This window comes from Atractosteus spatula, chromosome 22 (genome assembly GCF_055471065.1).
Source record: "Atractosteus spatula isolate fAtrSpa1 chromosome 22, fAtrSpa1.hap1, whole genome shotgun sequence".
Lineage (NCBI taxonomy): Eukaryota > Metazoa > Chordata > Actinopteri > Semionotiformes > Lepisosteidae > Atractosteus > Atractosteus spatula.
Genome location: NC_142727.1, coordinates 1,765,174 through 1,826,121, shown reverse-complemented (window position 1 = coordinate 1,826,121; position 60,948 = coordinate 1,765,174). Strand labels below are relative to the sequence as shown.

Genomic DNA, 60,948 nt, shown 5'->3' with positions numbered 1-60,948 from the left:
TGATCTAGTTGCTCATTAAGGTTCAAACTCCAGACTGTCTGTTAAAGATTACAAAATTATAAACATGCAAGAACGCACCACAAATAGGTGCCTGCTTGTCTTCCTTCCCCTCCATTTTTAAGAACAGTACTACAAATGACTCTGCCCGACATTATGTGGGACTGGATCGCGAAAATCCTGATGTTGTGTCACAGTTACTTTCCCCTCGTTAAATCAACATTGACAGGTATTTGAGGCAGAAGAAATGTGAAACGTGTACAGTCACTGATTTACCCAGTGTTTCATTATATAGCGTCCAACGCTACATACCTGATTTGGACCAGAGTATTTTAGGCTAGTTATGGTGAACTGGCAAGTGTATCTGAGGCTAATTGTTGGCAGTCCCTTGTGCTCAAGGGTGATCAAAGCATGTTTTCAGGACCTGGAACGTAATTGATAACCACCCAAGCTAATCTACAATGGTAGGGTGCATGCTTATCCAACCCATTTTTCTAGGTCATTATTTGTAATTGCAGGTTAGAATATTTGAGCATTTGTGTTTTACTTTCAGTGGTTTACTATGGTCGAGGTCTGTCCATTTGAATCAACGGTATATTCTCATGTCCAGTTAGTGTTTGTATTGACCTACCCCTTCTGTATCTCCTTCTATGGTCAGTGTGAATATGACAGGGTGTCCGGTCTGCCAATGCGCTCATATTGACCTTTCTCTTTCTCTGGCTGTCTCTGTCTGCCATATTAAATAGCTGGGTTTTCAGTTGTTTATTTTTCCTGTTGACTTTTCAGCTCTTTGTATTTTAATTCCCTCATTCCACCCCTTCCTCTGTTACCTAAGGAAAGGAAGACCAAGGAAAACATTACCTGCTACAGTTTTGCCTTTTGTTTGATCTGTAAAAGGGAAAATATCGCACTATCTGGACTAAGAACATTTTTGCAATTCTATTAAAAAGCAACTAGATCATGGGTCCACTCACCACAGACATCTGGTGAGTCAACACATTACATTACCAGATTGTTATTATGTTTTCAAATTAAATTGAGTGTTCCTGTTTCACTAAGTGAATTTCTGTGTGAGTCTGTGCTCCAAAATGCTGTACTTTAATTTGGTGTGTTTTTGATGTAGGGTCCAGCATTTTTATTATTGCTTTATTATTGATGAACAGCTCCTTCTAAAACTGAGAAGACAGTTTTCTTAGCAGTAATGTGTGTTCATGTTTGGGCATGGTTTCTACAGGTATGTCATAGTAAAAATCTCCTTCCACCATCAAATAGTAGATTTTTCACAATGTCACCATCCAATGTCTGTGGTTGGATATCAATCTTCTGCACACCTGTACTTGTATGGGCTTTTGAAAATGGAAAATGAGGCCACACTGTATCAGGTGCCTTGATTTTAACTACTGTACCTGGCTGTTCAGGACATTCACAACTAGTTGAGTCCAGAGCCTTTCCTATTATTTAGCGGTTTGGAATTAACTTGTATAGTTAAGGAAAATTTACCTATGAAATATGGTGAGGACTCTGATAGAAGTTACGTTTTGTTCTGGTTATTTTGGTGCAGAGCAAAGAATTACTGAGAAAACAAACTTTGTAACAGAAGTTTGAAATTAACAAGCAGTTTATTGATCTACTGTGTGACTCTCCTTTTCAATCTTTGAATCCTGGGCTGTTTGCCTCAGTGAGTATCTATTAAACCATTCTGGACAAATTTTCCTAGATCTGAATCACATTGTTTGAGGAGCAAATTCGTTTTGAACCTTCATTGGTTTTGAAGAATGATCGCTTTTCTTCTGCTGAAGACTAATGGACGAATTACTCCACTAAGACTTGGGTGCATGCACTTGTGTGCACCGTGATGGTCTCTGCTATTACAGTTTGCTGTTGTTATTAGCCTGCTTTTTGTTTTTTGTTTTTTTAGGAGTGCTATTTCTGTCCGTCTTAAATTATTCCTCTTGGAAAAAGTATATCATTATTGTAGTATTGGAATAGTGTTATGATATTACTTTTTGTTGTCGTTTTAGGTGGTTGTGTGTGTCCCAGTGTTTGGCAGTGGCACTCTCAGGGTCTTCCCCTGTCTTGTATGGAGAAGTGCAGTCACCTGGTTACCCAAATCCCTACCCTGCCTCTCTCAATGAAGTGTGGGACCTGGCTGTACCTCAGGGGTTCGCCCTCCAACTCACCTTCCGACACCTCGATATTGAGCCCTCGCGAGATTGCTACTATGACTCTCTCACGGTAAAAACTAAAAAACCCTGATGATGCACTGATGCCCTAAGTGCTGAATAAGTCTGTCTTTGTTAAGAGTGACTCCTGATTCTCTTTTACTCTTTACTTTTCTCTCTTTCTGAGCAGGTGATGTCTGGTAAGAGGGTTCTGGGAAGGTTTTGTGGTCAGAATTCTGCTGATGAGCATCACCCCGGCAACAGTCCCATCCTCTCGCCTAGCAACCGTCTGCGCCTCATCTTCCAGTCAGACTCCTCCTCTCCTGGGCCTCATCAGCACATCGGATTAAAAGCCTTTTACCAGGCCATAGGTCAGTCTGGTTTCACTGGCCCATATGCCACTCCTAAACTGTAAGTTTCCTTTTGTCTGCATTCGCGAACACACCGCCTGCACTAGGCATTTGTCTGTGCTTTTTTTAACTGTGTAGCAGAAATGTACTGTGTTGGATAGCCACTCAGTCTGTCCATCATGGCGGCTGTGTTCACTCCCTCTCTCAGATGTGGATGAGTGTGCGTCACCGGTGCAGGAAGAGGAGGAGCCTCTCTGTCAGCACTATTGTCACAATATCCTGGGAGGATACCTCTGCTCCTGTCGCCATGGATACGAGCTGCAGCCTAACAACAGGACCTGCCAATGTATGTACAGACACTAAAGCTTTTCCTGCCTCACTGTGTTCACTAGAATAAAATACTGTGAGTGTTCCTGCCTAGAAAGACCCTTAAGTGAAATGCTTAAAAACTGAAACATTTAAAAGTAACAAATATTGTCCTTCAGCATCTGGTTAGTAGGTCAGTATGTGCACTCCATTAAATCTCATTTCACTTTCTTCCTTGTCTCTATGTATAAAACTAATATTGAAATACTGTATGGATCCCCACACTGTGCTCTGTTATAGACTTTACCCAGTAAACTGAACTGTGCGAATGCACGAGCACTGAGTGTTTCTGTTCCTCTCCCTTTCCCTCTCTCAGTGCAGTGTGGAGGTGGGGTGTTCATCGAGCCCCAGGGGTTGATCTCTTCTCCGGGGTACCCAAACCTGTCACCCCCTGACCTGTCCTGCCGCTACACCATCAGAGTGGAGCCCGGGTTCCACATCACTCTCCACTTCCTGGGGCTGTTTGACATTGAGCACCAGCTGTCCCAGTGCCCTCATCACTGGCTCAAGGTACAGCGATAGATGAAACCACTAGCAAGCCAGTTTAGTGTCATTATTAGAAATGTTTAATCTTTGTGCTGCCTTGACCAAGCAACCTGGTGACACAAGAATGTGGCTAAGAGAACCCTCTTGTAAAAGACATCATAAAGCTGTATCACAGTTGAACAGTGTAATGATATTCAACACAGATGGAGTCCATGACATCTGTAGTCTGATTTCTTCTCAAAACCAGTGGTCACTGTTCATCACCCAAAAGAAAGTCCTCCAATAAGAATCTGCAAGGTGGGTGTCTGAACCTAACCTGATAGCAAATCAACCAATCAGCACTTGTCAATCTGTACCCCTACTTTTTGCTGGTTAACTGTGTCCTTATCTCTCCCACTGAACTGGCAATCTGATTAAGTCAGGATTTAAACTTCTCTCCAAGAAGCCAGTCAATTTTGTCCAAAATATTCTTTCTGAAACAGAAGAAATCTTGTGTTTGCCAACCCACTGTTATTTTTGACTGATCAACAAAAGAAGATAGTTAGACTCTTTCTCTTTGTTGACATCCTGAATATGAATACGAGCCAAATTATATCTGGATGAACTGAAAGCTCTGCACCTGCCTATCTTGTCGTTGGACCCCAAGAACAAGACACTACTACTACTACTACAAGACTACTGTGTACTGTGCTCTCTTGGGATATTCCCAGCATAGAGTGAGAAACTGGCAACCACAGACCAATCCAAACAATCTCTGTTTTGCCAACTGAAACTTCAGCTCCTCACTGACCTTTGGCTAATGGATCTTTGATTAACAAACTTCTTTATTCACATTATAAGTCTTGAGAATTTAACTTTTATTCCAAACATGTTTGATGTTTTTTCGTGATAGTAAATGCAGATTTACTTGTATCTATGAACAAATTTAACAATTATATGAGATAAAACCTACAAGGTACACCATGACACATTATAGTCGTGTATATAATGCGTAGTTGAACTCTGAAGTTGTTAAGTCTGATCTGAGACTCCCTGAGTGATTGATCAGCCTTTTGTATCACAGCAGATTGATTTAAATATATTCTTTAGCTGTTTGTTGTTTGTTATGCGTGTTTTCAGTGTTGTATCAATCACTTGCATATTGTATATTTAAAATTCACTTGTAAGACTGTAAATCATTATGTTTGATTGGTTCAGAAAAATGACCAAATAGGCTCTCAATTTACTGTCACAGATTCTGAATATTACAGTAAATTAAAACCCCCATCATACTGTTTTGGGTATTTAATACAACTCAGTTAAGCTCACCACCTAAACTCTTGTGGTGGTGATGATGAAAGAAAACTAAGTTGTCAGATCACCCACTAATCCCTGCTGCACCCATCCTGCACCAACATCACCAAATTCCCATCAATGTCAGTGGCAAGTCAAGACTCAATTCACTCCATTCCTTAACTGCAGATTTCTTGTCAAATGATCCTTTAGTAAATTAACTTGGTCATTTTGCAGTCTCCCCCAGTTTTTCTCCACGCCCTCTGTGCATGTGTCTCTAGGTGTCGATCCCGGGTCACGCCGATCTTCTCCTGTGCGGAGGCGAAGCTCCGGCGCCGATCGTGAGCTTCTCTTACGAGGTGCGGCTGGAATATCACACCGACCAGAGAGGAGACAGCCGGGGCTGGAGGCTGGAGTACACCACAGAGCGTGAGTGAAGCGCAGCTCGCTCTGACAGGCTGAAACAGAAACTTACACACTGTCCTGTCGGGGGTCTGGAGGCCAGGGCTATGATGGATACCTGCTCTGCCCCACATCCAAGGAAGATTCCCAAATGATATATGGAAACGCCGACCTTAATGAAAGGGGGGCCCCACTGTGATATCTGATGGAGAGAGGGAGAGAAAGAGAGAAAGGGAAAAGGAAAAATAAAGGAGAAAAAATGAACAAACACTGCCAACCTAGGGCCGTGACACCTTCTATATTCATAGTATCACAGCAGCAGACCAGAAAACACAGGATGAAAAAAATCTAAAACAGTATTTGTCAATAGTTGTGTAAATATGTTTAATTGTTTGCTTGTTGCAGCTACTCTTACAGTATGAAAACCGCACTTGGACTCAATTTAAAGCTGAGAAAATCACTGGCAGTAGCTGGCCTGTTTCCACAGTGCCCCCTTGTGGACTGTGGACTCCCAATCTGTTTGACTAAATAGATTATAGAAATAGGACTAAAGCAATCATGCACAATCTACAATAGATTTATACAAATATTTATTTTTATGGAAAGACAAAAATACTATAAATACCTTTGCGATAGTGCGGGAAGTTAAAGGGTGCACTCTAGCAGGACTCAAGGTGAAAGGGGCCACGTCCTTTGTTGCTCTTTTCGGGAAATGATTGCATTTTTAAGAAGGCTAGTCCGTCTACATGTTTGATCAGGAAGCTAAAAGGTTTTGGGGTGAGTTTGTTTTAGAGAGGGTTCATATAATGTTAGCAGAAAGCTAACTGTGGTATCACTGTGTGGTAGGGTAGCCTGAGTATGAAGAGTAAAAGGAAGTCGTCTAGAATTGTGAACATTTCTAGTACAATGCTTGGTCGACCGGAGAACCAGCTGTATAGAGCTCTATTAGACTGCAGTTCAAACTAAAGCTCAGCTTATCGTTGAAGACCTCTCCCACCCTCTTCATTCCCATTTCCAGCGGCTACCTTCAGGGAGGTGATTAAGAATGTCCGTGGCCAAAATAAAATGTATAGAAGAAAACCTTTGGTCCCTGTGCAGTCAGTATATTAAATGCTGCTGAGTGACGGTTTCCTGCATGGAGCTATTGGAACATGCAAAATGATAGTGTAATTTGGGCAGAGCAAAATTTGTGTATTTGTACTGCTGTGTGCCTAGAACTACTGTTTGTGTGAATATATTTATTTTGAGTGTTGTTTTTTTGTGTGGTGATACCAAAGACACATTTATAGGCAAGGTTATATCTCATTGTGGAGAAGACAGGTTTGGAGGGTTCCTTGAACCTGCAGCCAATCATCTAAATATCTTACGAGAATAGCACATGTGACTAAATCTCAGACCTTATTGTGAGCACTTTCAAATGCAAGACCTATACCCCGAGTCTGGGAGGTTACAGAAACACCAAGGGAAGACGTAAAACAAGTCTTGTGATGTAGTGGTCATGATCACCCCACCAACCCTAAAGTGACTGTGAAAGTCTCTGAAAACACAGCCAGGTCAACGTGACAATTAACACAATGCTTAGCAACCCGAATTCATGATAGCAGTGAGGTTAATTTGTACATAAATACAAATCAGGACTGCTCCCCTTTCTTAAAATAGACTAGTTAAATAGGAAAAATAATAAATAATACAAACAAAAAACGCTGGCTGGAAGGAATCGAGAAAATAGTTGGAAAGAAGAGAATGAGAAGAGTGAAAGTTGCTAAGATAGAAACCAATTAAGGGAGGCAAAGGGCATGAAGTCACACTAATTATCAAGATAAATGTCTTATGGTATCCCTGTGATGGATTAAATGGAGTTAAATCCGAACTATTTCTTTTAGAGCTGCACAGACTAGAGAAACTTGGTGTGCTCCTATCGCTTATGGTCTGGATAGTGAGGAAGTAGGATCACCTGATCCGTGAGGATTCAGCAACGTGAGGAGCTGTGTGATTCAGCCGAGGAGCACAAGGAGACGGGCTGCTGGCTGGAGAGGGTGCAGGTCCAGTTGAGCTCTTTCCTACGTCTTCCCCGTGGTGTACTGGCTTCCTTGGGTGCTTACTTCCTAAATTATCGGGCCTAACTTGCAAACTGTGGTTGTTGGTTTGCCCTGTTGATGAGGCTCAGACACACAATATTCCAAAGTCTCCTCCGCCAGGATTCTGGTTGGACAATTCATATCCGAGATCTGCCAATCTCTCCTTCAGGAATTTTTATTGCGTCTCTCAGAAAAGGCATTACAGAAATGTCTGGTATTTGAGAAAAGTCACGTTTTCTTCTAAATAATGCACACAGGTTTGATACATTTCTGAACTACTCATGTTTTACCCATTCATCTGATAACCAAGCAAGCATAGCCCACTCTTTCCTGGAATAATTATGGTACCTAATATGATATTTTAATTGAATACTTTGAGCTTACTCATTTGTAAGAGAATGGAATATGTATGTGGCATCACATCCTGTACTTCAAACGGTCTTTTCTCAATAGGATTCTATTTTATTGCTTCTGATTTGCTCTACAAGCAATGGGAAGGGATCGTATCTTATTTAGCCACTAGAGGGGTGACTAGGTTTCTAATCTTGGGTTCTCATCCGATGTGGGTTGATCTCAATAATCAATTATCTAAATTTAAGTTTTTCAGTAATGCTTGTTACAATCAAACTTCTGACTGTTTCATCTGTTTAATTATAAGCAGCTGTTTCATTCAAGAGCAAACATCTATGGGCATTTGATCAGATATCCCTCCTTTCTTGTTTCTTTTGATTAAAAAATGTGATTTCTTCGTTTAATATTAATAGAATGGTAAAACAATATATTTGTGGTATATAGGGCCTATATATGGACCATTCTTGCCCAGTTTCTTAAAACTGAAGCTCAACAAAAGTCCTTTCTTGCATTCCTTGCTAAGTAATGACCCCAAATTTATGATCTTTTCTCTAATGCAGGGGTCTCTTCTCTTGACTTCAGAATGACCAGGTCTACTTTGTTTTATGGCCTAGTCTGTGTGACTCTTATCTTTCCTTGAGAGAGAGTTTCCCAGTTCTTCTGGACTTTGAGGAGTGACAAGAAATAACCAATCCCATTATTCAGAGATGTTCCAATTGAGGAATGCATGAAGACTTGCTTGTTAGCAAAAAATAAGCACATATGCCCTAACATCAGATAGTATGACTTAAATTATCTTATATCCAGCAACGCTGTATTATTATTATTATATATTGTATTATTAGGAGTGCAATGCCCATCACCCAGAAGTATCTCTCATGGCAGAGTGACCCCACAATTCTCAGAGTATCGGTTCAGAGATTACATCACAGTCAAGTGTGACACAGGCTACAAGCTGATGATGGTGAGTCTGTCTCACAGGCTTCAAAAACTCTTAATTTACTGTAGTGTCATTTATTCTCTTACTCTTTATGTGCTGTGGGTCAATCGTTGTTAAAGTACTTTTGTGTAGCAGTTATTGTACTATATTAAATTTTTCTTTCCATCTCTTTTGGTGCAGCATTAGTGTAAAAGTGGAACCAGAAAGTCATATTCCCTGCAGTAAATGCCTCCTGATTCTCTTCCTAGTGATCCATTGACGCAGAACAATTTGATACAATTTGATGTATCAGCAGGTGTTAAAGCATTTTATTAGTGCAACCCAGTGTTAATGTGTTTTAAAACCTCACTCACAATGTACAGTAGTGTTTTAATCTTGTGCTAATGTAGTATTAATGTGTTTTAATAGTGAATCCGTGCATTGGACTTGTGCTAGAGTAGTGCACTCAATGCAGTATTAATCAGATAGAGTAGTGCACTCCATGCAGTGTTTATGTCTTTTATCAGTGGTGATGACCTGACTGTATTAACTCCAGGCCATGTTCTTTCTCAGGGTGAGAAAGAGATCGGGGGATATTTCTCCATGTGTAAGAGCGATGGACAGTGGCACCTCCCCCTGCCCGAGTGTCGCAGTGAGTCGGCTGTCCTTTCCTTTTCTCCTTTTCCCACACCTCTGAACCAGACCAGCGTTCTCTGTCTTGCCCTCATTGCAGTGCTGAGATCTCCTGTGTGTTTCCCTCTGTGTAGTAATAGACTGTGGGACACCTTCCAACCTGCTAAACGGAGGAGTGCAGTTTCTCTCTGGCTCTCTCAATCACTACCAGTCTGTCATCCAGTATCACTGCAACGCGCCTTACTACGTCCTGGAGAGAGGGGTCTCTGGTGAGTCAGACTAGCTATGTGTGTTAGTGTTTGTGTGTGCGTGTGTATGAGTCTGTTTGTCTGCTGCACACACAGTGCACCCCTCAGATAGTCCTAGTGAAAAGATCGTGTAATAGAATGATTTCCACATTAGATTGTGTGTCTTGCTTTACAAAAACCTGGAAAATGAATTCAAATAATTTTAGTAGCGTTGCACTGAGAAAACACATATCTGTGATAAAGTCCAAAAAGCAACGGTCACGCCTGTTCAGACGTGTCGGGTTAAGAATTAGTCGCAAAAAAGACTGTCTACTTTATTGTATGGTATTTCTGCTACCTAGTGAATTTTTTCCTCAGGTTCTCAGCGTGATGAGTACAGCCTTTAGTATTGTAGATGTTTTTTTTCTGATAGGGTTTGTATTAATGACCCTGAGTTCATTGTTTATCTAGGATGTGTACTGTTTGTCTTCACCTGCTTTTCTGTGTTCGATGACTCTCTTGGGCTCTAACCTTGTAGGACAGGCGTAGTTGTAGCTTTTCTAGGTCTCTTTAAAGCACCAGGACCTACACAGCTGGAGGAAATTGTGCAATTAGTATTATTAAATAAAAAATGACCTGTTTCATGTTGCTGCTGTAGGATCGGTATGGGAATATATATGTTAGCTCTGACTCTGCTTCAACTGTAAGGGGTTATTCATCCTGTTTTTTTTGTCTCAGACATGTACAGATGTGAAGCTCAGGGCTACTGGAGGTCTTTGAATGGCAGTCTGGATTTGCCAAAATGTGTTGCAGGTGGGAATCAGTACTGTTCATTTTAATCCACTGGGATACTTCCTGTATTCTGCACTATTGATTATTTGGGGAAATTGAAATATGGAACCATACACTAAAAAGTATTGTTTATGGAGAAGTATCTCTGACCGATGATGAACAGGATTTGCTCATATGCTTCAAGATTGTAGTATTAGAGTGGAGGTTTGTGTTAATATACTGTGGTCTTTGGAGAACAGGTCAGCCATTGTCTTAGAGATGTCGCTATCATATTCTGTAGTTCTGATAATTCTGCTCATCTCTCTGCTGTACTCTTTTCTCTCAGTGTGTGGAGAGCCCGAGAGCAAGCACTCTGATTTTGGCCGTATCTTCGGAGGCAGAGAGGCAGAGCCTGGTCAGATCCCCTGGCAGGTCTATGTTGAAGATCCAAGAGGAGGAGGATCTCTGATCTCCGACCGATGGGTCCTCACAGCTGCTCATGTGGTTGAGGGCAAGGACAGTCTGCTGATGTACGGGGGGACAGCGGACATTGAGAATATAGAGAGCTCCAAGAGCGCTGTAACTCTGCAGAGTCAGAAGATCTTCATCCACCCAGGATACGTAGAAGACCCAAAAAGTGGCAAACATATCAATTATGACAACGACATCGCCCTGGTCAAACTGAAATCCCGCGTGCCCCTGGGACCCCATCTCCTCCCCATCTGTCTCCCCGAGAGGAAAGATGATGGGACTCTGATTCCCGAAAGGCTGGGGTTTGTTTCAGGATGGGGCAGGACAGAATATGGTACACTGAGCTCGAAGCTGTTGTATGTTGAGATCCCTGTGAAGGACAGAAACACTTGCTCAAAGAACAAAGATGGAAAACCACTGGCGCAGACATTCAGTGAGAACATGTTCTGTGCTGGTGAGAAGGGCAAAGATAGCTGCCATGGGGACAGTGGGGGTCCCTTCTTCCTCCGAGAGTTTCGGAGAGGAGCAGGAGGACAGATAGAAAGGGGTCCATTCCGTCTCTATGGTGTTGTGTCCTGGGGGTTGTACTGTAGGGAAAGGGGTTACTACACTAAAGTGGACAATTACCTGGGTTGGATCAGAGAGACCATGGAAAGAGAGGAGAGGCATAGTGGAGAATGAAAAAGACTAAATTACACCTAAAAGCACAGGATTTGTAGATTTGAAGTTCATGTACCATATAATCCAATGTAAGTTCATAGCAGATAGTATCTTTCACTGTAGGCAGGATAGATCATATGTTTGGTTAAACCAAACGTTTGAACACATTATTAAAGTGAAATCCATGGTCCAGAGTGCAGAAGCCTGATGCTATGAAATGTGTGAACCTCTTACCTTAGAGTAGACATAGATGGGATCAGAAAGAGATTCATGACACATTTAAGAATATACGATGAAGAGGCAGGGGGAACGTGGGGGGCCTGTTTTATGCGCAAACACAAAATAATGCTGTACAATAATTCCCAATGCAAGGAAATGAAGAAAAATGGACAGGAAGATGAAAAGTCATTATTGAGCAAGCCGGGGGCAAAAAATATAGTGCTTTTGGAGTTTCTGGTTAAAAATAAAAAGGAGCCACTGCTGAAAAGAAAGCTCTTGATTTTTAGTTTTATTTTCGTGGTGGCTGTTGTCCACAGACACAGCGTGGAAGGAGACCGCGGCTCTGTTTTGTGTTGACCCTGAGTGAACAAAAGATGAGCAGAGTTCATCTGTGTGGCTGACGTGCTGCTGGGCAGACTGCCAACCTGTTTTTCGGTTTGCTCCGACGGCTGGTTTTCCCTCAAGCTTGACCTGTAGGGTTATACATCATATTGGATATGGTAACGTGTCAGAAGTAAGATCTCAGGTTGCGTTTGAGATCTGGCTGTTCTTGTACATCACCTTGAGCAGCCTGCGCACATGAATAACAGAGTTTTCAAGGAGAACGTTTTTTACAAAAGTTATTTAAGGTACAACAAACCAAACCTGTCTACACAACCCAATGATCAACCATTACTGTGAATCCCTTTATATACCAAACCTAGTCTAAATGAAACCAGTGCGAGAGTGTGACTCCCAGCCTTTTATCAGTTACCTCATTATTCAATCTCTGCACCACATGCGAACCCATTTACACACAATAGAGGCCTACTGTCTTAATTATTACTGGGCTGGCACATCTATGAAATGATTGAATAGTTGATTAATCAGGCAGTGCATTCATGCATAGGATGAAGATTGATTGATTGATTGCATAATCTGATGGCATCATTATTTCTGATCTTCACGGATCAGCAGGCGGAAAGAAACATCCATCCATCCATTTCTAACAACTTCCAATCCAATTCAGGGTCGCGGGAGAAGCTGAGGCCTATCCTGACAAGTAATGGGCGCAAGATGAGGGTTCAAGCAACACAGATAGACAAAACCATGGACACATGCGGATGTAAGGGAGAAATTGCAAACAGCTTCTTTGTTTCACTGATTATAAGTAACAGGCATTAGACCATGATAAAAAGGGCATATATTCCTTATAGAGAGATCAGAGCGACTGTAAGAGGGGCAGTCATTCAGAACAGTAGGGGGTGGTGCACTGCGGTACTTTGCTGTGTGAAATGAGGATTTCTAAATTACAAATAAGATAAAGTAGCTCAGTGCTGCTTGATGTACACAGTTTTATTTCTGTTTGTCATTTGAATATTTTAAGACAATAAATCTGTTTTACCACATAAAACACATGTAAGTAATACATAACAAAGGGAACATTTTGTTTGAATCTATGGCTAGATTATAATGAATTGGTTAAGGCCCGTTGCTCCTGGAGAACCACAGTACAGCAAATTTTAGAGGGGATCATTACATTTTCCATCTCTAAGGACGACTGCAGCTTTACAATGAGATTTTTCCCCCACTGAATGGTCACTGGGGAAATTCCAGTTTTGAAAAGCATAATATGCAGAATAGGGAAATGGAAACTTAAAAACTAGGTCAGTTTTTCATTTGTCCATTACCTTAGTGGTTCTCAGTTCTACTCTTTTAGGATCCTTTGGTCTGTTGGTTTTCTTTATAAAGCCTTTTAAATATTTACTTTTAGCTCTTAAAGAACTCACTGAAGTTTGTAATTGATGTGATCCCAGATTCAGGTGTGCAAGCTCATTTGTCCCTGTTTCTGCTCGTTTTTGGATCACTTATTAAGAGCTGTCCATCAGAAACGAGGAAGCAAATGTTTAGTTAAGAAGTTGAGGAGAGTTTATATCAAGTTCTGCATGCTGACATTTATGCACTTTAGTTTTTTTTAAAACGTTGCACAGAAGTCTAAACTAGAAAGCAGATCACAGTTTCTAGCACCAGTTAGCACTGGTGATTAAGGGCCCTGGTGGAAACACTGTGGTTCCTCAGGACTAGGAATGAATTCCATCAACTGAAAGACAGTGGTGTGTGTGTTTGTGTGTTTAATGGAGTAATCGTTAACAGGCAGTCTGGAGTTTGAACTTTAAAGAGCAAATAAAGCCGTCTGATAAATAACATTATTACTGGAAGGTAACTGACCACAATACCCCACCTTCTTTCATTTTCTCTATGTGTAAACCCGGTGAATATGTATTGCACTGTCCAATCAGTCAGCCAATAAGCCTGTCCATTAGTTTTTTTTATCGTCAATGTCTGTGCATTTGTGTCAGTGGTATACTGTCATGTACAGTTAGTGTCTTTAAATTGACCCACTCCTTCTGTATCTCTCTATCTCCTTCTCTGGTCAGAGTGAACATAGGAGGATATTCAGCTCGCCAATGTGCTCATACTGACCTTCCTCTCTCTCTCTTCTTGCCAAATTAAACAGTGGCCGTTTTCCGAAGTTCTTGTTCCTTAGTGACTTTCAGGCTCTCTCATTTCCATTCCCTCATTCCACCTCTTCTTCTGCTACCTTTGGAAAGGAAAAAAAATACTTCCCAGAGTAAAACCGCCTGCTATAGTTTTGTCTTTCGCTACAACTATAAAGTGAAAATATTTTTAAAACCTGGACTGACATAAACTGTAATATTCTATTACAAGCTAGCTAGGTCATGGGTCTACTCACCTCGAACATCTGGTGAGTCAATATTATTATGCTTTTTCATCATTAATTTAATCTATATTTATAGCTCAATGCATCTGATTTAATGTGAGTATTTCTGTTTGAGTCTGTAATTTAAATGAAAGCTTTAATACTTTCAATGTGTGTTTAGTGTTATATAAGGTTTTAAAGTTTTTTTGTTGTTAGTCGATGAAAATACTGTTGTGTGTTTTTGTGTACATGTGCTTAACTGCCTTCTTATTACTTTATAATTTATTAATGTCTGTTAGTGTTTGTGTTTGGCTCACCAGCAGGTTGTTAGGCTATTTTCAAGAACTGTCATGGTAAAATTTCCACGTCCACCCACATATAGTGGAATTGTCATCCTGTCATCAAAAAACAAACAAACATCTGTGGTTCAATATCAATCTTCTGAAAAGCTGTTTGATCCGGGTTTTTGAAAACGGAAAACAAGGACAAACTGTTACAACGTGCCACCCATCTGCATGGGTTGGGCAGGCGAGGAGGTATGTACCGGACCCAAGAGCAAGGGTGTCGCTGTCCAGATGTAGTGGCCGATGATCACCAGGATGGTCTCAGTTTCACCAGGACAGACACAGGGAGAGAAGCCCCAGGACTGCTTGGTCTGCACCTGGAGTTAGGCAGGACAGGGTGCATGTCATTTGAGTGGTTCATCAGGAAGAGCACCAGGTAATCGGAACACCAAAGAATGGGACCAGGCACACCAAGCACGCTCTGTCAGGGCAGATTGGAAAGGCGTGCCAGAGACCAAAATGAACGATGAGCCCACTGAGTACTGGACTGTAGACTCCCAGGTGAGGAAGGGGAGAGAGCATCTGAAGTTGTAATCTGTTCAAGAGTGCTGGGCAGAGCCTAAGGGGCAAACCCTGGAGCCAGGTAGGACGCACATCATTGGGGAGGTAAACCGGGAGCTCGCCAGGAACTGGACTGAGCGGAATTACCTAAGGCGCACCCTGGACCAGGCTAAGCAGTATGGCCCATTGAGAACTGGAACCAGCAGGAATCCCCAGCCACCCTGAGCAGACTGGACTGGTTCTGGGAACCACAGCAACACAGGAGGTCCCCAGGCAGAGTCTGGGCATTTCAGAGAGTGGAGAACAACAGGGAAAAGGAACAAGGAAAAGGCAGGAAGGACTCCGCTGGGAAACACCTAATGGTGGTTCAGAAGGTGAAGTAGTGCCAGGTTGCCGAAGTATCCCAGATGTACTACAGCAAGGTGCTCTGCATATCCTGTGTCCTCTAGCACAGGGCTGAGGCATGATCTGTGCCACTACTGCTTCACAGCAGGGTGGATGTAACACAGACTGTATCAGATGCAGGCCTGAGGAATTTGCAAAACCTCCCAGCAGGATTTGCCTGAGATGTGTCTGATTAGAACGAGAGAAAAGTTCAACATGAAAAGAGGACATTTGGAAAATCTTCCTCATTTGGCAGTAAAGTAGCTAAGTAAATCTAAATTTGCAACTAGCCATTTCTTAAATGAACTTGGGCCTTTGACTACCTGGCCGTTCCAGACACTCTTGGTGCTGAAAGAGTGGTGGGGTTTCTTATTCTCCGTAATTAAATGATTCACATTATTTTCCAGTTATACTGTAAGTCTGTGTCTTTTTATCACTACAGAGGCCCTTATGCTACCACTGTCTACACTTCTTAGGATATTATGTACTTGAATCATACCTTCTCTTTTGCTCTAGGCTGAAGTGACATAACTTCCTTAATTTCCTGTGAGCAAGGACCTTCTATAACATTAAAAAAAAAGATATCATATCTAAGAATCATTGTTGGTGGTAATATTCTTATTGTATCATGGTGACCAAAATTCTTGTAATGATATGAAAAGCAAATCATTATTAAAGCATTGTTACAACATTTGTTTGCATTTAACAACAATAGTGTTGTAAAGTAACTTTAATAACAATGTTACTAGAGTGCTTTTGTCCAATAATGTTACAGTATTGCTCTTGTTTTGTTCTAGGATTATTTTACAGTGTTGCTCCTGTGTTGTTTTATGATAGATATGATATTATTCTTGTATTATTTTGAATAATTACTGGTTTAGTAATAATGTTAAAGTGTTGCTCTTGTGTTGTTTTGGAATAGTGTTATGATTTTACTTTTCGTTGTCATATTAGGTGGTTGTGTGTGTCCCAGTGTTTGGCAGTGGCACTCTCAGGGTCTTCCCCTGTCTTGTATGGAGAAGTGCAGTCACCTGGTTACCCAAATCCCTACCCTGCCTCTCTCAATGAAGTGTGGGACCTGGCTGTACCTCAGGGGTTCGCCCTCCAACTCACCTTCCGATACCTCGATATTGAGCCCTCGAAAGATTGCTACTATGACTCTCTCACGGTAAAAACTAAAAAACCCTGATGATGCACTGATGCCCTAGGTGCTAAATAAGTCTGTCTGTGTTAAGAGTGACTCCTGATTCTCTTTTACTCTTTACTTTTCTCTCTTTCTGAGCAGGTGATGTCTGGTAAGAGGGTTCTGGGAAGGTTTTGTGGTCAGAATTCTGCCGATGAGCATCACCCCGGCAACAGTCCCATCCTCTCGCCTAGCAACCGTCTGCGCCTCATCTTCCAGTCAGACTCCTCCTCTCCTGGGCCTCATCAGCACATCGGATTTAAATCCTTTTACCAGGCCATAGGTCAGTCTTGATTCATTGTGTCCACATGCCACTCTGAGACTCAGCTTTTTTCGGCATAAGCGAAAACACCGCCTATACTGGGCATTTGATCTGTCTCCTTGTCACTCCCTACGTAGTGCCAAAGTTCTGTGTTGTTGTAGTAGAGGGGATGAACCAGGACTGTACTAACAGAGTGTAACTGCCAGAGGGAGGCCCAGGAATACATTCTGTGCATTCCCATGAGGGATTTAGGGAATTGGCTGCACCTGGGGATGCCGGATCCCTATAAATCCCTATAAAAGCACTCAGGGAAGCGTCAGAGGTTGTCTGAAAAGCGCCCCCCACAGTTACGCTGGGCAGCGAGTTCTAAAAGCTCCTTGAAAAGCTCTTGTTCCAAACTTTATACGCAGTCTTTAGGTGGAGTGAAGTCTGGTGAAGACTCGTTAGGTATAGTAGGGTCCTCGGTCTTTTCCGTGGAGGCCCACGAGTCAGAGGGAGACCGGCCAAAAGAAAACGACCAGGTAAGGATTTTCTACAGTTACAGAGTTGAAAGTGAAAGAGCAGCACAGACAGACCAGGTGGGTGGCTATGGAGTAATAGAAGGATGGTTCCACTGTGCCATCTAATCTTCTTAACTTGGAGATTACTGCAAAGGTGGAGTTTGCAGTAAGTGCAGATTCCCCAGGCTGCTCTGTAAGAGGGGAATCGTCACGGATGTCTGAAGGGACGAACCGTGGAATGGCAGGAGAGCGATAAAGACCCTATGCGTAACGGCGAGACGGGGGTTAGCCCGGGCTCAGCTGTTCAGGAAATGCCGTATAGAAACCTATGCCCTCAGGCCACGGACAGGAGCGAACTGGTACTAGGTGGGTTTCAGGACATCTGAACCTCAATGCTGAGCCAGGAGCAGAGCAGAAGCAGGAAGTAAATAGGCTACATAACAAGACACACCAGAAAGACATGAATAATCACAGGGAACTAGGAACAGGACAGAAGTAGAGCACCCTCTAGGTGTACTGGGCATGACAGGAATCTCTTGCAATCTTGCAGTCAGTCAGTCTCTCTGTTATGGTGGCTGTGTTCACTCCCTTTCTCAGATGTGGATGAGTGTGCGTCACCGGTGCAGGAAGGGGAGGAGCCTCTCTGTCAGCACTATTGTCACAATATCCTGGGAGGATACCTCTGCTCCTGTCGCCATGGATACGAGCTGCAGCCTAACAACAGGACCTGCCAATGTATGTAAGCTTTTCCTGCCTCACTATGTTCACTAGAATAAAATACTGTGAGTGTTCCTGCCTAGAAAGACCCTTAAGTGAAATGCTTTAAAAATTGAAATATTTTAAAGTAACAAATATTGTCCTTCAGCATCTGGTTAGTAGGTCAGTATGTGCACTCCATTAAACCTCATTTCACTTTCTTCCCTGTCTCTATGTATAAAAATAATATTGAAATACTGTTTTGGATTTTGATGACAGTTTGTGTGAATACTGTACGGATCCCCACACTTTGCTCTATTATAGACTTTAGCCAGTAAACTGAACTGTGTGAGTGCACAAGCACTGAGTGTTTCTGTTCCTCTCCCTTTCCCTCTCTCAGTGCAGTGTGGAGGTGGGGTGTTCACCGAGCCCCAGGGGTTGATCTCCTCTCCGGGGTACCCAAACCTGTCACCCCCTGACCTGTCCTGCCGCTACACCATCAGAGTGGAGCCCGGGTTCCACATCACTCTCCACTTCCTGGGGCTGTTTGACATTGAGCACCAACTGTCGCAGTGCCCTCATCACTGGCTCAAGGTACAGCGATGGACGAAACCATTAGCAAGCCAGTTCCCTCTTGAATGTTTTGGAATGCTTTCAGAATGACCTGTCACTCAAATTTCAATAACCCCCTTTTTGGACATGTCTAGCGCAGGTCAGTTCAGCTCAGCATCACAGCTCTCATGGTAGCGATGAAGTAAGCAAACCGAGCTATCAGATCACCCAGTGATCCCTCCCGCCCCAACTGCAAGGCATGAAAGAATCTAGCCTCCCATCAATGCCAGTTTGAATGTTAAACCTCAATCACCATCTCTTTGCTTCTCAAAACACTGAACATGATTACCGGTCACAATAATAACCCAGTCCAGACTGGAACCACCCTTTTTTAATTGCATAGACCACTGCAGATCCCCTGTAAAGTGATCCATTGGTACATGAAGAAGGTCAGTTTGCAGTCTCCCCCCGTTTTTCTCCACGCCCTCTGCGCATGTGTCTCTAGGTGTCGATCCCGGGTCACGCCGATCTTCTCCTGTGCGGAAGCGAAGCTCCGGCGCCGATCGTGAGCTTCTCTAACGAGGTGCGGCTGGAATATCACACCGACCAGAGAGGAGACAGCCGGGGCTGGAGGCTGGAGTACACCACAGAGCGTGAGTGAAGCACAGCTCGCTCTGACAGGCTGAAACAGAAACTTACGCACTGTCCTGTCGGGGGTCTGGAGAGCAGAGCACACAGCGAGGCCAGCACTCTGCCAGGCTAGGCTGGTCACCGGCAGTCTCCTGCACCCTGCGAAGATTCCCAAATGGCAGCTGAAACACTGATCTTAATGACAGTGGAGCCTCGCAGTTCTATATTTACTTGAACCCCCTGAATACTTAGTGAAGTATAACATCAGAATGAGGGACCTAACAGTTGTGACCGCAAGAAACTCGAACCCATCACACGATTCGGATGGTACATAGCAGATAAGAGGTGTTTTTGGCACCCCTAAACCTTTCATAAAACGACGAAGTACAGAAATATTGAGCATACTGTAGTAACATTGTAATAACAACGCGATATATTAGTATTATGCATTGATACACTCATCACGCATGAAATAAAAACACTGTAATTACCCAACCGATTCTTCATCTTTCTCATATTCCTAGGGGTTCAGTGCCCATCTCCCAGAAGTATCTCTCATGGCAGAGTGACCCCACAATTCTCAAAGTATCGGTTCAGAGATTACATCAGAGTCAAGTGTGACACTGGGTACAAGCTGATGATGGTGAGTCTGTGCTTCACTTGTGCGTCTCTTAGGATTCAAATACTCTTAATTTACTGTGGTGTCATTTAGTCTGCTACTCTTTAATGTGCTGTGGGTCAATTGGTCAGCGTTGAAAATATTTTAGTTTCAAGACAGTTATTGGCCTATATTAAATCTCTTTTTCTCTCCATCTCTTTTAGTGCAGCACCTGTGTAAAAGTAGATTCAGAAAGTCATATTCCCTGTAGTAAGAGCCTCCTGAGTCTCTTCCTAGTCATCCATTGAAGCAGAACTAATTTTATGTGTCAGCATGCAGTTTTAAAGCATTTTATTAGTGCAATCCAATGTTAATGTGTTTTAAAACCTCACTCACAATGCAGTGTTAATGTGTTTTCATAGTGAATCAGTGCATTGGACTAGAGTAGTGCACTGCATGTAGTGCTAATGAACTAGAGTAGTGCACTCAATGCAGTATTAATCAGATAGAGTAGTGCACTCCATGCAGTGTTTGTCTTTTATCAGTGGTGATGACCTGACTGTATTAACTCCTGCGCATGTTCTTTCTCAGGGTGAGAAGGAGATCGGGGGATATTTCTCCATGTGTAAGAGCGATGGACAGTGGCACCTCCCCCTGCCCGAGTGTTGCAGTGAGTCGGCTGTCCTTTCCTTTTCTCCTCTTCCCACACCTCTGAACCAGACCAGCGTTCTCTGTCTTGCCCTCATTGCACTGCTGAGATCTCCTGTGTGTTTCCCTCTGTGTAGTAATAGACTGTGGGGCACCTTCCAACCTGCTAAACGGAGGAGTGCAGTTTCTCTCTGGCTCTCTCAATCACTACCAGTCTGTCATCCAGTATCACTGCAACGAGCCTTACTACGTCCTGGAGAGAGGGGCTGTCGGTGAGCCTGACCGGCTGTGTGTTTGTGTTTGCACGTGTGTGCGAGTGTGTGTTCACCACTTTTGCTCACAAGTAACCTGTATGTCTGCTGCACACACAGTGTCCTGCAGATGCATTTATACCCCCCTTAAATTAAGAACATGAATCATCATATAACAGAAAGATGTCCGGATTGGACAATGTGTCTTGCTTTATAAACAAACGAAACAATATTATGTTATAATCTTAGTCAGTTTGCACAGAAAAGACTTATATGGTACCTGAGCTAACTTTTTTAGAAAATGGTCTAGAAAATGGTAGTGTCACACCTCATAAAATAAAACATGAATCGGAGGAAGATTCTGTAAAAGATCCTAATTAAAAATAACTAAAATGACACCACCTCTTTATCACTGTGTGTGTTTCGTATCAGTGTGTATTATATTAGCACAGTACACTATGTGCTAGTGTATATTGTATTATTAGCCCACACCTATATCACCATGCAAGTCAAAACTGGCAACCCACTGAAGCTAAGCAGATGGAAGTCTTTCCAGTGGTGGGACAAATATAGTGTACAAATAAATGCACTGACCTTCAGATGAGATGTAAAACTGAGGTCCTGATCTTTGTGGTCATTGTAAATCCTAGGGAATTTCCTGAAAAGAACAAGGGTGTTAACCATGGTGTCCTGGCCAAATTTCCCTCTGGCCTTTACCAATCATGGCCTCCTAATAATCCCCATCTCTGAACTGGCTTCATCACTCTGTTCTCCTCCCCACTGAGAGCTGGTGTGTGGGGAGAGTACTGGCGCATCATCCAGTGGGGCTGCACACTGGTGGTAGTAGTGGGATTCCCCATAACCTGTAAAGGGCTATGAGTGGAGTGTCCAGAAAAGTGCTATATGAGTGTAAGGATTATTATTATACTTTATTAGTACTGCACATTATATTTAAATAGATTGAGTGTGTCTATTTGTCAGCTCTGTATCTGGTTATCTGTCTGCTTGTTTATTTTCAGTGAACTACACCTGCGCTGCTGACAGGAAATGGACAGATTCCAACAGCAACTACATCATCCCAACCTGTTTTCCAGGTAAACCTGTAAGCAACCGTTTAACCAATGATATCACGGTCGTCTCTTTGACCTGACTAGGCTCTTTGCTTTCCTGTGTTTTTTTTATTGTCACTCATATCAAAAGTTACAACAGTGGAACCAGCAACAACAGTAATGGGAACACACAGAGGATACAATATGGATCATTTAGATTTTGTGAGAAACGTCTCATAAAACTTCAGTTCTTAATGCAGAAATGGTAGACTCTAAGGGAAATGTATGTGTTAGGAGCGAGAAAAACAGAGAGCGCAGATAAGGAGTGAATGTCCAAAACAGGGTGATGTAATTAGCGGAATATCACCTCTGATCTTCCTAATTTACAATGATCTAGATTCTGCTGTAATTAAAATGGGATAAGCAAACGCCATAGAAGTAGCTAAAGAACTAGACAAAATTCAAGTCTGAGCAAACACCTGGTAGGTGATGTAAATGCAGATAATTCCTAGTTTTGCAAGCAGGCAAAAAACCAAGTATTCAAAGTCCTGTGGCCTTTTTGAGAATCAACAGTCAAAACTGAACCAGGGGACAGAGGTGGCCAGAGAGTGGAAATGCAGGAGCAGGAGGCTGTTCTTTATGCAAATGGTGGTGGGAGTATGGAATGGGCTACCCAGCCCAGCAGCATTGTTGAAGCCAATGCCCTGGCTTCTTTCGAAAAGAAATGGCCAGATGAGATCCTCAGATCAATTAACTACTAACGGCCAAACGGGTCAGATGGACGGAAGAGTTGCTTCTTCTTTGTAACCATCGTTTCCAGAGTGGAATGCCCTGTAGTGCTCAGTCAGTGTCTCTCTCAACACCGCCGCTCCACCCCGCCGGGTCGTCCCGCAACACCTGGGGCATGAGCCCGGGTCTCTGGCATAACACAACAGGGAACCAGCCGAGTGAGCTTAAGGAGACCTCCCTCAGCCCAGGCGGCTGAGGTCCCTGCTACGCACAGGGAGGGCGATGACGTCACCGTGCCCAAAATTGCTCCGCTAAAACCGCAGTCCAGTGGTTCTGTCAGTGCCTGTGATCTGTACTTCCACCTCTTCTTTTTCCATCTGCCCCCCCCCTTACTCTTTCTGCCCCAGTGTGTGGCAAGCCCTCAGCCTCTCCCTCCCTGACTCAGCGCATTCTGGGGGGACAAGAGGCCGAGGAGGGGGCATTTCCCTGGCAGGTGTTCCTGAACACCTTCTACGGGAGGGCGGGAGCAGCTCTGATTGCCGATCGCTGGATCCTGACGGCTGCTCACAACGTGCATTCCAAAAAGCATTCCTTGCAGTCTCTCGAGACAATCGTAGAATCCCTGGAGGTACGAACGGACCATCTGTATTCAAATATGCAATGATCTCTGTCTCCTTCTCCCTATTTGTCCTCCATTTTCCCCAGTCCTGTCTCTCTCTTGTTGGGTTTTCCTCTGCATTCACCTCTGAGCTGCGAGATGTTGCAAATCAATATATTACATTTTATTCTGATGTGTAAAAGATAGGTTGTACAGCATATGTCAAACATGACTTAACGGCATACATCTAATATAATCTACATAGACGACATTGGAAGTTTGGACACGGCACTGTGATTTTGTAATGTACTGCAATAACGTACTTCAATTTATGGTGATTAAAGATATATCCTATATGAACACCACATACATAGAGGGCCTGCAAGAAAGGCAGTACGTGACAGAAGGAGTGACTCTCAAAGTGCCAAAGGTCAAACAGCTCTGGACATGCTGAAAGATGCATTTCTCTTGGGTGTGTGGGTGATGCTATTTCCTGTGGTTGTGTATGGAAATATACCAGGAATATACATGTGGTAGAAATACATTGTATTTCTTATGTACAGCATGTATAAGATGTATACAATCAATGTATAAGAAATATACATAATACATGTATATACATAGACATATGTATAGATACATATATTCATATAAGGAACAAGTAATAGGTTTATTCCATGCTGAAAAGAAGAAAGAAAACCAAACGTGTTTTTTTTCTTCTTTTCAGCATGGAATAAACCTATTACTTGTTCTTTTGCAGCCTATGCATGCTGACGCAGCTACCCACCTGAACTATATATTCATATATATATACATTCATTCATACATTCATATACAAATATGTATATGAAATACACATATAATATATAAGGATGTGATCCTTATCAACTACTGCATGTAACAGAGGCTATAGAATCTGATTGGGCTCTTCTTTGTTGCAAACTTTCTCATGTTTTTCTTATGTTCTCCCAGGTATACGTCGGAGATAACGATGTGGAGAATATCCTGAAAAACAAGCTTTCTGTGGAGGCAGTGTTTCCTCATCCTGGCTTTTCTCAGTCCTCAACTTCCTTCGATAATGACTTGGCACTCATCAAGCTGAAGGAGCCTGTCACTGTCAACAGACACATCATGCCGCTGTGTCTGCCACCAGAGGGCGCCCCTTACAGCCCTGGAAGTGTGGGGTGAGACAAAATTTTACTTCCCCATCTGTCTCTTTCTACACAGTGAATGCAGTGTGATTGGTCAGCCATGGTTTCAGTACTGTATTAACCAATAGTCTTGGCCCTAATTTCTCCTTGGCTCTTTGTAGCGCTAAAAGCTTTATAGGATATTGAACTTATGCCATTTTCCATTTTTTTTTGGAAACTGGCTGTAATGTCAGGTGATACTGAAACAGAATATGCCAATTCTTCTGTCTGGAAAAGAGTCACGTCAAGCACTTCCTGTGAAAGCGCTCCTCAGCTGCTCTGCAGAACAACATGCTTTTCTTCCTCGTGCAAGCAAAGTCCTTCCTGACCAATGCCTTTTTAACTCAACATTTCACAAGGGACGCAAATCTCAAAAAGTACATTCGGTAGGGTAAAATATGTAAATAGCTACACTAAAATTACTTTCAAGCTACATGTTTGTTCATGTTCCACAGCCTGAGGTACAAATTTGAAGGGAAGACTGTTATTGATCACTAACGGGCAGTGAATGGTGTGAAAAAAGCACGAGTGATGTGCTGATAGACGCATCTGGACTGCACGGCTATCTGTGTTGACTGTCACTATACTGGGGCATTAAGACCCACACACACCGCAGGGTGAGCATCCTCTACTGTTCCCAACTAACTCCTCTTCCAGCAGCAACCTTAGCCTTCCCAGGAGGTCTCCCATCCAGCTACTGGCCAGGCTCCCACCTGAAACCTCTTTCTCCCTCAGTTACGTCTCGGGCTGGGGGGTGACGGAGGAGGACACCATCTCCAACAAGCTCAAGTTCATCCGCCTGCCTGTCGTCGAGCAAGAGAAGTGCAGAAGTTCCATCGAAAGCCAGAGGGGGCGCCAGAGAGACATCCCCACGCTTACTGACAACATGTTCTGTGCCGGATTGCCCGAAGGTGGAAAGGACACATGCCAGGGGGACAGTGGAGGGGCGTTCACCCTGCAGAAAGGGGGATCAGGGGGTGCATTTTACGCGGCTGGTATAGTTTCGTGGGGGATTAAGTGTGGGGAGAAGGGGACTTATGGGGTATACACTAAAGTGGGCAACTATCTGAGCTGGATCAAAGAGACAATGGAGAAGAACTAGACAAGACAGAAGAAGCTAGAGGGGGCAAAGAGAGAGAGGAGAAGGAAGGACAGAGAAAGGGGAGAAATGATGTGAACAGTGTTCTGACTTAAAGACACAAACAGCAATAAAACTGGAAATCTGAGCTTCGCCTTGTCTATGGTGTCAATTTCATTAATGAGTACTAATGCCAATAAATTCTCCCTGAAAGCCTCATACTGTTCCTTGCTACACAAGCCCACGCTGCATTTCACAGAGTCTCTTGTAAATGGAAGTCACCCTCCTTTATTAGCAGTATAAAACTGGCGCGCTTCTAAACTATGAAAACGCTTTGTCTAGGTGCAGCAGGGTAAGATTGTTCTTCAATTCTCAGATGCCTTTCAACGCCATTTCTGATACAACTGATTGAAGACTGAAGGTAAACCTTGTCACAGTCACACATTCTGTGCGTGCAGATCGTGGAAACGGCAGCCCCTAATAGTGTCAAAGTAAAACAGAGTGTCTCCTCGCTCTTTCAGGTGAAAAGGAGAGCAGCATTGGTGAAATAAGGGTACTTCAGTGAGTTAGTGCCCCCTTGTGGCTGAAGGGCAATACTGAAATGCATCTTAGAGCGATGTTAACGATTGACCTAGACCCTGGGTTCCCAGACCTGTCCTACTGTAGGTATTCACATCGCCCTGCAGATTTCTGTCCCACCTGAGCACTTAATGAAATAATAGACCTACATTACGTGCAGAACGGTAAAATGATTTTACCAGCCGAATTAAGGGGGATATTGAGGGAGTGCAAACCCTGAGTGGAATTTTGCAAAGACCCATTCTCCTAAATGCTGATGAGGTTAGCGTAAAGTATTCTTGAGCGATAAAACTTGTTTTGCTGTTCAGAAGCGATATTCAGGTTGCATACAGTATCACCAACACGCTGCTTTTGCCAGGCTGTTTGCACAAATCGCACATTTCGCGCCGAGCGCATTGTTTAGTAGGATAGGGGAAATCAGCGTATCGAGAGTCGAAATTCTTAAAATACGCACGTCGTAATGTTAAACGGATCACACGGCTCCTTAGTGCCTGCGTACTCGGACGGAGGAGAGAGAGAAGCGCCTGCAGTCAGAGCGGCCGGACTCATACAGTCAGCAGGTTGAATTTCATTGGTGCAGAGTATAGCCAACAGAAGCTACTTACAGCTACTGTAAATAAGAGGGAGGGGGTGTAGGAAGGGATGAGCTTTCATTGCTGTTTGCAAAGTCCGTAAAAGAGCATTTATGATTTGTCCCTTATGGCTGATCTGTTTCCCGGTTTCTACGTTCTTAAGTAAGACCAATTTATTTTGCCTTGCGTACTTGTGATGTAACGGTTGTCAGGAACAAAGCTTCACTATTGCACTATGCACGAATTAATCCGTGTTTCCCTCATGAGTTACGATATTTCTGCTTCTTGTAATACAGTTATAGGAGTGTCGCGTCATACACAAGCTCATAGCAAACTGCGGAGCTTAAAGGAGTTTGTTTTCCATATTCGCATACACTGTGCGCGTTACCCTCGACATGTGCTTGCATGTGAATGTTTAACTCGCTTAGGAGTTACATGGCGTTTCTCCCGAATTGTGCTCTTACACTGATGGAGCAAAGTTGTGGTCGTCTGGCGAGCCATTTTTTGCAATCGATCTATATCATTTCTGAAAGACGGAACATGTTTTCATGCGCAAAAGACCTCCGTTCAGTACAGAGAGAAGGGAATGCGGCTCATCTCGCCTGTTTGGAAGTTAGCAGGTAACCAAAAAATCTCACTCTGTTGTTCCCAGAAAGAAGCCAGGGTAAGAGTAAGGCTGTGCGTGTTGCTCCATTCTCCCACAACTCTTTGGGTAAAGAAATGTTTCCTTTGCTCGATTCAAATGCACCTTGAGTTAAGTCACACACAGCTCCTCCTCACTCTCTTTCTAAAGGAGTCTTTAGAACAAACTTCAGCTTTTATTATCAGATATTGCTTTCCATACATTCTAAAAAATGTCATTACAACGTCCTTTGTTCTGATCACGTGGCAGACAGCAGTTTCAAAACCTCTGTTAAAAAATCTCAAAGGGCTTATAAAACCTCAAATAAAGGTATTTCAGCAATTCCACTATATTCTAAATAAGCGAGTTGAAAATTTGTCAAGAAATAAAAGTGGTAGTTTTACGAAACTGCTCTAGTCCTTTGTTAGAAGCATCGTTTCCTGGAGTGTGTTACTGACACTGCCCAAAGAGCAGAATAAATCATATTTATTTTAATATCGCAGACGTCCTTTTTATCGTGATAGCTTGCCACCAGTCTTGAGAATATTTCTTACACACGATTCTTATTTTTACTGATGTTTTACATCCATTTATGTTTGAAATACACGACAAAGGGCCGGATGAGCACTGCCTTTCGAGTGCTCTGTTGTCGGATTTTGGGCATTTCTGTCACAATTCCCATTCACATACGGCTGAAATGCCAGCGTTAATTAAAGAGCAGAGGATTTTCTCCGTTTTGCGTGTATTTGATCATCGTTTCGGTGTAGTTGTGAGGATTACGGGGCAGTTTTGTGCGGGGAGAAAACACAAGTGCGAGCGGGCTGTGCGGAGCGGAGCTGCAGCAGCAGCGGTTGAGTCTCCACGGTTCTCATGCGGCCTTGAAGTCCCGCCTGCGCGCGGAGCCGCAGACAGTCCGACAGCAGACAGAGACGCAGCGATGGCAGAAGAAGTCGCTCCGGCCCCCGCCGCCGCGCCGGCCAAGGCGCCCAAGAAGAAGAGCGCCGCCAAGCCCAAGAAAGCGGGCCCCAGCGTGGGAGAGCTCATCCTGAAGGCCGTGTCCGCCTCCAAGGAGCGCAGCGGCGTGTCCCTGGCCGCCCTGAAGAAGTCCCTGGCGGCCGGCGGCTACGACGTGGAGAAGAACAACTCCCGCGTCAAGCTGGCCATCAAGAGCCTGGTGACCAAGGGCACCCTGGTGCAGACCAAGGGCACCGGCGCCTCGGGCTCCTTCAAGCTCAACAAGAAGCAGGCGGAGACCAAGACCAAGCCCGTGAAGAAAGCCGCCGCCGCCGCCAAAGCCAAGAAGCCGGCGGCCAAGAAACCCGCAGCGGCTAAGAAGCCAGCGGCCGCCAAGAAGCCCAAGAAGGCGGCGCCCAAGAAGCCGGCGGCCGCCAAGAAGTCGCCCAAGAAAGCCGCGAAGCCCGCAGCGGCCAAGAAGGCGACCAAGAGCCCCAAGAAGGCCAAGAAGCCCGCGGCGCCTAAGAAGGCGAAGAGCCCGAAGAAAGCCAAGGCAGCGAAGCCCAAGGTGGCCAAACCCAAGACGGCCAAAGCTAAGAAAGCGGCTCCCAAGAAGAAGTGAGCGATCGACCCCCGAGTTAGTTTCCTACAAACCCAAAGGCTCTTCTAAGAGCCACCAGCCCTTCCGAGAGAGCGCAGACTTTCCCTTTTCACCGCTTGAAAGCGCCGGTTCGCTCGATGGGGGGAATAGTTATTTTACACAATGGGGGGTATTGAGTTTTAGCGATTAAAGTATCCTTTTTCTTGAAACTGAAATGCGATATTTAGTCGAACTGAGTAAAATATTGTTCAAATGTAAATACTATTGCAAATAATGGGTGCATAGGGAAGGTTTTGTAGAATTATAAGGGGGCCTTTTCGTTAAGAATGAAACTTTCTAATCGTCACTGAGCAACGCTGTGACTCCTTGTATCTCATCACCAACAATGAGGTGAAATGTTACACTGTTACATTGCCCGTAGGTTTTCATTAGTGTGTGACTTGCAATTCGTGACTGCTAGTCTCGCAGCTATAGCGGACATGTGAAAAGGCGTAACGTGACAACTTGATCACTATAAGAGCGACAACGGTGACTTTTCAATACTGAGCCCTCGCAGGCGGGTGATCCAGATTCTTATGGGAGTTGAGCTTAATTCCACTCAAGGTAGCGTGTTAAGACATAGTTACTGAGAGTCAGATGGCGGTGAAATTCACTAAAATATACTTTCTAAAGCATGAAAATGACCGATTAAGCAGTGTGTTTTGCACATTATCTGTTGTAGTTTTGCTAATCGCCTGTTGTTCTGCACATGGCCTGTTGTCTCTGTCTTTCTTTTCTTATGCAACTGTATTGTTGTTTTTTACCACTTACCGTCTGAGAGGTAGCTAAATAGCATTTCGCTATTCCATATACCTGTGTATGAATATAATGAAAATAAGCTTGAAATTGAAAACAAATATTGGTCCTTCGCTCGGCAGCAGAGCCGCGCTCTGTGTTCAGAGTCCGAATTTCCCTCCTGCCTGTTGATTGGTCGAGACCGAGAGCGCTGGGTGGCAACACTGATCTCTGATTGGGTGTAGAGCTTGTTCCCGTCCAACCAATCAAATTCAGCCGCGACTCTTCAAAAGCGGGGCGGCAGACAACTTGTGATCATTGTTGTCACATTTCTTCAGACAAGCTTGATAGTGCAAGATGAGCGGTAGAGGAAAGACCGGCGGTAAGGCCAGAGCCAAGGCCAAGACTCGCTCTTCTAGGGCCGGACTGCAGTTCCCTGTGGGCCGTGTCCACCGCCTGCTGCGCAAGGGAAACTATGCCGAGCGGGTCGGCGCCGGAGCCCCGGTGTATCTGGCCGCGGTGCTGGAGTACCTGACCGCCGAGATCCTGGAGCTGGCTGGCAACGCCGCCCGGGACAACAAGAAGACCCGCATCATCCCCCGGCACCTGCAGCTCGCCGTCCGCAACGACGAGGAGCTGAACAAGCTGCTGGGCGGCGTGACCATCGCGCAGGGCGGCGTGCTGCCCAACATCCAGGCGGTGCTGCTGCCCAAGAAGACCGAGAAGCCGGTCAAGAGCAAGTAAACAGCCCGGCAGAGACCCCGACTGACCCCGAACACAAAGGCTCTTTTAAGAGCCACCCACAGCCTCTTGAAAAGAGCGATTTCTGTTTTTATTAATATAAGTGCAATATACATTTATAAATAGGTCGGAGCACGTGTTTTTGTTCCTCAGTGGTGTCTGTGGCTCCGTATCACAGCCGCTGTGTGGACGAGCGATTTCTGTTGCGCTCCCAATACAGTTCATACGATCATTTTCTTTGTTCCGTTCGTTCAGGTAGATTTTCACCTTTTAATTATAAACCGAGCAGAACAAACTGGGTTCCCTATAGTACTTGTAATGGGGTTTAGAAGATTGTTCTCTTAATTCACATTATTCTATCATTTACATTAGTGTATAACGAGCTTTTTACCCCGAGCTGCAGAGTTGAACAGAAATCGGGGTCCCTCAGCACAGCACTCCTCCCCTGAGTCACAGGATGCGCTTTTACACTGTAACATATGTTTGATTTAACTTCATTATAGTAGGATTACACTATTTCATGATTTAATGGAAGTATATTCTTGTCCTACATTATTATAGTTAAAAGTAATAAAGGTTCTTGCCAGGTTATTGATTTCTAGGTATAAAAACGCCTTTATACTTTGACTTGATCAAACAAAGAGGATTGGAGAGGGTGTATGAACTGCGCGCTCCTTCTCAAACGATCCAATCAGCGAGAGGGTCCCGGGGCCGTTCAGCCAATCAGGACGGGGCTGCCTGCGCATATAAACCCGAGTGCCGGCAGCACCTCTCACTACAGTGCTGATTGTGAAGAGCAGCGAGGAAGATGGCGAGAACCAAGCAGACCGCTCGCAAGTCCACCGGCGGCAAGGCGCCCAGGAAGCAGCTGGCCACCAAGGCTGCCCGCAAGAGCGCCCCCGCCACCGGCGGCGTGAAGAAGCCCCACCGCTACAGGCCCGGCACCGTGGCTCTGCGGGAGATCCGCCGCTACCAGAAGTCCACCGAGCTGCTGATCCGCAAGCTGCCTTTCCAGCGCCTGGTGAGAGAGATCGCCCAGGACTTCAAGACCGACCTGCGCTTCCAGAGCTCCGCCGTCATGGCTCTGCAGGAGGCCAGCGAGGCTTACCTGGTGGGGCTCTTCGAGGACACCAACCTGTGCGCCATCCACGCCAAGAGGGTGACCATCATGCCCAAAGACATCCAGCTGGCCCGCCGCATCCGCGGGGAGCGCGCTTAGACACGGACCGCCCGCTGCAGGATCTTTCCCCTTGAACACAAAGGCTCTTTTCAGAGCCACCACAACACTCGAGAGGGTTGAATATTTCCATTATAGTCTACGAAACACAATTCTCGTTTGGTCAGCTCATCAGTGAAATCCGTACTGAGAAGCGGTTTTCTAGCCCCTCGTGTAAAAGCCCTTTCGCGCACGACTACACTGCTGCAGTTACCCACCGACACGTCATCCCTTTTGCTCTACATCTGTTTTTCAGCCTTCATATCTAAATTTGAAAGTTTAAGTGCATGAGATTATTTCAATGATACAAGAACGACTGACATTTATACTGCAGTACAGATCTGTGAGGACCACTGTGCTCTAACTAGCCATGAACCTCAGACAGTCCATGTGATAGAGATTTCAAAGACATGATTTAAGAACGTGTGTACAGTCAGTCAGTTACTTTAGGTGGAACATTTCGTTTTAAGCGTTTATAAGACGTCCTTATATAAAATATATTTGGCATTTTTAACAGCTGGATTGTTTATTCAATGCTACAAAGGGGGTGGAGAACGAAATATGTACTGCTACACGATGAATGCTTTATGTCAGCTATTCATGACCCTCATACACAGTAGTACACTACATTTTCCATTCCGAATTCTGTGTTTTTGTGTTGTGCGCGGAATTAGATCTAAATCTACACGAGAATATTACAGCACCGCGGGTCGCATCAACATGAACATTGAATACTCGAGGTCTGTCCTCTGCAGCGCTGCTGTGGGAGAGAGCTCACGGCAGGGAAGGGGTTCATGTGCAGTCTGGGCTGCTGCTGCAGTCGGAGAGGAGGCGGAGTCAGTGCGGTTCTGGTCTCAAGCAGGTCCGCTCTCAGGCTTGAAAAGAGAAGCGCCGCGGCTGCAGCCCAGCAGTGTGTGTCGTGTTCACAACTGATAACTAGAACATGTCTGGAAGAGGCAAAGGCGGAAAGGGACTCGGGAAAGGAGGCGCTAAGCGTCACCGCAAGGTTCTCCGCGACAACATCCAGGGAATCACCAAGCCCGCCATCCGCCGCCTGGCTCGCCGTGGGGGAGTGAAGCGGATCTCCGGGCTGATCTACGAGGAGACCCGCGGGGTGCTGAAGGTGTTCTTGGAGAACGTCATCCGCGACGCCGTCACCTACACCGAGCACGCCAAGAGGAAGACCGTCACCGCCATGGACGTGGTGTACGCGCTGAAGCGCCAGGGCCGCACCCTGTACGGCTTCGGAGGCTGAACAGGAGCGGAGCTGCACTGCCGGACCGGACCCCGACGTATCAACCCAAAGGCTCTTTTAAGAGCCACCTACCTTTTCAGAAGAGAGCTGAAATCTTTGTGCTAGTCTGTGGAATGAAATTGTGCTTTGAAAGTCTAACTCGAAATGTAATCGCAGACCAGGTTGATTATCCTGTCGTAATGCGCAGTACGGAGCGAGCTGTAGGTGAATCTGGTAGTTAATGGAATAACGTTACGTGATGAAACACGTTTCCCTGCCCATAGTTTTCATCCCCATCACTCGCAGTGCTACATGCTTTGCGCTTCTTTCAATAAGACATTTACAGCGCGCCCATTAGACGTGTTCAAAATGGTAGAAAATTGCAATGAGGTCATGGGAACCGAATGGGGTTCAGCTTCTAAACGTTTTGTTTCTCACGCACGCTTTATGGGTTTTAAGAAAGGAAGCGGGCTGCTCAGCGGGAGGACGAGAGGAAGGCGCACGGAGCGCTTGAGTTCCTCTTCATTCGCCAAGAGCCCTTCTCGTTACACTCATTCTGTAGGAAGGGTTCGTGAGCTCGGACTCATTTGAAAGCAGTGCCAAAGCTCAAATGCGCTGCTATACAAGACCCTGTTGCAGTTAACCTGCAAATTACGCTCTTTATCTAGGTTTTTAGGATTCATGTATATATATTTGGAAGGGTTTAAGTGCATTAAATGATCCAATATCTCCAAAACTGCTTTGGACTCCCACGTTAACACAAATCGCTGAGTAATGAGAGTAGGATTTCAGAAAATCTCCACAAAGCTGTTGGTGATTTTAAGGTTGCCTAGAATATCACCAGGAGTCCCTTTGACTCCAAGTTTACACAAATCGCATGTTTTACGCCGATCACATTTTTTTCTAGGGTAGAGGACATCAGCGTAATGAGAGTCGGATTTCAGAAAATCTGCACGTAGTGCTAAACGGATCACACGGCCCTTTGTTCCTGTGTGCGCGGGCGGAGGGGAGAGAGAGGCGCCTCGAGTCAGAGCGAGCGGCTCGGGCGCTCAGCCGTTTGAATTTCATTGGCGCAGAGCGCAGCCAATAGGAGAGCAGCTCTCTCGCTGACCAATGAGCCGCCTTCTGAGCTGAGCGAGCTGATTTGCATGCGTCCGCTATAAATAGGGGGCTGCAGGAGGCGTGTGTTTTTATTACTGTCTGTACAGTGAGTCGTGTGACGAGATGCCTGAACCAGCGAAATCCGCTCCCAAGAAGGGCTCCAAGAAAGCCGTGACCAAGACTGCCGGGAAAGGCGGCAAGAAGCGCAGAAAGACCAGGAAGGAGAGCTACGCCATCTACGTGTACAAGGTGCTGAAGCAGGTGCACCCGGACACCGGTATCTCGTCGAAGGCCATGGGCATCATGAACTCGTTCGTCAGCGACATCTTCGAGCGCATCGCCGGCGAGGCCTCCCGCCTGGCGCACTACAACAAGCGCTCCACCATCACCTCCCGGGAGATCCAGACCGCCGTGCGCCTGCTGCTGCCCGGAGAGCTGGCCAAGCACGCCGTGTCCGAGGGCACCAAGGCCGTCACCAAGTACACCAGCTCCAAGTAAACCCGGCCCGCCCGTCCCGGATCTACGAACCCAAAGGCTCTTTTAAGAGCCGCCCACATACTCGAGAAGGGGCACTAGACCTTTTTTTGTGTGCATGTTATTACTTTATCCGAAATACTGAAGCGCTTTTGAGCTGCGCTTATTAAACGTAAATCTGTTTTGGACAGAACAGGCTGTATATTTCGTGTTGTGTAGTTTTATGCAGACTTTCCGTTTACGTTTAATATTTCAGGCTGTCTGAAGGACGTATTGGTTGCATAATCTGAATATGCATTTTCAGGAAGTGTGATTTATGTCTAATTATTAGGGATTTCACGCCAAATAACGCGAACACCGGTGCTGTTCGTGCCTATCGGCTCTCCGGCAGGGAAGAGGTTAATGTTTCTGCTGCTGCACGAGTCAGAGAAGGAGGGATCGTGTCTCAACCAGGTCCGCTTGCATGTTTTCTCCTTTTTATTTTTAGTTTGTTTTAACGATTAGAAATTTACAACTGCGTCTAAATCCTGTTATTATATGGTCGCATGTTTTTAGGCAGTATAAATCGTGCGAGCTTCCATGAAACAGCCTCCATGTCTGACCTGAAACAATTATTTCGGATCTTAATGAAGCGAAACACAAGTCTCAGTTTTTAAGTTGCTGTTTATCTTGAGATGGAGTATGTTTTGGAAATGCAGGGTATTGAGGTGTTTCTGTGGATTTTAGGTATTACTATTTTACAAGTATTTTCTATAGAAAACAGAAGAATCACATACAGTAAAAATGTCAAACTGACCCTATGTTGTGAAGGCTTTATTTCGAAAGATAGATACTTTATTGATCCCTTGAGGGAAATTGCAGTGCAACAGCAGCTTAACACAGTCAACACAGCACAGTGTAACGAAGGATACAATAATAATAATAATGCAGTACAATCAGTGCACTAAGAAGAGTTACTGACAGTCCCAAACACACAAAGACCAAACCAGAACAGTACACAGAAAAGTTGTATCGCACAATATAAATATAAATGTATTACACAAGTCCCTGGCATATATTGCACAAAACGGGAAAAAGAAAATATTTTAAAGAAATAATTAAATATTCAAATTCTTTTTGGGAGAAAAAGCAGTCGCTTTGACTGAGAAACAGTTACAGGACCGATAGAAAAGTATCTCCCTGTTTGTAAGGTTACAGCTGAACCAGGGCGGAGCTCCTGGGTGCAGAGACCACGAGTGTCCAGCAGAGGGAGCAGGAGAGAGTGGATCGGGACACGCTAAGGGGAGAAAAGCAGGACACGCTTGTCTGGAAAACAAGGCAAATGTCTTTAAAATAAGAACTGCAGTCCACACGATTTCAGCTGTGGATCTCTGGTGAGTTAAATGATTTCTTCTTGCTGTCTGATAGCGGTTTTAGTGTCGGGTCATTAATAAATATTAAACGGAACGCAAGTTAAAGGAGTGAATTTAATTTGCTCCTTTAATTTACCTTGAGCCTTCCTGGTTTTAAAATCTATATGAAATGGTGCAGAGGACTGAGGAAGAGACGAACTCGAAATGCAGTTCAGATATTCGAGAAAGGAGCGGCGTTTTTACATCGACTGTAAACGTTTTAAAAAGAAAGATTTCAAGAGTTTGCTCACAGACTTGGATGTGAATGTTTTGCTGTAAAGGGATTATGTGTCTTTCCCTGCTCTCACGTCCTGGGGGCCCGTAAAATTCGGAAAGATTAGATGTTAGTCCGAAACTATAATATTTGTATGGATTTCTCTATTCCGTAAAACAAATAATTACCTGTCAGAACTCTACAAAGTTTCAGAAAAGCACAGATTTAATAATATCCAAACCATCAAAAAAATATTCGGAACCTTTCTCCAGTCATATAAAATGTATTCTCCAGGCTGTTTTCACTGGTAAATATGTTCCTCATGAGGATGGTTAGCTCTTGTCCTGCAGCACAGTTCCAGGGTATTACAGTGAGAACAGTGATTATCCAGGGTATTCCAGCTCACTGTTCCTTGTGGGTATTAGAGGTCAGAGGGCTCTGCCCCAGCTCTTAAATCACTGCGTCAAACCCATTCATCTGCACTCTTCTCTGCTAGAGTTCTGAGGGCTTTGCCCCAGCGCAGTGTTGAAGATCCCTGTCTGGGGTGGTGTTTTCAACACCCTCATACGCAAATCTACCCGTGAGAATGTGCTGTTCTTGTGCTCGGGTTCAACTATTTACAAGTATTATCATTCTTTGAGTCCTTTTGGTGGGCATAAATATTTCATTGCTTTGATTTCAGCTTTCCTGGAATTACAACCTTGCATTGAAAACGCCCAAAAAATATATTTCAAATGAAAACAGCAGGCAATTTCTTTCTCCTCTGACATAAGCGCCAGACACAGTATCAGTCATTGCAAAGCTCCCCAGAACAAAACAAAAACATGTTATTTGCCGGTGAGGGTCTTGAGCACTTCCCACCCCTGTAAAACAGAGCCCAGCTGCCCACAGATATCCCCAGTCCTCTCTGGTGTCTGATTTCAACTTTGTAAAGCCAGTGCTGTAACCCTGTCTGTAGATGGTACTGTACTTGACCTTCAGTCTATATTGAAAAACTTGGCGGTGATACTTGATTCAGGCTTGACATTCGACCCACAGGTACAGCATATTGTCAAAACCTCTTTCTTTCACCTCAGAAATATGGCTTGACTACATCTTATGTGACCACTAACTGTTGCTGAAAAGCTGATCAACACATTTGTACTTGTGATTTCTGTGCTGTAGTTTTTCTCAGAAGAGTTAGGGTAGGGTGAAAAGAAAGAGAGTCCAGCTCTCAGAAGAGTTTGGGCAGGCGGAGAGGGGAGTGTGAGTACAGCTGTGATTTCTGTGCTGTAGTTTTTCTCAGGCGAGTTTGGGAAGGTTGAGAGAAGTGGAAGAGTACTTGTGATTTCTGTGCTGTAGTTGGTCTCAGATGAGTTTAGGGAGGCGTGAGAGGATTAAGAGTTCTGCTGTGATTACTGTGCAGTAGTTTGTCTCAGAAGAGATTGGGGAGGGTGAGAGGGTGTGAGAGTTCAGCTGTGATTTCTGTGCTGTAGTTTTTCTCAGTAGAGTATGGCGAGCTGTGATTTCTGAGCTTGATTTGTATTTTATCTGAGACGAGTTTGGGCAGGGTGAGTTGGGGGTGAGAGTTCAGCTGTGCTTCCTGAGTGTAGTTTGTCTACGATGTGTTTGGATAGGCTGAGGGATTGAAAGTCCAGTTGTGACTTTTTGTGTGTGCTGTATTTTGTTTTAGAACAGTTTGGGGAAGAGTGAGAGGAGGTGTGTCCATTTGTGAATTCTGTGCTGTAGTTAGTCTCAGAATAGTCTGGGGAGGAGTGAGAGTCTAGGTCTGATTTCTGTCCTGTAGTTTGTGTCAGAAGAGTTGGGGGATACAGTATAGGCACTGAGAGCACAATGTGTCCCTCTGTACTGTTGTCCCCCCTGGGTATACATTACTGCACAGAGCCAACAGGTACCAGTCCGCTGGTGTATACATTACTGCACAGAGCACCAACAGGTACCAGTCCGCTGGGGTATACATTACTGCACAGAGCCAGCAGGTACCAGTCCGCTGGGGTATACATTACTGCACAGAGCCAACAGGTACCAGTCCGCTGGGGTATACAGTACATTACTGTACAGAGCTGCAGCATTGCCAGGTGGGCTAATTGAACCCAGAGCCCCAGTGCTGTGAGGTTGCAATTCTAGCCACTCTACCAGCATGCTGCCCTCACTATCGGCTCATAATCCTTAATTTTTCTTCACCCTGACTTCTGAAGTTACAGCTCTGACTGCCTTCGGTAAGACTTCATGTTCCTCCCAGGTGAAGCCGTGTCTCCGGCTCTGTGCAGCGTCGTGACCCAGCGCTGTGTGACAGGTGTGCTGGCAGAGAGCAGAGACCCCTCTCATCTGAAGATCTCATGAAGCAGCCACTTACAGGCCCAGGTAAGACACTGCTTGACAGCTTTATAGCTGCTCATCAAGTAACTTCATATCAGCACTGGAGCATAATGTTGATTGTGTGATGAGAAGATTCAGCAGAATATATTTAAAGGAAATGGTCAAACCTGTAGATCAGTGGAAGAACAGATACAGATTTCAACAAGTTCACAAATTTGGGGAAACTTCTGTTGGAAAAAGCTGACATTTATTCATGCATCCTAAAGTTCAAACGCATCAAAAAGGAAGCAGTTCACAGTGTTGGAGGTTGTGTGGAGAGCAAGTAGAGACTCATTTACACATAATCCTGTCCTGCCTGGAAATTCAACAATACAGGAAACCTCTACATGAACCCTTAATAATATAGTGAACCTAAACACGCTGTTCCCGTCTCCCTGGTGTGTTTGAGTAGTTTTACTTTTGATTACTTGGAAGTAAAGGGTAGATTTATACTAGGCAATCCTTTAGCTGCCAGTAAGACAACAATCACAAGAAACTGGGTTTACTGGAAAGCCCCCAACATGTGAACAGTGGATCAGTGCTGTGAGGGAGATTTCCATCAAGAAAAAGAACAGCTTTCTCTCAGGTTACAGGCAGAGAGGTTTAGCAGATACTGGTGAGCCTGGATTGGATTTACAGCCTCACTCAAACCTGATTTCATTTGGTGAAGGAAGATGAACCAGTTTTCCAGTGTGGATTACGAGCTGTCTGTTGTGTTTTTACTGACTAGTTAGATTTCCTCCATCTGTACTGGCACAGTGTAGAGAGTTAACCACGTGGAAAAGCATGTCACTGTCAGATGGAGGAGGACAATTGCTGTGTCGTGTTTAGGCTTTATGTGTGTATCCTCTTGTTGGTGAATAAAAAGCCTGTGAGAATAACCTTTGGAAGTTCTCCGCTGTAATTCCAGGTGGTGTGGGAATTCTGCAGTTCTGTTCTGTTGGAGGCAACAATACTGATAGGACTACTATACCTTCAGCACTTCACTCAGAGGATTAAAACATTTGCCTCAAAAACTCAGCATGTAACCTAGGCGTCATATTAAAGGCTCTCGTGTAATTCTCATGTTAAAACAGTATCGATAACATGCTTCCTACAATTAAGAAATATTGCAAAACTAAGGCAGATTCTCTCCACTCAAGACACAGAGAAAGTAATACTGTACATGCTCTTGTATACAGCAGGTTAGACTACTGCAAAGCCCTACTATCAGGGAGCACCCACCACTCTTTCATCACCTTACAGCGAATTCAGAATGCAGCAGCTGGAATTGTTACTAGGAGCAGAAAGTATGACCAATATAACCCCCATGCTTAGCTCTCTTCATTGGATTCCTGTCAGGTACAGGGCGGACTTCAAAATCCTTCTACTTCCTTACAGGGCTCTCCGAGGTCAGGCACCTGTCCGTCTAATGGAACTTATTCATGTTTACCATCCAAGTCAGCCGGTTAGATCACAGAATGCAGGTCTTCTTCGTATTCCGCGCATTAATAAAAAAAACAGTTGGGGGTAAAGCCTTTAGATACAGGGCCCCTCACTTATGAAAGCCCATGTTCGGGACGCCGAGTCGATCTCAGTATTCAAATCCAAACTGAAGACCTATTACTTCAGCCTAGCCTGCTCACACCTTACATTATAGCCTGCTGCAACCATGGCTGCTGGTGCTGCTGTACATGCCATTGTGTGTCTCTGTGTTGGCCCACCAGGTAGCTACATCTGTTCTGACCAAACTATCCTATTCTCCTCCCCACATGTCTGGATGGCGCCCGGGCTGGGTACCATCTGAGTTGGATGCTGCATCACTGCCTTGGATCCAAGAGGGACATCGTGGATGTAGCTATCGTTTACGAGGATTTTGCTGGTCTACAGAGATCTGCATGGAGTACTGACATATAGAAGACATGATGGATGGATTCATACCTTCATTCATTTCTCCCTTTTTTAATTGTATAATTTTAGCATTTAGGGGTGTGGCAGACAGTTGACCTTGGACCCCTACAGGTTTCTTTTCTCCTTACTGAGGAGTTTGTGGTTCCTCTCCTCCGTTGTCTTCTGGTCTTTTCTGTTCTGTATTCACAACATTTACGGTCACTTGTTTTGTTAAGTGCCTTGGGGCAACCTTGTTGTGAAAGGCGCTATGTAAAAATGCATTGAATTGAATTCTGCGAGCCACCCGTGACTCCGCCGGTGTCGGAGCGCAGAGGCTGTCCAGGGGTGCAGCTGGGACCCCAAGTCCACACACAGGTTCAATGTGTTCTGCTGCAGTGAGACCTGAGTCTGCCAGGGGTCAGAGGTCAAGAGCTCCAGGGGCTCTCTGACCGGGACTCTCCAGCTCCCTGTACCCCTGACAGAGGAGGCTTGAAGCTGGGAGACAGTGGGGTCCCACTCTGGGGTCTGTGGGGCCTGGGGGAGCGGTCAGCCGTCACCCCTCCTCTTGGTGGGGGAGCTTGTTGCCTTGATAGTTCATTCTGGCTTCACTTGCAAGGTGCACAACCCTCTTCTCCCTGACCTAACGCCCCACTGCCCGGAGGTGTGTTGCTGTGCTGACTGCTGTCTGAGGATCAGAGCGCCATCTGTCCTCCCAATCCCAATGCCTGCAGCCCCTCCTCTGGAGAGGGTTGTGAGGAAGCCCTTCCCTCCTCTTGGACCCCCAGCTCCTCTCTCTCTGTGGTCTGAGCTTCCTGATTGATGCCCTCTCCTCCCACAGGAGCTGATAACACCACGTCCATGATTAACTGCTGCCCTATTCCTGTGAGCTGTGGTGGCAGGTTTATTGGTTTATCTGGGGGAGGGAAGAAGCACAGTGCCAACAGAGCACCAGCTGAAGTCACACATGAGCCCAGAAGTGTCTGAATAAAAGAACTGGGGTTTCATTTTTTACCTCTTTATTAACTGAACACTGCTTTTCCCTTTTCAAGTTCCACGAAGGAGAAGACACTCAGTTCTCCTGTGTATCACAACTCTGCACGAAGTGGAGAGGTGATTGCTCTGCTGGGGTGTTTCCTGCAGGCAGCGACAGCAGATGCAGCTCCAGTACTCCAGCTCCTGCGGCTGGGACCCCAGTCTCCAATCGGGAAGCTGCAGGAGAGACTCTCCCCAGGGGAGACCTGGTCGCAGACATCAGGCCCTGCAGGGAAAAGCAGCAGCCTGGTCAGTTAGTATCAATCTCAGCCTCCACTGGCTGCTGACAGCTGGTGCTGGTTAGGGCTGCAGTCTTGCTAATCTACTGGACTGACAATAAACTGTTCCCATTGCTAAAGAAAAAAAAATATTGTAATAAAAATGAAACAATTCCCTGCGAGAGAAACCACAGCCCTTGTGTTTCTGGCCCTGCTTTTTTCCCTCCTCTCCCAGGGGTGCAGGAAGTACAGGAGCTGCTCCTGTCATCAAGGAGGTTCAGCTCTCTCAGGAACTAAGGCTGGGAGAAGGGAGGACCAGCTCCTCTCCCCACTGGCAGAGGGATGGAGTCCACAGCTCTCTCAGATCTGCTCCAGAGCTCAGACACTCCTACTACCAGACCTGAGGGCTTTAAGAAAAGGGTTCTAAGGGCTGTAGGCAGCCACTGTCATACAGTGCTGAACTACATTCATTCACCGTATTGATCAACAGTACATTCCAATTGCTGATTCTGTACTCAACCTGCCAACTGTAGGAGTTCTGTCTGCAGTGAAGTAGCAGGTGTTAGTAATGAAACAGCTCCAGCCAGGACAGCTGCCCTGGGGACGAGTGGAGAAGCAGCAGGAAGGTCAACAGTTCCTCCCCCAGCTAGAGTCCCTGGCAGCAGCTCTTCCCTGGAGAGGCTGAGCCCCCTCTGCTTGGCCAGGAGAAGCCACTGGGACACCCTCTGCTGGGCTGGCAGCTCTGGCCTTCCTCTCCTTCTCCAGGGGCACTAGGCAGGACCCCACTGGGCCTCTGGGGCACCACTGTCCACCCTCTTCTCTGGGACAGAGATACTCCCACACCGCTTCTAGACACTGGGCTCTGAGCTCCCCACTGCACTGGAGACCCTGGACTCACAGCAGACTCCTTCCTCTCCCCCTGCTGACCCTGACCTGGGACAGTCCAGCCCCTCCACAGCCCTGAGCTCAGGGTCCTGCAGGCTGGAGCCAGTCCTGTCCAGAGCACCAGCAGCTGCCACACCAGCTGGGCTCCTAGTTTAGAAAGAGCTCCACACCAGTCCCACCAGCAGCAGGGGGACTAGGCCACAGCCCTACACATGCTGTAGGGCTCTTGTCTCCTCCCTCTCAGACAGGGTGAGCTCCAGTACACTGCTGGCTCTCTTCTGGCCTGACTCCCTCTCCTGAGCCCCTGTGGGTCAGCTGTCCAGTCACAGGACTCCAGGTTGCAGCACCTCACATGACCACATGAGGCACTGTCTCACTGCTACCATCACACAGGGAAGATACTGGCTCCAGCAAAAGAAAAACCTGTAAAACCAAAAGGACAATAAAAAAAAAATACATTTAGAGGCTTAAACAAGAAAAACACAAATAACACCAAAAGGCTTTCACCAAGCAGCATTAGCAACTGCTTTCTTACCATGACCTGTCTATCCTGAATCCCACTGCTACTCCTTCCTGAGCCTCTGACACAGCTTTTATACACCTCAATCCCATGTGAAAATCCTCCCAGTCCAATCAGCCCTTCAGACAATCAGTGTCCACAGGTGCAGCTCTTGACACTGGAGAGTCTGAGTCCTGTTCTGCAAGCCTGCAGTGGCGCCACACTGTGGTCGGTCCTGTCTCAGGGCAGCCTGAAAGACGGGGACTGCGGGAGGAATATTGTCACATTCTCACAGAGGGAGATCTGCAGGGACTCAAGCAGGCAAAGACAGACAAGGGTGTCGATACACAGTGATCTTACTGACTGTTTCAGACAGGAGCTGTATCTGTTACAGCTGGAATGAGATGCAGGGAGTTTGACACGTACAGAGGGGTTTAGTCACAGTAATCAATACAGGATCAATTACGAAAGGATCAATACAGCCTTCAGCAATCTTGTAGAATGAGAGTTAGTTTACAACCTCCAGCTTTTATCCCCAATCTGTAAAACCGATCAGGGATTTCGAATCATAGCCTTAAAGTGACAGATCGCTGATCCAAACAGATCAATAGACACACGTGTGACAGGCAGGGACAGATTTCTCCAGGACTGTGTGAAATAATTCAGACAAACTGTTCTGAACTGTGGCAGAGAAGCACAGTCAACAGAATAGTGGCTGAAAGATCTGCAGGCAAACTGCTGTGGAAAACAAGTTCATTTCAACCACAGAGCCAGTGTGTCAGAACCAGCAGGTGATGGAGGAAGAAATAAAACTGATCTGAAGACAAAGAGAAGAACACAAAAACTGACAAACTGACACTAGAGTAAAAAATTTGTGTTGAGAACATGATTTCAGTCAGCACACTGCACTGAACCTGTTAGCTTTATGAAAACGTGTTCAGGAAGATCAGAGAGAGAGAGAGAGAGAGAAGTGTTCAGGCACCTTCAGCACAACATCCCACTGAGGCTCATTCAGAGCTGGTGAGGGTGTCAGTCTGAGACTCTTGACCTGGAGCTGGTGTCTGTTGTGTCACTGAGTATCAGGGCCAGGAGCTGGACTGGATACAGATGACATCGCGGTCAGTGGAGCACAGCTGGAAACTGAAAAGGGCTTCATTAAAACAGCCTCCATAGACACGTGTAGCAGTGTCTCCGCCTGGCGGCCACACTGTGAAATGTCACCTTCTGACATCGCTGACCACATTCTGACCACAGTGATGTGCGGTCTGTGCAGATATGGGTTCAATCCCCGAAGAAATGCTTTTGTAAAGCCCGAAACACAGTAGATCAGAAGAGATACTACTTTTAGAATTGCAAGAAGAGGAGGGATACCTTTTTAATTTTTCGATTTTTTTCGTTAACCGAAATTTTGCCAGATAAGTATGACCGCGGAGTTACTCCAGATTTGGCAGGAAGTATAGCTCACTCAGCTAAACCCCGACTCCTCCACATCTCTACCCCGGAGCCCCGGGTTCGAGACCCGCCTGGCTCGGCTGATATTTTTCTCTCGAGCTCAACTTGCGCTCTTATGATTGGCTGCTCTTACACCCACCTCTTCCACACGCTGATTGGACACTATTAACACTGAACCCCGCCCTTCACCACAGCCACACCCTCTGTCTCAGTCACCATGGTGACGGGACGCGTTCCCTCAGCAGCGTGGAGCGTCATCCTTCACCTACCGGGCTGCGAGTGTCCTCGGGCGGCGGGGCTCTAATCGAGGCCGGGGATGGAGGCTGCAGTCTAGGCCGCAGGCCAGCGGCTCCCGACTCCCCGACCACGACAGCCCGGTGCCCCGCGGCTGTAGCGCTGCGAGCCGCTTAGTGTGGCTGTTCACAAGGGGACCCAATTCACGGTTCTCCACACCCCTGTACCCCACCCCCCCACACCGCAGACCCCAGAATAATCAATTAACCAATAAACACTCACAGCAGTTTATTACAGCAAATAAGGATATAAGACATAAAACAATTACACTATACAGCAGTGTTATTAAGCAGGTATCCACACATTTCCATCTCGGTCCCCGGTGTCTCTTATTTTGCTACCTTTGTCGTCCTTTTCGCACTCATCAGGGGGTTCACGTTATAAATAGGGGCGGGTCTGTGCTCCAGACCCGTGCAGGCTGGGGTCCCGGCCAGAGGGAGGGGAGGCGGGGGGACTCCGGCGGCTCGCTGGCTGGGAGAGAGGCGGCTGGTACCCCGCTGCTCTCCCGGTACAGGCGCTTTGCTCGGCTGCCGGAAAAAAAGAACATGCATTAAATTTTTCTTACAGGTTTTAACAAAAGCAACAACGCTTTCTACGAGAAATGCATTTTAAATGTTTTTAACTCTCTCGCTTCAACCTTTACAGCAGGACAGCCGGCGTTTCGAGAGCAAGGTAAGCGGTTTCTCTCTCTCTCTCTCCTCACACCGGGGGTTTCGGTTTTCACACCGGGTCTCACACGGCTTGGCTCCAGTTACCTGCGGTCAGTCACCAGTAACTCGAGTTACCAGTTTCCCCCAGTTCAAGCTAAACGGAGCGGTCGGCGCGTCTTCATGCAAACCGGCTCCGGAGAAAGAAAACCCAGCCGGACCTGCAGCTGCACAGTGAGTCGATACCGGTAAGAGAGACGAAGCCCCTGTGAAAGTGGTTATCAGTCCTAAACGAGCCTTGAAGCTGCGCTTTCCTGACCGGGTCTCTCTCGGCCTCTAGGAAGAGGAGACTCGGACTCGCCTGTGAATCCGCCGCGGAGCTCCGGTCACTCGGTACACGGGTGGGTCTGCGCTCAGGTCTCCACGCCGAGAAGGACCCGACAGCCGCCGTTTAAAGCCCAGAGCCGCGCCAGGATCCTGCAGAAGCCTGGAATACAAACGAGAAAAAGCGTATTGTGCAGGTAAAAACACAACCATACAACAAGCAGTTTAAAGACGCTGAAGCACGATTTTAATACCATGTTTCTCCGCAGAGTCGAAGCCACAAGTCCTACAGCCCGTCCGGCAGCTCCGCCAAAAGTAAGTTTCGAAATTCATTTACTTTTCAAGCCCCATTTTATAACGTTTTCCACTCGGACCGAGAAAAGCTGACAGCCGTCGCCCAGGATCCCGCTCCAGCTAAACGGTGAATTTGAGAAACTTTCTTTGTTTGCAAACTCGCTATTTAAAGGCAGAGAAGCGACTCGGGCGTCGGAACCGCTAAACAGCCGCGGATTGAGGTCTAATTGCAGACTGACCGCACCTGCCTTCTCATTCAGACTCGGCCAATAGGGGCGGCGGGTCCCGGAGCTGCTCGTCTCTGCTGCTACACAGCGAGTTTTCAAACAGGGACACGAGAGACCAAAAATCCCCTAACAGGGACAGTTAAACAAAATAAATCTCATCTGAGGTTAAAAATAGGTTTTAGTCTGAGCTACTAGGCTTGCAGCCCTTCCAGTGCACTCCACTGCAGTAAGCTGACTCAACCAGCTGCTTAATTAGTGCTGATCCTGCTAATGATCAATTCAACAGCACTGGGTGCAGCTACACTGTAATGCAGTGGACTGGAGAGGCTGCAAGTAGCTCCGATTCCAGTATCAAGGTCTCACCTTCACACTACAATACCCTTAGACAAAATGGGCTCCCACACTGACACTACACTGCCCACTCCTGCTCTTTATTCACCTCAAGGCAACACTGCTCACAGGGAACACAAATAAGGAACAAGCTGGTGTCGACTCCACTCTGGAAAGGAAACAAGAAAATGGTTCTGGCTGTGGAGTTATCTGGGTGTCAGGAGGCCATCAGGCTGCAGAGAAACGGGACACCTTGAGACAGAACAGGAGTCTGAAGAGGCTCTGAGACTGAAAGCAATCACTTCTACACCTGTGCTCAACCCATTACCTCACCACATCCTGCCCAAACAGTTAATAAACCTCATTCGCAGCACTCATTACTAAACCAGTTTAATTTCTCTGGTTTATACACTCTCCTGTGATGAGATGTTAATGGTTTCTGCCCCTCGCCTGCTTTCTGACAGCATCCAAACCACACAGCAGCTCTCCTGCGCTTGTGTGGGGTGAACTCGACTGTCGCAGGGGAAGGACATGGTTTCTGATGATGTGGAGTGAGTCTGAATCCTGCAGTTAGTAAGTGAACATGATTCAGAAATCAGGACTCTGCAGTGACAGTGTTAAGGACAATTGTAGCTGTTGTCTCACACATGAAGAAAACTCCAGAGCCAGAATAAATGTTCTTCTCAGTGTGGAATTCTCCCCTACTTGTTCCTCTGCAGCTCCCACACTGACACTCCTCTCCACTCTGAGCACATTCAAACAGGCAGGTTTTTCCTACAGCTGAACAATCTCCTTTCACCAACAGCCTCAGCTGCACTCCCACCTAAAGACACTCAGATCTTTTTCATGGTTCAGTGGAAGAATTCTAACAGCACAGAATATGAACAAAGCACATTAATTCATGTCACTGGCCCTGTCAATCAGCCCCTCCTGTCAAGGTGTATTGTGTACTGTGGGACACTTGAAAATGCAGGTTTTCATTGGAAAGGTACAGTGTCCTCCATCAGTACTGCAATGAGCCAACTTTACAGTCAAGCAATTTGTTCTTGTGATCGGAACAGAAATATTATCCTGGGTTTATTCTGTGGTAATTCTCTGCATACATTTGATCATATTGGAATAAATGTTCAACTTTCTATTTTGATGTTACTGGGACACATTCACTTTAAATACATTTCAGAGTGTAGAAGAGTATGTGCTTGTATATCCCTCTGAGACAGTAACTGCATGAGGTCTGAGACCCATTGAGCTCACTGCCCTCTGTAATCATCTGAGATGCTTTGCTGTTGCCACCAAGTTTTTATTTAGTCTTCAGGTGATCATACTTCAATTGTTTTTCCTTCTGTCAATAGGGTTGAAATCTAGGCATTAGACCCAACAAGTTAAGGTGTTTCTACAGTCATTCTCCTGATGACCTCCTTGGTTGCATTATAAACTGACTCAAAGCTACAGCACCTGAATATTTGATGTGTGTCCTCTGAGCCGAGATGTAAATGACACGTATGGTCCCTAACTAACACCACCTCTAATCCTACTCCTGTACATGTGATCAGCATCTGAGCTCAGAGGGAGCGCAGAGGACATTGAGGTGTTGCTGGAGCTCTCAGCTCCGAGTCCACCGCCTTCAGGTTTGAGCTTCAGTGACCCAGTACACTAGTGCTGAGGGAGAAAGATAGGTGAAGGAGTCTCCTCATGATCTCCCCAGGCCAGGCCATGACTCTCACATGAGGTGCTGTTCACTGGAGCATCTGCAGCTCCTTTCTTTCTCCACACTTGAACCTGTCATCTCTGTCCTCTGAGCGCATGCTGAAGCCTGGTGGAGGTAATGTCATGGCCTGGGGAGGCTTGAATGTCTCAGACTGGGTCACTCCTCTTCATTGAGGATGTAGCTAATGATGGCAGCAGCAGAGGGATTTCTGAAGTTTACAGAAACAGGGTCTCTGATGAAGCAGAAAAGACTTCCATACTTATTGGACAGTGCTGCACCATGCAGCATGACAATGACCCAAAGCATCCAGTCAGTGCAACCAAAGAGCTCATCAGGACAAAACCAAAACTGGTCAAGTGTGTCTGCAGATCTCAATCCAACACGAAGTCACTGCTTTAACATGATACAAAATAAAAGCACCTCAAGAACAGGCGATACCTCATCTTCATTGATGATTCTGAGTACAGTGAGCTCATTTACTGGTTTATGCTATGAAATGTACGTAACATGAATGTGTCCCAATAAGTCAGACCATATGACATGATGAGGATTAATTCACCACTATACCTGCTGCCTCCTGGTGTTCATCCACACTCCCAGAGAACTGAGATGCAGATTTCCAAATTGAGGAGAATCTGATTTACAGGGTGAGTTGGCTTAGATCCCCACACCCTGACATCACACTGACACTCCTTCACTACAGCTGCAGCACTGAAGTAATCTGCATTAATGTGGAAGTCTGACATGTACAATTAATCAAGCATATTCTGTACTTGTCTAGAACTCCATCTTATATACTTGTTTCTGTATCGATACTAATATTCTCAATCATTTAAGATGTAAAACCAGAACACTGAACTTGGTGCTGGACTTGTCAGCTACACTGTCTTCTGCAGGAACAGCTCAGTCAGGAGGTCAGCAGGAGGAAACAGTGGACAGTCTTGTACTGGCCAGGCCAGTCTCCACATTTAAATCCTCCTGAGCAGCATTTTACAGGCTGAAGAAAATCAAAACCACAAGAATAGACAACTTGGTTGCTGCAGAGGAGGATGCTAAGAATATTGAGCTGACTGTGTCCAGACTGCAGGCAGTTATTGTCTCAAAGGCAGCTTCACCCACATGTTTCCCAGTCTTTACTGGCACTTGAAATTACAGCATTTAACTGGCTGTGCTTGAATATGATCAAATGTATGCAATTCCAAAAATAAATTGTATGTTTTATTCTGTTTGTTATTCACCATCTCCTGTTCATGAATAAAGATTGCTTGACTGTAAAGTTGTGGCTCATTGCTGGGGTACTGGGTGCAGATCTAGGACGAGTCTGGCTGTATTTAACAATGCAGGCAGTTGACATGATTTGCTGTGGAAGTGAGGGACCTGTGCTCAGGGCAAACTGAGAACTAGATCTAGTTATGGGAAGCACTTGATTAGTAGTAACACCCTGTTCACTGGAGTGTTCTGCACTCGGGTTTTAACTGTATAACAGGCTAGAGCCCATTCAGTGATCTAGTGCTCAGTATCCCGCACTGTCTCGGGACAGATGTGATGGCAGTACTGTACAGCACACCTCGCTCTGCATGACCCCGGCACATACAGATTCCTTATAGCGCCAAGTTCTTTTTAAAATGCTAAGACGAATCTAGAACGAGTTAAAATATAAAAGCAACATACGGGTGAGACTAGAGTTTAAAAAGCACAACCCAGCTCCGACAAACAGACCGCGTCTCTGTCGGCGCTGCAGCGCGATGTGAACAAACAGCGTCTTGGTCAAATTCCTGACGCCTGTGCAGTGATTGAACGTTGAAATTAATAAAACCTCATATGTTTCCTACATCTGAATCGAAATTAAAGCGGGCGAGCATTTCTCGTGACAGTAAGGACACGGGCTGGAGGTCTTGAGCCCTTTTTATTCGAAATTCATTTTCCCGACAGTGGGACGAGCCCGTGTTCCGCAAAGCGAGCTGCGCTGTACTGCCGAGTGATTCCCCGAGCCCCCCCGCCAGCGCAGCTCCTCACTCCTGTCTGCTTACTGTCGCTGCGCTGCTGCTCAGTGCTGAACTCCGAGCTCTTACCTGCTTGTCTTGTGTTTCAGGTCTCCCCTGGCTGCTGTCCCTGCCGCCCGCACAGGACCCCTCCCGCACTGACCAGACTGCTGGCGCTGGACAGGAAATCGTCATCCCGGACGCCGTTACTTGTGATTCTGTATCTCACTCTGTATTTTTGTTTCATTGTTGCCAACTGTCTTTGATTTGTATGCTTGCAAAACGTAATAAAGAATTTTGACTTCTGTCTTACTTTCTTCTTCTTTTCTTCGAAACATTACTTCGAACACAAACATAAAACCAAACAAAACGGCGAACGAGCACCGCCCATAATGCATATTCATGAGGGGCGTGGTTAATGAAGGGCGTGTCGCATTATTGAGTAGGGGGGTGTCGCATTATTCATAAGTGGGTGTCACCAAATGATGACGTCACACAGCCAATCAAAATGTCTGGATGAGAGCCCACCTCCAAGATTTTTGCTCGCAGGTGATTGGTCAGTTGGAAGCAGCACTTCAACTATGGAATAAAACCCCATTTTCTCTATTCTGATTGGTTGAAAGACCTGTCAATCAAATCACCACACCCCCAAAAATGACGCACTCCTGAAGGGTTGTCTTTATATGATTGACATGAGGTTTAACCCAATCGCAGAAGCCCATCTCCAAGACCAGCCCCGGGTGAGATTTGTTTAATACTAATGAACTTTAATTCACTTAATACATAAACAAATTATTCATTATAATGAATTAGAATAATTTGAAATGTTAATTAGTAATTAAAATTTAGACAGCAACTCTTTTTGTTTCAATTTCCCTAAGATATTTATATTTTTTAGGGAACACAATCTGAAAGACAGCAACCAAGTTTTTAAAAATACATTCTCCGAAAAAAAAGACAAATAAGCCAGAAGTAAAATGAATTTAAATTTTATTTGTGTTCAGTACAAGTGTAAACATACATTTTAGAAATAAAAAAGCATTCGAGTGAAAACGCTTTATTTCCAGTTTAACAACAGAAATCATTAAAACAGAACTTATTAAAATACAAGTGACTGGTCAACCGATTTTAATACAAATTTAAATACCCATGAGAGCGTTAACGCCGGCATCTTACTGACAAAAGAAGCAGTAGAAAAAACTAAACGAAATTCACACAGTAAACATGAGAAAATAACATTATTTTCACTAGAATTGTTTTTTTTATTTCACATTATCACATACGCAAATAGCTCATTAAAATACTGTGACTAGTGACTAGTGCGCGATTTTAATAAATGCAAATTTAATGCAAATACGAGTTAACAAACATCTTAGAGAAAACAGTCACTTTTTCCACAAAAGCAAAGTGAGCGTTTTTTAATTCAGTACCAACAATAAAAACCTTAAAAATTAAAAAAACAATTCTAGCTAAAAACTAATTTTCTAGTTCATATTAACAAGAGAAATGCAAATCAGCTCATTAAAATACAGCGACTGATTTTAATAATGCAAATATGGGTTAACAAACATCTTACAAAAAACAACAGAAAGTCACTTTTTCCACACTAAAGCAAAGTGGGCGTTTTAATTCAATACAAACAATAAAAACCTTAAAAAATAAAAAAAAACAATTCAAGCCAAAAACTAATTTTCTAGTTCATATTAACAAGAGAAATGCAAATCAGCTCATTAAAATACAGCGACTGATTTTAATAAATGCAAATGAGGAGTTACCGCCGCCATCTTGCTAATCAAACACAAACAACACAAAATCGCTTGATACTCACTAGCTGAAAGTCAGGAACATCCAGTTTTAAATCCGATTTAATGATTTCGTGATGTGTCATAACGATATATTTAAAAATAGGCCAAAAAAACGACTAAAGCGTAATAAAATCGAGAAAACGCCATTCACAAACCCCACAGCCCAGTTTCTGCAGAACTTCCGGTAGAGGCCATTTTGGGGGCGGGGCTTATTTAAATATAAGAATCTCAGCCAATCAGAATCCATGACGTCTCCACCCAAACCACGCCTGTTGACAGTAGTGGGTGGGGCTGCACCGCCCTCATGCGTTGGGAGGACGAACTACAAATTAGATTAATTGTCAAACCGCTGCCTATATATTGAATATTAATAAAGGATTTTGGTGGGCAGAGCCGCGAATAATGTCGTCTCGCCTGTTTATTGGTCACTTTGGACTCCAGGTCCTATAAATTCTGACCCACCTGATTATCCTCCTTTCGCGCGAGAGCCGGGCAAGACAGACAGCGGTAAGTAACTCGTCCAAATGCTTTTCAAGCTTTACTCCTCAGTGCGTTTAAACCTGTATTAGGTCATTGTTTTACAATAATTTTCTACTTTATTTCTTATTCTTATTTTCTCCAGGCTGTGCTTCTGTTCTGTGCAGAATCCTGTGAATATTCGTTCATATAACGTGCTGCTTGCTACTGCTCTTGAAATGTACTTGTAAATCGAGACTAACAAACATCACTCTTTTTTTCAGTTCTGTCCACTAAATCACATTTTTAGTCAGTCTGGCGGGATCATGTACGAGTCGAGACAAAAGTCTCAGTATTTTCTCTGCATCTCGTTTCTCTCCAGCTCTCTCACTCCGGAGCTCGGCCAGGACTCGCGGCCCCAGTGACAGTGAGGGGAGAGTTTTACTGCCTGCTGCTCTGGTATCGACTACATGTCGGGTAAGAACCGGGGAATGTTGTCAGACAGACGGGGCGCTGCTTTCACAGCCCGGGTCAGCTCTCTTGGGCAACTCACTGGTACCCTGGCTTGACCAAGAGGAGCGGGCTGTCAGGCTGTGGGAGCAGCTGTCTGCAGAGCCGCGTATAGAGACCGTGTGCCTGGCTCTGCCGTCTGCAGCTGCAGGCTGCCCTCTGGTGGCGGCTAAGAGCAACAGCGTGTGAGCTCGGGCTTCTAAAACAGTGGAGCTCACTCCACTACTTCACTGTTCAGTCCTTTACTACCGTTCTTACTCACTGTAGTGTGAAATATACTGACACAGCTCGACTTTGAGTTTTAATGACTGTACTTGTCTGTCATTCCAGCTTTCAACAAAGGCTTTGACTTCACCTACAGCCTGGTTCCACTTTCACCTTCAGCTCCCTCCCTGCTGCCTCCTGCTGCTCCTCCCTCTACTGAGGACTGAGACTGTGAAGAGTCAGAATCTGGCTCTGGGATTGACAGGGTGAGTTGGTTTAGATCTCTGTACCCTGACATCACACTGACACTCCTTCACTACAGCTGCAGCAGTGTCACAGTCTAGATCTCTTCATACTTTCCTTTACTTCTTCCTCTGCCACTAATGTTCCTGATCTTTTCAAATAAATGCTAATAATTCACAGTGATCTCTGTCCATCACAGGAATACTGAGTGTCTTCAGCTCCTCCTCTGAGTTCAGATGCTGATGGCACGTCCACTCCCTAACCCCACTCCTCACTCTTCTACATGTGATCAACATCCCAGCTCAGAGGAGGAGCTGAAGGCACTCAGGATTCCTATGATGGTCAGAGATCACTGTGAATTATCAGCCTTTATTTGAAAAGATCAGGAACATTAGTGACAGAGGAAGAAGTTAAGGAAAGTATGAAGAGATCTAGACCGTGACACTGCTGCAGCTGTAGTGAAGGAGTGTCAGTGATGTCAGGGTACAGAGATCTAAAGTGTGAGGAAGTGTTCTGGCACAGCCTGACCTATTTTAATGAGCTTACTTCTGTCTTTCCAGCTTACAACAAAGTCACAGAATTCAGGCCAGCCGGGTTCCAGTCTGTCAACATGTGATGAATAAACACCTTCAGCTCCCTCCCTGCTGCCTCCTGCTGCTCCTCTCTCTCACTGAGGACTGTTTAGAGTCAGAATCTGGCTCTGGGATTGACAGGGTGAGTTGGTTTAGATTTCTACATCCTGACATCACACTGACACTCCTTCACTACAGCTTCAGCACTGATGTCCTACACGTACAACTCCTCTCTCCTAGTCTGTAACTGTCTAGAGCTCCATCTTCTGTAGCTGCTTTACCTGTATCTCTGTCACCACTAGTCTCCTGTTGCTGCATTAGTCTGTCTCTCCCACTGCAGAGCAGTCTGCACTCTGCTTCAGGAGTGGACAGTGACTGGGGAATTAGACTCTCTGCCTGCCCTCTCTGCACTGTCCTGTCTCTCTCCTTCTCTGCCTGCTGCTGTGTGAAGTGTGTTACTCTATAGGGTTCAAGTATATTTATGTTGAATGTTTATTAATCACAGGTTGACAGACTGGAACCAGGCTGGAGTGAATTCAAAAGCTTTGTTGAAAACTGAAAAGAGACTCATATCCCCCAAGTCTCCAGGTGAGCTCTGCACAACTTCTCCTATTTCCTACAGCAGCTTCTCACAATAACACCTCTGCAACCCCACAGATAGAAATAAATCTCACACTTGTCACTTTGTTGAACTATGAGCTATATTGCACTTACAGGTACACTGTCTGAATGCTCAGGTAATAACTCCTCAGTGTGTTTCTGCTCAAAATATTCTTCTGCCACACAGGGCACCTCCTTCTATCTCAGTGTATTATTTTACAATAGTCTGAGCTTAAGCACAGCCTCCCACAGACACTCATTCAGACTGGAAATGCTGTCTAGAGTGAAACAGTCTAGATCCCATTTTTACTTATTACTCTGCCACTTATGTTCCAGATCAGTTCCAATTAAAGGCTGATAATTCACAGTGATCTCGGATCATCACAGGAATCCTGAGCTCCTCCTCTGAGTTCAGATGCTGATGGCATGCCCACTCCCTAACCCCACTCCTCACTCTTCTACATGCGATCAACATCCCAGCTCAGAGGAGGAGCTGAAGACAGTATAGCCCCTGTCCTAGTCCAGCAGTGCTGAGATATGATTTGTATTTATTACCAAGATACTGTGGCCACCTTCCTCACTGGGGAGAATTGTCACCTTGATCAATTTTGAACTTAATTCTGTTAAAAAAAAAGTTCCAAGAGCTTTGATTTTAATTAATTTTGTCCAGAACTATGAAATCCTTTTTGGTTGCTCTCATTGAATACTTCTGCTTGATGTAAAAATAGATTTCAGTCTCCAGGTTTCCTCAGTGCTGTATGAGGTTGTATAATAACTGGTTCTATGAGTGTGACTGAATGGAACTACAGTAAACCCTCTGTCTGTAAAACTGTCAACACTGGACTTTCCCTGTGATAACAATAGGCAAATTGCTAACAATAGGTGTTACTTGTTTTGTATGCTGTAGTAAATTTAATACAGTATATTTTCAACACATGACATAAAGAGCTCATCTTTTATAATAAAAATACAAAGGAATAAGTTTTTTTGACTACTGATCTCAATTGTTTAAAAGAAGTCATAAGATCCAGAGAGCATATATATCATTTATATACTTGAATAGTGTTTTGGGGATGGAACAGATGACGCTATTAAAAGCTCCTGTTACTCTATTAAACTGAGGGTTTCCTGTAATTCTCTTTAATGCTTTTCTTAATTAAAGACTCTTCTGTTACTCATGCTTCTGCTGTCAGTTCTTTTACAGTTTCTGATCCTTTGACTGTTTGTAACTCTTCTGAACAGATTTCTAGATTTCAGTTTGTCTTTAATTCTGCTGTGGCCAGTATTCTAACTCAGTGTTAGCTGACTGAATCAATACTCTAGCTCTAGTTTAGAGAAGGGTAGATTCTGTATTATTGTGAATGTGATTTTTTTGCCCTGCTGGGATCTTCTCTGCCTCTCAGCCCCTCTTGCCCCTCTCTGTCAGCTCCTGTCCTCCTTTCAGGATGTTCACCTTCCCTCCTGCACTGCTGTCACCCTGAGCTCCCAGACACAGGCGCTCTTACCTCCCTCCCTGTCCAGCCAGAGTCTGCTCCTCTTCTCCGTGAGCTGGGACACGGTCTGCTTCTTCCTCTCCTTGCTGATCCCAGCACGGACATTCCTGACTCCTGGAGAAGACAGCACACTGGAAAGACGGGAAAGGCTGCTGCTGGGAGAGGTGATTCTTACAACATCGAGGTGACCAGGTGATGTTTTAATCCTGCAGTTGTACTGTGTGGCTCCACTGTGCTTGTAGATGAATACCTGGGTCAGGATGAGGCTCAGAGTTCCTTCATGCTGGAGTCTGGAGGTGGTCTTGTCCACTGGCTCCTGTTCTAGTGAAGAGCAGTAGAATAACTGTCTCCAGTCAGCTCAGACTCTGAGGGGGAGAGACAGCAGTGGCATCAGAGGCTGCAGTCAGGTCTGCCAGTTTAACTCTCTACAGCGTCTGGAAACTCCCGTCTCCTGTACTTGAATTTGTTCAGTGACCAGGAATTAATTGTTACTGAATGTGCCTTAACAGGGATACTGAGAGCAGTGAAGATATTTGGCCCTTGTGTTTCCTGAAATTATTTGACATAACATTACTCTAAGTAAGAAATATTGCACAGTCTTTAAGACATATTCAGTGCTATTATTGTTCATATTTCTCCAGGGGTGTAAGTAAATCTGCAGATCACTTTGTTTTTTATTATACGTTTCTAAATATCTCACTCCCTATTCCCTCTGAATCACTTCAGTGTTTCTGCCTGTATTGTCTCTGGATCTTCATTCTTCTATTTCCTACTTCGACATGTAATAATGTTCTCAGTTGTAGTATTCGAGAGGAGATGATCTCTGCTACAGGATATCAGTCTCCAGTAAATGCTGGGCTCTTTGATATGTTGAATTTGTTTAGCTCTTTAATTGTTAAATCCATCCTGCTAACTATGATTAATTTGCTTGTTCCAGCACTGTAGTGGTGCTGATGGGAGGGGCTGCAGGTTTAAGATTCGCATTCCCAGCGGGCCACATACACACCCCGAGACAGGAAATGTTCTCACCTGAACGCTACGCTGAACATTCCCGGTCTTCAGTCTTGGCTGTGGAGTGGTGTCTGTGTGTCGGGAGGCCATCAGGTTGCAGAGAAACAGGACACCTTGAGACAGAACAGGAGTCTGAAGAGGCTCTGAGGCTGAAAGCAACAACGTCTACCTGTGTTCAACTGATTGACTACTGTGGTAAAAGAGTGAAAATAAAACCAGGAATGACAAATATTTTAATATTTGTTTGTTTCTTTCTTCTTTTTTTCAGCATGGAATAAACCTATTACTTGTTCCTTTAAACCTCAATATATTTGTGTATATACTGTATATAAAGGTTTGGAAGCCCATTTCCCCCAGGGAGTAAAAAAAAAACGCGCTATGGTATCTCAGAATTGCAACTTAGCAACTCAGAATTGCGACTTTATCTCACATTTGTGACTTCGAAATAGCCCACATTTCATTGTCTGTCCTTTTGTCATTGTAACGGATTCGGGTTCTAGAGCTTGTGCCCTCGCCGCTCCTACCCTACTTCGTGCCTCACTGCACCGGCTCGAACCCAGGTCTTGCCACCTGAGCTAAAGAAGACCTTTTTTAAATAAAAAAGGACATACAATGGAAATATGTAAAAAGTATAAGTTTCAGCTTTTATCATTGTGAATTCCTCTTCTATTTCTGTATCTTATTTCATATTCTGTCTCCGTTTTTGTATTTCTAGTGTTTAAATAAAAACTTTTTTTAAAAGCCCACCGTCCACTATTCCACCCGGGTACGATGGGAGCCTCACTGGCGGAAATGGAATTATAAAAAAATTAGTGTGATTAATTGGATTTTTATCAGGGCATTGTACAAGACAAGTCTTCAGGCCTATAGATGGCAAGACCTGGGTTCGAGCCGATGCAGTGAGGCACCAGCTAGGGTGGGAGCGGCGAGGGCACAAGCCCTAGAACCCGAATCCGTTACAATGACAAAAGGACAGGCAATGAAATATGGGCTATTTCGAAGTCGCAAATGTGAGATAGTAACTCAGAATTCCGACTTTACATCTCGTAATTGCGACTTTATAAGTCGGAATTCAGAGATACTAAGTCACAATTCTGAGTTACCAAGTCGGAATTCTGAGATACCATAGTGCGTTTGTTTTTACTCCCTGGCGGAAACGGGCTTCCATATAAAGGAGATGAATATCAGTCAAATATTTTCTTTGCAGATGTGTGTTTAGTTGCCTAGCTGAATTACCCGTGTGGAACGGGTCGTGACCACAAGCTCAGAAACAGACAACGTGTGTGAACGAGAAAACCATTACAGGTCCCTGGAACTCACTCGTAAGATGTTGCCTATTGTTCAAATTTACAATAAAAATAAAAAACTAATTTTATTCTTAGTTTGTTACTTAAAGTAATACAAGAACTTAACAAAAAAAGAACGGTGTGAGTTATGCAGAAATTCACCGATAACTAATAAACAATTCCAGCGAAAATGAACTCACCTGCTGGCAGTGGGTGTCTCCACGACGCGTGTGTGGGACTCGGCTCGCCTGGCGCAGGTGAGGCTGGTGTCGGTGACGTCATGTAAACGGGACCATGCAGGGACAGTGGGGGAGTTGGATTCAGACAGAGCTGAGCTCTGTACCGGTCAGGGATTATCGCGGGGTATGATGGCCGCCGACTCACAATACTTTTAGTTTTTAGTTTTTTTTTTTTATGAGTAACTCAAACTACCTAGCGCTGTGAAAGATAGAAATATTTTATTTTGAGAAAACAAGATTCGTCAGCTGGCACATGATACTCTTGTTTTCCCTGGAGATTTAATCGGTTGATGCAGTTAGAATTTTGATTCAGGAACAGGTGATAACACACAAGTAAACACAGTTGTGACAGTGAGGTTCTTAAAACAGAACAGAGCTGTCAGTCCTAGTTAATCAGACATTCATCGCTGGCAGTTCGTGTCTTACTGTCAAGAGCAGAGGGAGTTTCTCATTCAGTGTGGTTCAATCGCACTGGAGTTTCCTAAACACATTAGTGATGATTCTGACAAATTACTTTATAATTTCATTTTAAAGAATACACCCCATTATGTCCGATAAGATCATCTTGTGTAGCCCCGAAAACAGTGTGGCTTGACTGTTCTAGTGTTCTAGTTCTAACACCCCTACACTCTATGGACCTCAGTTAAACATATTATCTAAATGAAGAATCTCTACAGGAGATGGGTGTACATCATACACTTACTCAGTTGATATACAATTTCCTTATTTGGGAACAGTATGTACAAGTGAACTCAGGGAAGTCACTCACTATCAGCAACCAGCACAGGGGTGCCCCAGGGGTGCGTGCTGTCCCCACTGCTTTTCACATTGTACACTGATGATTGTGTACGCCACTCTGACATCTGTGTGATTATCAAATAATTGGTTGACTTGGACTTTTGAATTATGGTGAATACAATCATAGACAGGAGGAAAATATATTTTTTAAATGGTGTCAGCATAATTCCCTGTTTTTAAACACAAAACAAAAGAAATGATAATTGATTTCAGAAAGAAATGTTCCAATCCTCTGAGCTCTGTAATTGTGAATGGAATGGATAGTGAAACAGTAAATGAATATAAATAGCTTGACACTATTATTGTTTGTAGATTAACTTGGACAGCCAACACAGAGGAAGGTATTTGAAGGTGCAACAAAGGTTGTATTGTTTAAGGAAATTAAGGAGTTTTAATGTGGACAGCAAATTGTTGACATTTTTATAAGAGTTTTTCTTTTTATTCAGAGCAGTCTAACCTTTTGTATTCAGAGCTGGGGAGGTGCTTTGTCCTCAAACAAAAACAAGTTGAAGAAAGTGATCAGGACTGCTGGCAAGATTAACAGCGCATTCTTTGACTCAGTACCATGTCTTACGGAGCAACGTGTTATTAACCTTCCAGATAAAATCTTAGATGACGCCTCTCAACTTTTCTTTTTGAATATACTGTGGCAGATGACTGTAACCCACAGGGCATCACACTTTCATTTAGTTTTCATTGAATAAGTATTACATAAGTGCAACATGTCTCAATCTAAAGTCTAGCTTTTCGAATCTTAATGGAAAGTCTGACATTACTTTCACTTTCCTGTTTTTACAGCAACAGTCTAGCCTCCCAGAATCTCCTGTTTAACTCCCTCTCAGTCTGTTCTGGTCTGCAGTGACTGAGCAGCTGCTGCAGGTCCCCCAGGAGAGCTGCACTGAGGGGGTGAAGTGGGTCCCTCCTGTGGGTGAAGAGCCCTGGGCTCCTGTGGAGGGAGAAGCACTTTATCAGCGCAGGTGTGAGAGGTAAATAAAGAGCTTAAGGTCTAATGTAACTCTAGTGAATTTGCTTTACTGACTTCCTAAGACGTTATGAAGAAGCATGTTCTGTGATTTGCACGGTTTCCGTCAGGTTTTAAACACTGGACAAGTAGGTGTTACTCTGCCCTGTGACCCACAATTTCCATACCAGAGCCCCAGTTCAAAGACTCCTGAGGTATATTTTCAATATTCTGGGTTCTACAGGGCTCAGACGGGTCATTTCAACTCATACTCTTGGAGTTTTATCTGGGACTCCGTTTTGCTAACAGGTGATTTGACATGCGCCTGGACTTTCTACTGTACTAACCCTGTCAAGTCCAGTCTTACCTTATGCAGTCAGATAAAAGCATGTTGAGAATATATAAGCTATGATTTTGGGACCGCGTTGTCCGAGCAGAAATCCATCACTGGTATTTATTTTTGACTGCTTTCATTGTGGTAGGCTTCTCTGGCAAATTTGTTTTTATCACAGTTATTTGAGCTGATAATGATTTGAGCTAATTCATGATAAGTATTGAAACAGTAGGCTTGGATTAAACAGACAATAATTAAACAGCAGGCTTTGTATTGATGATGTTGTCCTCTGGTCTTGAGCAACTTTCCTTCCCTGCTGCTGACACCCCAATCTACAGCAAACCTGTCAATACTTGTTTTGAAGTCGGGAATGATATTTGTATCTGCAGTTAAAAGTGTGTGTCTGTATATATACATGTCTGGGACAGTGTAACGCCAGACTGGCGAAGGCCAGTAAATATCTGAGTAATACAGTGGGACGTTTTGGCAGGTTGTTAACCTATACTTGCATGAAACAGACTGTTTTTTAGGCTTAATGATTTTCAATATCAATTGCTACATTTTGACATGGACATGAAATGTGTAT

General features: G+C 44.8%; 5 protein-coding genes, 1 long non-coding RNA gene and 1 pseudogene across 7 annotated transcripts; all 7 read left to right on the top strand.

Moving 5' to 3' along the window:
• Positions 1-781: 781 nt before the first annotated feature.
• Positions 782-11,636, top strand: LOC148816476 (complement C1r-A subcomponent-like). Its single transcript, XM_088940183.1, has 11 exons — positions 782-983; positions 2,019-2,232; positions 2,350-2,530; positions 2,718-2,855; positions 3,192-3,385; positions 4,915-5,062; positions 8,310-8,428; positions 8,957-9,035; positions 9,151-9,285; positions 9,982-10,056; positions 10,361-11,636. The coding sequence occupies exons 1-11, from the start codon at positions 958-960 to the stop codon at positions 11,164-11,166; spliced, it is 2,115 nt and encodes a 704-aa protein (XP_088796309.1). The 5' UTR covers positions 782-957; the 3' UTR covers positions 11,167-11,636.
• Positions 11,637-13,878: 2,242 nt separating this feature from the next.
• On the top strand, positions 13,879-25,406 carry LOC148816475 (complement C1r subcomponent-like). Its single transcript, XM_088940184.1, has 13 exons — positions 13,879-14,110; positions 16,249-16,462; positions 16,580-16,760; positions 17,837-17,974; positions 18,336-18,529; positions 18,993-19,140; positions 19,642-19,760; positions 20,307-20,385; positions 20,501-20,635; positions 21,634-21,708; positions 22,800-23,020; positions 23,963-24,174; positions 24,916-25,406. The coding sequence occupies exons 1-13, from the start codon at positions 14,085-14,087 to the stop codon at positions 25,280-25,282; spliced, it is 2,109 nt and encodes a 702-aa protein (XP_088796310.1). The 5' UTR covers positions 13,879-14,084; the 3' UTR covers positions 25,283-25,406.
• Positions 25,407-27,954: 2,548 nt separating this feature from the next.
• Positions 27,955-28,662, top strand: LOC148816474 (histone H1 pseudogene; annotated as a pseudogene). The gene has a single exon (XR_016094703.1). The product of XR_016094703.1 is annotated as a histone H1 pseudogene (transcript).
• A 1,055-nt stretch (positions 28,663-29,717) lies between these two features.
• On the top strand, positions 29,718-34,176 carry LOC148816471 (histone H2A-like). Its single transcript, XM_088940049.1, has 2 exons — positions 29,718-30,089; positions 33,833-34,176. The coding sequence occupies exons 1-2, from the start codon at positions 29,718-29,720 to the stop codon at positions 34,148-34,150; spliced, it is 690 nt and encodes a 229-aa protein (XP_088796175.1). The 3' UTR covers positions 34,151-34,176.
• Positions 30,910-31,320, top strand: LOC148816473 (histone H3). The gene has a single exon (XM_088940053.1). It carries the CDS (start codon positions 30,910-30,912, stop codon positions 31,318-31,320), a length of 411 nt encoding a protein of 136 aa, XP_088796179.1.
• Positions 32,261-32,572, top strand: LOC148816472 (histone H4). The gene has a single exon (XM_088939856.1). The coding sequence runs from the start codon at positions 32,261-32,263 to the stop codon at positions 32,570-32,572; it is 312 nt and encodes a 103-aa protein (XP_088795982.1).
• A 281-nt stretch (positions 34,177-34,457) lies between the features above and the next one.
• LOC148816470 (uncharacterized) lies at positions 34,458-39,931 on the top strand. Its single transcript, XR_016094705.1, has 4 exons — positions 34,458-34,579; positions 35,317-35,499; positions 37,974-38,095; positions 39,908-39,931. It is a non-coding gene; the product is annotated as an uncharacterized LOC148816470 (long non-coding RNA).
• Positions 39,932-60,948: the final 21,017 nt, after the last annotated feature.

Coding starts and splice junctions, on each gene's coding strand:
- LOC148816473 (XM_088940053.1), top strand. CDS start 30,910: ATGGCGAGAACCAAGCAGACCGCTCGCAAGTCCACCGGCGGCAAGGCG.
- LOC148816475 (XM_088940184.1), top strand. CDS start 14,085: ATGGGTCTACTCACCTCGAACATCTG. Junction 14,111..16,248: donor CTACTCACCTCGAACATCTG/GTGAGTCAATAT, acceptor TTGTCATATTAG/GTGGTTGTGTGTGTCCCAGT. Junction 16,463..16,579: donor GCTACTATGACTCTCTCACG/GTAAAAACTAAA, acceptor CTTTCTGAGCAG/GTGATGTCTGGTAAGAGGGT.
- LOC148816471 (XM_088940049.1), top strand. CDS start 29,718: ATGAGCGGTAGAGGAAAGACCGGCGGTAAGGCCAGAGCCAAGGCCAAG. Junction 30,090..33,832: donor CCAAGAAGACCGAGAAGCCG/GTCAAGAGCAAG, acceptor GCCGTGACCAAG/ACTGCCGGGAAAGGCGGCAA.
- LOC148816472 (XM_088939856.1), top strand. CDS start 32,261: ATGTCTGGAAGAGGCAAAGGCGGAAAGGGACTCGGGAAAGGAGGCGCT.
- LOC148816476 (XM_088940183.1), top strand. CDS start 958: ATGGGTCCACTCACCACAGACATCTG. Junction 3,386..4,914: donor GCCCTCATCACTGGCTCAAG/GTACAGCGATAG, acceptor ATGTGTCTCTAG/GTGTCGATCCCGGGTCACGC. Junction 8,429..8,956: donor CAGGCTACAAGCTGATGATG/GTGAGTCTGTCT, acceptor GTTCTTTCTCAG/GGTGAGAAAGAGATCGGGGG.